The sequence below is a fragment of the Haliotis rufescens genome, unplaced genomic scaffold (genome assembly GCF_023055435.1).
Source record: "Haliotis rufescens isolate VD_foot unplaced genomic scaffold, xgHalRufe1.0.p SCAF_88, whole genome shotgun sequence".
Classification (NCBI taxonomy): Eukaryota; Metazoa; Mollusca; class Gastropoda; order Lepetellida; family Haliotidae; genus Haliotis; species Haliotis rufescens.
In genome coordinates this window covers 381,912-454,000 of record NW_025964381.1, presented here as the reverse complement: position 1 = coordinate 454,000, position 72,089 = coordinate 381,912, and the positions used below count along the sequence as shown (strand labels likewise).

Here is a 72,089-nt window from a genome sequence, read left to right as displayed (position 1 = left end):
TGTCTATGCACAGTAAGGTGTCAGCTTCTTGTTGCTGATTTGCCCTTAGATATACATGTGTGTCAAGGCAACGTCACATAGCCTAAACATATACTATATACTGTGTCTGTAACAAAGGCAACCTCGTTAATCCAGACAACATTGTCCAGATTAACGAGATTCCGTATTAAAGAGTAATGGATAACATGTATCATCCTGTTGATTATAAACATTTTTCCAAACAAAAATCGACCGGAAATGGCGATTTCCGGGCTGACGGGGTATATCTTTGTTTTTGTTATTTTTATTTTATTTTTATTTTTTTGGACGGGGTATTTTACAATTAACAGATTCAGGTGTCCATCTGTGCGTGTATGTGTTTTTGTCAATAATCGTATGATCGTTCTCAGTCTCGGTTCTGTTCGTAACCATGGTAGCACGGGTTAGTTTGTAACATATGACCTCAGTATATGAAATTTGTCAGGATGCAAGCGGCATCATGGAAGTTAAACGGGGGGGGGTGGGGGGATGGGGGGTGGGGGGGTGTTTAGAGGACATTTGAATCTGGGGGACACAGGTGTTGTGCGTCAACACTTGCATCAATAGGACAAGGGTTGTGTAGGGTCGGTATGTGTATATCACCTATGAGATATGGGGCCACGAATTTACTTGATGCTGAGTTGGACAAAGTCTGAAATAGAATTAAATGAGGCGAACTGTGTCAGAGAGAGGCGGAAGCGCGTGTGTGTAGCCGCGCGGGGGAGTAGGGGTGGGGTAACATCATCTCCCTACAGGCCTAATGGCCTCCTGCACTCCACTGGCTGGAAATGTTAAATAATGGCACTCTTTGTCTCTCAAGGTATCGCAGCATAGAGAATAGATGGCGTACAATTCCTTGGTATGTTGTGAACGGGCGACAGGGTGACCGACTCCTAATGAACGCACTGTCAGAACAAAATGAGTACTCAAAACATTTTGTTGATATTCCAATTATTCTTTCTGACATTTTTTCACCTTGTTTTATACAGTTGACGTATTTTAGATTGACTGTAATATATCTAAGTTTCTATTTACATCTTTATTTTACTGTTTTTTCATTCAGTGTTATTGTTGATTTAAATGTGGTGTTATGGTTGAAACATCTACGGCATGAAACCCTGTCATTTAGAAGGTATACATTTTGCAAGTCTTGAAACCGGTTGAATATTACATTTGTATATTTATTGTCTTTGTGTTTGTATATGTATGTTGTACGTATACAGCTGGTCTGATTATTGAGGTGACCGGGCTTAAGCAAATGCTGGAATTATATAAGTGAGTGAATGGGATTTTACGCCGTATAGTGATCAATGGCTCCGCTGTTTCACACGAACAAGTAGTGGGTTCGGCCCTGGAGCAAGGCAACCGAGGGCAGTGTGTACGTTAACCCACGCTGTTGAACCACGTTTAGCAATGTGTTAATTGAATTAGGTCATTTAAATATACCCATGAAATGTGTGAATGGTAAGTCAAACGATGACCTTGTAAAATTTGGAAAGTGTTAATCAGGGCATTAAGGCTCCAAGGTAAAACAGTCTGGATTTACAAATGTCCGGATTAAAAATGTCAAGATTAAGAAATGTCAGGATTACCAAATGTCCGGTTTGACAATTTGACCGGAAATAACAAATGTCCGGGTTGACGAATGTCCGAAATTAACAAATATCCGGATTAACAAATGTCCGGGTTGACGAATGTCCAGAATTAACAAACGTCCGGATAAAAAAAAGTGTCCGGATCTATGGGTATGTGGGTATGGAGTTGTATGGTGTGAAAGGCAAGGTCCGGAGAAATGTGGTTTACCTGTATACAAATAGCATGCAGGTTGTCATACTAATATGATACAGTGTCAGTTTGAACACGTACTGTACCACATTAGCAGGGCAACCTGCATGCTATTTGTATACGGGTAAACCACATGTCTGTGGACACAAGAAACTAAAATGTTAATCCTAAAATGTTCATTTCCCAGTTGATTTTCTTTGTATATGATACCCACTGCTGGTCTTGGTGCTGCAAACCGTGCACGAGTACTGAACCTTTAGTCCTATTTTATACATGCACTTTTAGACTTGTAGTCTGTTGAAGTGCGAGTCAAGGCGTATGTGTCAGGTATTGTGATGTGTTGTGATCTCACGCGGTTTCATTCCATAGATAAACACGAGTCAGCTGTTTCTGTGCCCAACCAACAGACCGACATTGTCGGAAATGGTCTGTTTCAACATGTTCTCATTGAATAAAAAGAATATCACCTTTCGAAAATAATCTTTTTTTGTGATTTGTTTCTGGTTAATGCATCCATATTTATGGGGGTTTTTTCTAAGATGTTTTGTAATTATTATTATTTTATTATTTTTTCTTTGGGGGTGGGGGTGGGGGGGTACAATGTCGGTCAGCGTGAGAAGCAGCTAAGTAACGGTAGTATGGTGATGGACATCGCCAATGTTGGTGTGAAAGGGATTGTGACATTTGCTAGTGACAATATAAATAGAGCGTCATTTCATGTCAAATACATTATATCGACATGAGTCAATAAAAGTTTAAAACTCCGAGGCTTGCATCCTAAAAGAAGAGTCTTCCAACAATGACTGAAAAATAAAAGAAGTTTTTTCTGACAGGTCGTCAAATCGTCTGTTACTATCAGAGGTGTTTATTGTGATTTGATACCCCCGATTGACCAATTAGAATCGATTTTTTTCCCAAACTTATTTGGCGATGTTTACTTGGTCAGAGGGAGGAGAATCGTCTGGGCTTTCTTTAGGACAATACACATGGAGCTGACGACACGAACTGTGGAGCTCTACATCCATCAGATACACGCAATGGACGCCTGCTGTCACTCCTGCTTCACCTGACCCCCGTGGACTAACACGTTATCACGATGAGGGAGCTTCAGCGTGTTCAAACCACCAGGAACTGCATGTTGGCTACAAGCCTGTCAAGTTATATATTCCACACCCTGCAGACCTGCCATTTTGCATGCAGACTAGAAATGATCTATCACCATGAACTGCATGTTGGCTACAAGCCTGTCAAGTTATATATTCCACACCCTGCAGACCTGCCATTTTGCATGCAGACTAGAAATGATCTATCACCATGAATTACATGTTGGCTACAAGCCTGTCAAGTTATATATTCCACACCTTGCAGACCTGCCATTTTGCATGCAGACTAGAAATGATCTATCACCATGAACTACATGTTGGCTACAAGCCTGTCAAGTTATATATTCCACACCCTGCAGACCTGTCATTTTGCATGCAGACTAGAAATGATCTATCACCATGAACTACATGTTGGCTACAAGCCTGTCATGTTATATATTCCACACCCTGCAGACCTGCCATTTTGCATGCAGACTAGAAATGATCTATCACCATGAACTACATGTTGGCTACAAGCCTGTCAAGTTATATATTCCACACCCTGCAGACCTGCCATTTTGCATGCAGACTAGAAATGATCTATCACCATGAACTACATGTTGGCTACAAGCCTGTCATGTTATATATTCCACACCCTGCAGACCTGCCATTTTGCATGCAGACTAGAAATGATCTATCACCATGAACTACATGTTGGCTACAAGCCTGTCAAGTTATATATTCCACACCTTGCAGACCTTGCCATTTTGCATGCAGACTAGAAATGATCTATCACCATGAACTGCATGTTGGCTACAAGCCTGTCAAGTTATATATTCCACACCCTGCAGACCTGCCATTTTGCATGCAGACTAGAAATGATCTATCACCATGAACTACATGTTGGCTACAAGCCTGTCAAGTTATATATTCCACACCCTGCAGACCTGCCATTTTGCATGCAGACTAGAAATGATCTATCACCATGAACTACATGTTGGCTACAAGCCTGTCAAGTTATATATTCCACACCCTGCAGACCTGCCATTTTGCATGCAGACTAGAAATGATCTATCACCATGAACTACATGTTGGCTACAAGCCTGTCAAGTTATATATTCCACACCCTGCAGACCTGCCATTTTGCATGCAGACTCGAAATGATCTATCACCATGAACTACATGTTGGCTACAAGCCTGTCAAGTTATATATTCCACACCCTGCAGACCTGCCATTTTGCATGCAGACTAGAAATGATCTATCACCATGAACTACATGTTGGCTACAAGCCTGTCAAGTTATATATTTCACACCCTGCAGACCTGCCATTTTGCATGCAGACTAGAAATGATCTATCACCATGAACTACATGTTGGCTACAAGCCTGTCAAGTTATATATTCCACACCCTGCAGACCTGCCATTTTGCATGCAGACTAGAATTGATCTATCACCATGAACTACATGTTGGCTACAAGCCTGTCAAGTTATATATTCCACACCCTGCAGACCTGCCATTTTGCATGCAGACTAGAAATGATCTATCACCATGAACTACATGTTGGCTACAAGCCTGTCAAGTTATATATTCCACACCTTGCAGACCTGCCATTTTGCATGCAGACTAGAAATGATCTATCACCATGAACTACATGTTGGCTACAAGCCTGTCAAGTTATATATTCCACACCCTGCAGACCTGTCATTTTGCATGCAGACTAGAAATGATCTATCACCATGAACTACATGTTGGCTACAAGCCTGTCAAGTTATATATTCCACACCCTGCAGACCTGCCATTTTGCATGCAGACTAGAAATGATCTATCACCATGAACTACATGTTGGCTACAAGCCTGTCAAGTTATATATTCCACACCCTGCAGACCTGCCATTTTGCATGCAGACTAGAAATGATCTATCACCATGAACTACATGTTGGCTACAAGCCTGTCAAGTTATATATTCCACACCCTGCAGACCTGCCATTTTGCATGCAGACTCGAAATGATCTATCACCATGAACTACATGTTGGCTACAAGCCTGTCAAGTTATATATTCCACACCCTGCAGACCTGCCATTTTGCATGCAGACTAGAAATGATCTATCACCATGAACTACATGTTGGCTACAAGCCTGTCAAGTTATATATTCCACACCCTGCAGACCTGCCATTTTGCATGCAGACTAGAAATGATCTATCACCATGAACTACATGTTGGCTACAAGCCTGTCAAGTTATATATTCCACACCCTGCAGACCTGCCATTTTGCATGCAGACTAGAATTGATCTATCACCATGAACTACATGTTGGCTACAAGCCTGTCAAGTTATATATTCCACACCTTGCAGACCTGCCATTTTGCATGCAGACTAGAAATGATCTATCACCATGAACTACATGTTGGCTACAAGCCTGTCAAGTTATATATTCCACACCTTGCAGACCTGCCATTTTGCATGCAGACTAGAAATGATCTATCACCATGAACTACATGTTGGCTACAAGCCTGTCAAGTTATATATTCCACACCCTGCAGACCTGTCATTTTGCATGCAGACTAGAAATGATCTATCACCATGAACTACATGTTGGCTACAAGCCTGTCATGTTATATATTCCACACCCTGCAGACCTGCCATTTTGCATGCAGACTAGAAATGATCTATCACCATGAACTACATGTTGGCTACAAGCCTGTCAAGTTATATATTCCACACCCTGCAGACCTGCCATTTTGCATGCAGACTAGAAATGATCTATCACCATGAACTACATGTTGGCTACAAGCCTGTCATGTTATATATTCCACACCCTGCAGACCTGCCATTTTGCATGCAGACTAGAAATGATCTATCACCATGAACTACATGTTGGCTACAAGCCTGTCAAGTTATATATTCCACACCCTGCAGACCTGTCATTTTGCATGCAGACTAGAATTGATCTATCACCATGAACTGCATGTTGGCTACAAGCCTGTCAAGTTATATATTCCACACCCTGCAGACCTGCCATTTTGCATGCAGACTCGAACTGATCTATCAACATGAACTGCATGTTGGCTACAAGCCTGTCAAGTTATATATTTCACACCCTGCAGACCTGCCATTTTGCATGCAGACTAGAATTGATCTATCACCATGAACTACATGTTGGCTACAAGCCTGTCAAGTTATATATTCCACACCCTGCAGACCTGCCATTTTGCATGCAGACTAGAAATGATCTATCACCATGAACTACATGTTGGCTACAAGCCTGTCAAGTTATATATTCCACACCCTGCAGACCTGCCATTTTGCATGCAGACTAGAAATGATCTATCACCATGAACTACATGTTGGCTACAAGCCTGTCAAGTTATATATTCCACACCCTGCAGACCTGTCATTTTGCATGCAGACTAGAATTGATCTATCACCATGAACTGCATGTTGGCTACAAGCCTGTCAAGTTATATATTCCACACCCTGCAGACCTGCCATTTTGCATGCAGACTCGAACTGATCTATCACCATGAACTGCATGTTGGCTACAAGCCTGTCAAGTTATATATTTCACACCCTGCAGTCCTGCCCTTTTGCATGCAGACTCGAAAAGATCTATCACCATGAACTACATGTTGGCTACAAGCCTGTCAAGTTATATATTCCACACCCTGCAGACCTGCCATTTAGCATGCAGACTAGAAATGATTTATCACTTCTAGATTTCTACTCATATACTGTCAGCACTCAGAAGCCAGTTCTGGGTATGTTAATTGCAGTACACTGTGCGATATGTTGTCACTAGGAGCCAGTTCTCACTGTATGTTATGGGATAGGTTGATATATTCACGTTTATTGACACACTGATCTTTATGACCTGTGCTGAAAGGACGAGTCTATTACAGGAAAGTGAAGACAGGTATTTGTAAGCATTCAGTCATGTGTAACTAATCCCCTAATAGAACGTATCGTGTGTGTTTTAAACTGTAAGCAAAATGAGAGGTTACCTTTGTGTAAATAGAGATAGGTGGAAGATGTATAATGTTCTCTGGTCAGCGGAAGGGGAGATAACTGCGACGGAGACGCCATGTTTTTCTTCTACTCGCGCAAACCAAACCATTAAGCAGTCCGTGGCTGTGGTTTGATCGTTTGGAGAAAATCTGTTTCACTTTACAAAAAATAACAACAAGAAACAACAACTGTTTTTAAACTGGTTTTGATTTGGGTACCGTTTAACATCTTCGGCGAAAGCCACCAGCACGGATAGGCTGGTGACATTCCCAGAAACAACCAGGCCCCGATTTCTCGAAACAAACTTAAGTTCAAAAACTGACTTAAGTCTGAGTTTTTACTCAAATTTGAGAAAACTCAGCAGAATGCTTTTCTCGAACCAAACTGAGATCGATTTTGAGTTACAATTTGAGTTAGGTAAGAAGGTAAATTAAGGTTTTTTTGTCGGTCATAAAATGGTGGTGTTGAATAGACGTAGACGTCGTAGGCAGAAACAAAAATCAACATTGTCAAGGAGATTAGTCGATAGACAAAATCCTTTGGAGTTCATGGAACCCGAGGAGTTATTCATGAGGTTCCGTTTCCGTGCAGAGAGCATTTTATTTATTGTTTCCCTTGTTTGTGAGAACGGTGCTCCAACCGAAGCAGCCCATTACCTGTTATAACGCAGTTCTCAATATATACGTGAGCGCGGCTACTTTAAGCATGGAGTGTATCTTTCAGATGTTGTGTGTCACATATAATCTCCCCAAATTAGAAACGCATAAGTGGTAGCGTAAGAGGCAATTTCAGTTATTTTGGATAAGAATGTTAGATTTATCATTTCTACCAACAAAATGCTCCTTTATGTTCATGGAAGTATTCAGCGTATCAAAATGCATCATTTTAACTGTAATGCATGTCTGCGTGAGGTAGTGTAAATGTACATGAAAATGTAATGGAGAAAGAACTGTTTCAAATATCCACGTGCAATTTGGGGGAATGGTGAGCAGTGATACTGCCCATTGAAATCTGCATCGCATTCAAACATTTATTGACCACGGTTCGCTCTAAGTTGCTTTGGAGTTTCAGTCAGCAGCGGCACATCACCTCAAAGTTCACCGAGCACCAGTCCTGGGCTCAGCGATATATATCAGCAATACGGTTCCCGGATCACCACTGGCGCCTAGGTTTGTTTGTTTGTGTGTTTGTTGTTTAACGCCGCATTCAGTAATATTCCAGCTCTATGACGGCGGTCTGTAAATTAACAAGTCTGGACCAGACAATCCAGTCATTGACATCATGAGCTTCGACCCACGCAATTGGGATCGATGGCATGTATCAACCAAGTCAGCGAGCCTGACCACCCAATATCGTTAGTCGCCTCTTACGACAAGCATAGTCGCCTTTTACGGCAAGTATGGCTTGCTGAAGACCTATTCTACCCCGGATTTTCCCGGGTAGGTGCCTAGGTACATCGGGATATTAAATTCGCGTAGCCGGACTGTCGCAGCAACTGAAACTGCAGGTTGAGTACTTGGTTAGAGAAGAGCATCTGCACAAAAAGTCCGTAATCGTTCGCGAGGGGGTTTAACTCCGAGCCATCAGAACAAGTCTGTGAACGCTGCTGTCAGCAATATTCCAGGTGCATCATTGAGGCCCGTCAGAGGGAAATATTCCAGCTAGATAATGCCAGGGCGCATACTGCACGACCAACTGATGACTATGTACAGAATTGTTACAGTTTTTCCGTGGCCTTTCGAATCGCCAGATCTTAACCCCATAGAACTTTGTGTGGGATGAACTCGATATGCAGACACGTCAACGTCAACCACCACCCAGGTACTTCAGCAATTGTTCCACAATTGAACTAATAATAATAATAATAATAATAATAATAATGATAGGAATATTTCAGGGCGATTCTTTCAGTCCTTTGCTTTTCTGTTTGTCCATAAATCCTTTCAGCTTTTTGCTCAGCAAAGAGGAAGGTAATCATCCTGGACAGCAGCACAGATCCCCAACACCCCTCACTCACCTCCTTTACATGGATGACCTTGAACTTATTGCCAATGGAGGATCTACACTAAAAGAACAGATTCTCCTTGTCGAGTCCTTTCCTAATGATATCGGGATGTCACTTGGATTCGACAAATGCAACATTCTTCATCTGAAACGTGGCAAGGTAGAAGAGGGAGGATCAGTCAGTTTACTTGGGGGGGGGGGGAGGAGTTATTGACCATCTCGTGGAAGGTCAGGCCTATATGTACTTAGGGATGCAGGTTAGGGACAAACTCCGGAATGCCCATATCAAGGGAAAACTTCGGGCAGAGTACAAATGTAGACTTAGGGAAATCTGGAGTTCAGAGCTGAACGCTCACTGAAAGTTAAAGCCACAAATACGTATGCTGTGCCCGTCCTTTCATGTTCTTTTTGCTGTTGATTGGACGAAACAAGAAATTCAGGGTATTGACACCCTCACACGAAGAATCATGTCAGACAATATATCCCACCACTCTCGCTCTTCCCTCAATCGCTTATATTTACCAATCATTATGGGAGGGCGTGGTTTGATTAACGTTGGGACTCTTCGTGATAGCATTGTTTTGTGCACTATTGCACACATTTATTTGTCTGATGATCCTCTTGTGAAGCATGTCAAGAATCATGATGAAAACAAGGCATCCCACAGTTTTCGTGAACGAGCCAAGGATGTGGGACATAATCCTCATGTCAGTGTTGATTTTGTTGATGGTTCTGTACTGCTGGGCGGTAGAGAAATGAGTGTCAACTAAGAGAAGTGCCAAGGAAAGGCACGACCACGACCACTGCATCGTGTGTTTGTACAGTGTGTTGATAAGGCCGGCAACCCTGCAGAGTCCTAGGTTGCATGAGGTCGGCTGGCTGAAAAGTGAAACAGAAGGCTTTGGGTTTGCTGCTCAGGACCAGTCACTTCCAACTGAAAACAGTCAATGGGTGATTTTGCATCAAAATGTAAATATGAAATGTAGATTATGTAATGAATTTAATGAGTGGATCCCCAGCTTTGTCACAAACACAGTATCTGGCGACATGATGGAGTGGCTCTATCATTTTATTACCGTCTTCGCCATGCTTGTGGTTTTGACAGAGTTCCATCCATGGTACGACCCGGAATATGTAGATGGCGTCATGGGGGGCACATGGTGATGTTTGCTTACATATTAGAGTCTGTGAAGGCTGCTCAGCAATATTCCAGCTATATCATTGTGGCCTGTAGATGACCGAATCTGAACTAGACAATCCAGTGACTGAAATCATGACAGCGCCCGACGCCATGGGGTCCCGATGACACCCAACTAACCAAGTTACAGAGCCTGACCACCTGATCCTCCTGGTCGGGTCCTAGAACTGTTCTAACCTAGAGTCCCCATCCCCATATAACCAACTGATCTCAGTGTTTTAGGCAAATTAATAATTGTGCATGTGAAAAACGTTCAGCTCAGCATTGACCCGCACATCACATGGCCGCTCCCTGGTCTGATGCAGAGTATAGCCCAGCATCACCTCGTACAGCAAAAACCGAACATCTGGCGTATCTGTCACCTACGAGAGATACACGTGGGCCCTACTATGCTGTCTGTCATACACCTTTCATTTATGTAATATATGATGATGACCCTGGTGATGCAGCACATGGGGGTCAGGTCATTATTTCAAGTATTATACCGACATAATTAGTCTGTCATACAGACCCTGAAACAAATATATCCATTACAGTCGTGCCTCGTTTATACGGACGCTTGCGTCATTTCACAATTCGTCCGTATAAAAAAATTTCCGTATAACTCAAACCAGCTTCTTACTGGAAGAGTTACTTCCCTTCAATTATGCAACTCGGGACAGATGACAGAGCAAACAGATACATCCACTCAATCTTTAGTCAAGACATACACGTTTCAAAAAATCTGTCATGGAAGTTTGAACTTTACCACATTTTGAGATTTGAATTTCCTTAAACAGACAAATTTCCCTTTTTTCGCGTGCTGAAATTGCGTGTCGCTTACGTTTCGCTGGTTAACAGGCCATACTTAGTTTGAAGTCACAACTTTGACCTCTGACCTCCACAGACGCCATGTTTATCGAAGGGGATTACACGTATGTTTACGTATAAGCGGGGCATGACTGTACAGCCCATGCAAGTCTGTAATATGTGGCAAGTCTAGATTACTGCAGTATCTGAAAATGAATAAAGTCTTTTGGCTCCTTTTTATTATTTTATAACTATAATTTATAGAGTTATAAAATATAATAAAAAGGAGCCCATTATTATAGAATTGCATAGGCTATATTGGATGTATTTGTTTCAGGGTGACATAATATTCAAACGGTGTTAAATCAAACTTCAAAAGTGGATAATAGCCACCGTTTATGTAGCAGAGCCGTGGGTTTGTAGTGTCAGCTTTTTTTAAAAAAAATTTACACGAATGAAATGAAAGGAAATATTGATTCAAAATGACACGTCAAAAGGTTATCTCCATGAATATTGACCTCTTTTTTATAACGGGATTCTGATATTACTGTGGCGAGTCAACATTTACGTATATACTTCTCAGTGTATGTACAGTGTATGTACACAGGGTGGCTATATGGATGGCTGTTTCTAGGTCAGGAGTGGTGGGGTGAAATGGGGTTTAACGTCGCGTCCAAGATTATTGCTCTTATACAGAGACGTGCATGCACGTGTGTGTGTGTGGCTGCTTGTACTAGTCCGGTGGCTGCTTGTACTAGTCCGGACTAATAACACATGCAAAGCACATAAACGTAGCGTTTGGGGGATCAATTTTACAACTTCATCCATACGCAACCGCCTGTAAAAAACGTGCAGCACAGGATCCTGCATTTAGGCATGCAGGCCGCCCCCTGGGTATAAAAATCCACATCAACGGCTGTTCATTCAGTCCTTATAACGGCAGTAGAGGCGGTGACAGAATGCCAAGACTGAATGCAGCTCAACGGAACAACGCCATTGGGAGATTACAAGCTGGAGCAACTCAGCAAGAAGTGGCCAGGCACTTTGGCGTATCCAGACAGAGAATCTCCGCACTGTGGACCCGATACAACAACACCAACAGAGTTGACGACAGACCAAGGTCAGGAAGACCAAGGGTGACAACCCAAGCACAAGATCGATACATCCGGCTGCGACACCTCCGAGACTGCACTACCACAGCCACGTCTACAACCACACAGATCCCTGAGGTACTCAGAATATCCGATCAAACGGTACGCAACAGACTGAGGGAGGCTGGACTTTTTGCACGAAGACCTGTTCGACGCCATGTATTGACCCCACGTCATCTGGCGGACCGTCTGCTTTGGTGCCAACAGAGGGTTAGATGGGCACGTGCAAGGTGGAGAAATGTTCTGTTTACTGACGAGTCCCGTTTCCTACTCACACGTGCTGATGGGCGCGCACTTGTCTACAGACGTCGGGGTGAACGTTACACCCCCAACTGTGTGCAGCAGGTTGTCCTATTTGGCGGCGGGAGTGTCATGGTATGGGCCGGAATTCATCACGGTGGTAGGACGCCTCTCGTGCATCTGGCAGGTCCATTGGCAGGTGTGCGTTACAGAGACTTGATTCTACAGCCTTACGTTCTTCCTCACGTCAACGTTCATGGCGGACAGTTCCAGCAGGACAACGCTCGACCGCATATTGCACGTGTTTGCCAGGACTTCTTACACCACAACAACATCCAGACATTACCTTGGCCAGCCCGGTCACCAGATTTGTCCCCGATTGAGCATCTGAGGGACGAGTTGGATCGACGCGTTCGTAGAAGGAATGCACCGCCCCAAACACTTCCAGCACTTCTTGATGCACTTCGGCATGAATGGCAGCACATCCAACAGCGTTTTATTGACAACTTGATTGCATCTATGGCTCGTCGGTGTCAAGCGGTGATTGATGCACGTGGTGGGCACAACCGATACTGACATTTTCTGTACCCCTGTGACATTACATTAACTGTATCGTGTACGTGTGTCTGTCTAGGTAAACACGATTAATGTTTTGAACATTGTGTACATTGATCTTCAAACAGTGTTTCAATTATGGTTTCTGTGTCCTATTTTGAAACAATCGCATTATATTACATTTTGAAAGTCAGTGTCAAGTTTCCTTTTTTGAAGAGTATATGTTCCATCTCACCACATATTAACTTGAAGACCGGAAACATGGTACTCATATATTATGAACTGGTTGCTCGGTAAAGTAAACTGTGTAAGTTGGATACGTGACGTGAATACTCTGTCTTACGAAGGACCAGACAATACAGCGATTGACATATGAACATCGATCCACACAATTGGGATCGATGACATGCATTAACCAAGTCAGCGAGCCTGACCACCCGATCCCGTTAGTCGCCTCTTACGACAAGCAAAGTCGCCTTTTACGGCAAGTATAGGTTGATTAAGACCTATTCTACCCAGGATCTTCACGGGTCCAAATCTGCAGGAAACCATACTGGATGCTGAAAACACGTTACATGTTTGCCTGCATCGCGATCATGACAGAATCAAACGGGAAGGCCATGACGTCAGCGAAGAAGGGGCCAGGGGGTCAATGTTTGGAGTAAGTTGTCTGTATTACTTCAAGAAATACCGGAAATGGCCTTTATTATAAAGTACAACATGTATATACCCAAGCAGTGTTTTAACATCAAAAGATTTTATGCGGAATAAGAAAGGTATTGAAAGTTTGTGATACAGCAGCTTCGGTAGGGAGCATCCCTTTTGATTTGATGGGGGTTCTTTGGAGACCGGTCTATTTTCCCCCGGCTGTATCCAACAATTGATTTATTTGCTGAGCACCATCACATACTATATTCCTTTTCATTATTAACACAAAAGGTTTGACGTTTGGGATTTTTCCACAAAAGAAACTACTTAATGATTTTTTCAACAAGCTATTTATCATGGGCATACTTGTATTTGTGAACAAACTTTCATTTAAAAATCACACCTCCACCCCTCCCCTATAGAAAATCCAATGATTATTGCAATTCCTGCGTTCTCATTGGCTGAATTGGTCGCGTGTTATTGCATTCATTTCTCAATGAAACTATATCTTCCAGTTCTCAGATAACTAATGTTAGAATTCGACGATTTCTGACCATGTAATTTGAACCAGCCGCCTTCTCCCTAAACTGACCTGTCGGAACAGTTCGTCTTCTCGCATCTTGTCTTGATTGACAGGTCCTATGAACTATATTTGACGTTACTCTCCGTTCATAAACAGTCGCGATCCATGTCACGCCAAAATGTGTAAATCATGTGACCACGCGGTCATTCCGACATGAAAACGCACAAAGTTGGTGACAACCCAATGATATGGCGTCGAGAACACTTGAACTTTCCAATGAAGAATCTGGCTTAAAATACAAGATCTTGGTAAGACAGGCCGCTGAAAAGTGGACAATTTTGAAATATTATTGCACAGCAACTGCATCGAAATACTCGATTAATGTCTACATTCGCATTCCAAACACTACTGTGGGTCAAGTCTCAAGGGTCAAAACTAACGCCGTGTTCGCGCCACAGTAAAGGCCCCAGCTCCCTAGACTTGCCCAAGCCCTTGACCGGCAATCTTTCCTCAAGTCGCGAAAACGTAGCCCGGATAGAGACAAATTTCAAGCTTTCTGTTGTCCCTACAACATGCAATACATTGCATTTTATAAACTACGGTTGTAACTGGGTTTTTTTCCACGATGGTGACACCCATAAACTAAGGACCAATACTGGGGCAAGCCGCAGTACCATGTGACCACTCTTGGCCACGCCCCCTGGGTCTCGACGTGAAACTGGGGCAAGTCGCAGTACCATGTGACCACTCTTGGCCACGCCCCATGGGTCTCGACGTGAAACTGGGGCAAGCCGCAGTACCATGTGACCACTTTTGGCCACGCCCCATGGGTCTCGACGTGAAACTGGGGCAAGTCGCAGTACCATGTGACCACTCTTGGCCACGCCCCCTGGGTCTCGACGTGAAACTGGCACAAGTCGCAGTACCATGTGACCACTCTTGGCCACGCCCCATGCGTCTCGACCTGAAACTGGGCCCCATGGACTTGATCACGGCTGTGTTGGGGCAAATCTGGAATCTGGAATCCAAACCAGTATTCCGCCAATTCATCTAAGAGAGATAACTCTGCACCTGTTAATATTCCGTAATGTTTCAGTGTGTTTTCGACCTATGGTCCTCAGATCGAATCCCGGTTCTCCCTGATTATATTTCTTTCTTTTACCTCTATTAAGAATCTTGCAATTCCATTGGTTAATCCGTTCCACGTGACAAAACAATACATTTCTTTGTAGACCCCCAAATCACGTGACAGACACTGACCTTGAATATCATTCGTGACCAACTCGTGTTATTCCGGGACAAGCCGCTGTTTTACCATCTCTTACAGCTTATAAATATTTCATTAATAAATGTCGATAGGTTCTTAAGATCTCTAGCGTTTGGGTGGACAATAACCGCTTAAAAGCATAAAGATTAGTCCATCTATTCTGTTAAGTGATATACAAGTCTATGTTTTGACAGAGCCTGTGATCTAAATAAATAATGAAATTCATCATCAACTGAAGGAGAGCTGCACAGTTCACGTACACGATCTTCCTTCTTTACATTGTTCTAACGTCTGGTAAGTTATGGATACATATTCTGAATTTTAAGATTGGGACATAAATATTTGGGTCTTAAAAGTATCTTTTTAATTTTGGCGTCTCTGTCAGATATTAATAAAAATAACTCTTAGAACTCAGTGCCTTAGTACTTATCCATTCTTGTACCACCTGATCCACTGACACCCCGCCTATACCTCAGCCACCAGCCAAGCTGTATTTCATATATATAATGCGGTTGTTGAAAATACTCGTTGGTCCACAATAATGTAACATATTTTCAATACATATTAGCCAAGTATAGCTTACTTCACAATTCTGTTTATACAGTGATAAATCATTTGGGAAAGTTTCTTATCACACGTAGGTGTTGCGATATTAGGACAGAACGTAATTCCACATTTTGAGGTAGTAATGTTTACAGGTTCCTAATAACATAGCCTTTGTTTTGGCAATGTTAACATCTATTTCCATTTAGTGCAGTATTTGTCTAAACGAGTAAAGGGTTTTCTGTAAATCGTCGGGGCATCTACAAATTAGCATACAGTGATATTATAATTTGTAATAATAGCATTAAATCATCACCAAGATTATTATCAAGATTTTACTCACAAGAGAAAGATAATCTCGTTTCACCACAGGACACCTAAACATGACAATTATTTGTATGTACCTTGTCTAAGGACAGACGGTAAAACGGTCGGGTCGTTTGTGTCGAGCCCCGGACGAATCGAACTATTGATCTGGTTTGTTTGTGTGTTGTTGTTTTTTATGTTTAACGAAGCAATATTCCAGATATATGACGGTGGTCTGTAAATAACGAGTCTGGACCAGACAATCCAGTGATTGACAGCATGAGCATCGATCCACGCAATTGGGATTAGATGACATGCATGAACCAAGTCAGCGAGCCTGACCACCCGATCCCGTTCGTCGCCTCTGGTTCCCAGAAGTTAAAGACAAGTAGGTTCAAGTTTGTAACTACATCCTGATCTTCTCAAAGCACGGTAAGATAAACACAAACCCTGAGATCCAGGATTTCGGGGTGCTCTGATCGTTTCCTTATTCCAAACACATTCAGTTTAAGTGAGTGAGTGAAATTAAACGTCGCATCGGCATAATGTCAGCTTTATATACACCTTTTCATAAATATCGCACCACACATTTTAAAGTAAAAGTAGAAAATATAATTTTCGTTTTTTTTAAACTACAAGTACATATTTCATATACTACTATACACCATCTGTGAACATAATATCACAAACACACCCTTTTCCGAGCTGCACGTGCATGCTTACGTTGAGCATGCTTGTACCAGGGGTCGGTTTGCTAAAAATGCAGTATGCACATAGCCTCTTTTGGCGTATGTCATGATGGCAGACACAGCTAGAATTTGGTTTTAGGCATAAATTAAGCTTTATTTTAACCAACCAGTGGAATGCACAAGCGTCCAGTGCCTCTGAACCAAAGATGGCAAATTATTGGTATGCACCAGACTGGCATGTCATGTGCTATTGGAGCACAACTGAACATTAATCACACTGTCATCAGCAGGCTAATACGTAAGCATACTGCTTCCGGTGAAGTGAAGGATGCACCGAAGTATCGACGTCCCAGATGACCAATGACAGGGAAGATCGTGCTCTCGTACGCCAAGCCAGACGAAGCCCAACGTCTACTTGTACACAGCTGCGACATGGATGGCATCCATACAACAGAGTGTCCATCAGCACCATCAGACAACGCCTAAATTCTGCAGGATTGAGAGCGAGACGACCAATCAGACGTCCACTCCTCACAAATCAGCACCGCCATGTCCGTTTAGCCTGGTGCCAAGCACGTGCTCGCTGGAACCTCGAGGACATGGAGATGGATCCACTGGTTCCGATGAAAGCAGATTTTTGCTGCATCATACAGACGGGAGGGCACGTGTTTGGAGGCAGAGAGGCACAGCATATGATCAGAGGAACATTCAAGCTGATGTTCCATTTTGGGGTGGATCCGTCATGGTGTGGGGGTGTTGTTCCTACGATTGTAAAATTGACCTCATCACAGTTCCCGGAACACTGAATGGACAGAGGTACCAGAACTTGATCCTGGACGGTGCTGTTGTGCCTCATTCAGATAACCATGCTCTCGCCACACGTCCAGACTTCATGGACGATAATGTCGGACCACATCGTGCTCGAGCTGTTGTTCAGCATCTCCAACACAACACCATTGAGACACTACCCTGGCCTGCCAGAAGTTCAGACATTAACCCTATTGAGCATTTCTGGGACATTTTGGGACGTAGGGTGAGAGCAAGGGATCCTCCAGTTCAGAACCTTCAGGAATTGACCCATGCAATGCATGATGAGTGGCAGCAGATCCCCCAACAGAGATTCAGACGTCTGGTGACCAGCATGAGACGGCGTGTAGAACATGTTATCCAAGTGCGAGGCGGTTACACCAGATACTGAGTTAGCCAGTCATTGTGGACCTTACTAGTGTGTTCGACATTAATGAAATGTGGACTGTGCTGTGTGTCTGTTGTAACGACTCCGGCAGCCATACTTATTTCACCTTATTTCACGGTGATTTTAGTGAACTTTAGTTTGCTACAATTAAACCCTCAATTAGTGCTCAAATTCGGTCTTGTGTTGTCAATTTTCTGACTGAACGCTCACATGAGGACATATAAACAGTTTAATGTGCTTTTCTAAGCACCATTTTTATGAGGTTAAAGATCCAGATTTACTTAGTGAAAAAAAGTGGGTGGTGCGATATTTATGACGAGGTGTATAGGAACGCAGTCAGATTAAGAAAGTATAAATTATTTAGTGAGTGAGTGAGTATGGTTTTACGCCGCTTTTAGCAATATTCAAGCAATATCACGGCGGGGGACACCAGAAATGGGCTTCACACATTGTACCCATGCCGGGAATCGAACCCGGGTCTTTGGCGTGACGAGCGAACGCTTTAACCACTAGGCTACCCGACCGCTCCACAAATTATTTAGACAGAGTGGGGTTGTACGAGAGGGTGTACTGTGGGTTTCAGAATCATTGCACTTATATAGCGACGCGCATTCATGTGTGCGTGCGCGTATACTAGTCCGGACGAATTCCGATTTACTTACCCCGCGGCGACGACTCGTTTAATACCCGACCGCCAGGCAGGGAAACAACAACTACATACATCTATTTATTCACACTCTATTCGCTCTCTATTCACACTCTATTCGCTCTCTATTCACACTCTATTCGCTCTCTATTCACACTCTATTCGCTACACCACAGAGTTGAGAAGAGGTGAGATACTTTTGACTGAGGACAGTCAACCCCACATTCAAAGGATGTATGGGAATACATTTTGTGGAGAAAATGTGAAAGAAATGGACAAAGGGTGTATTTCACGTTTTGGGGACAGAGCTTTGAATTTGGCGTTTTTCTATATGCTACCGTGACGTCATATCTTGTGGGTCACAATGTTGTGGTGAAGAACTTCGTTTTCTTCAGGGGTGCCCACTTCATGTTATATCTTATGAAGTTGTGAAGCTACATGCTTTCAATGGTTGCCATGTGTTCGAGTGAAGTATTAGTGTGTAAAAGACTGCATGTGCATATACAGGGTCATATTGTGTTTGATGGCTGTTGTTTATCTCCATTCTACGATGACTAAATAAAACGAGTGCAATATATTGAGTGTCATATCCTAATTGCATGGATTGATGCTTATGATGTCAATCACCGGATTGTCTGGTCCAGACTCAATTATGTACAGACCGCTATCATATAGCTTGAGTGAGTGAGTGAGTTTGGTTTTACGCCGCTTTTAGCAATATTCCAGCAATATCACGGTGGGGACACCAGAAATGGGCTTCACACATTGTACCCATGTCGGGAATCGAACCCGGGTCTTCGGCGTGACGAGCGAACGCTTTAACCACTAGGCTACCCGACAGCCCCTCATATAGCTGGAATATTGCTGAGTGCGGCGTTAAACAACAAACAAGCAAACAAACAAAACACACCCATCAGTGTTGAGTCCAGTGTTTTGAGTAGGTTGTTGATCTGAAAATAAGGAATCACCATCAACAAGTACCATCTTCTAACATGTATTAGTCGGGGATCTAATCATCTAATCACTAACCTTCGCTCTCCAGGCAAATGTTCCGTCCACTAAACCACATTATGACTGGAATACTTCATGAAACACACCTGTGAAGATCCGGGGTAGATTAGGTCTTCAGCTACACATGCTTCGCTGTAAGAGGCGACTGACGGGATCGGGTGGTCAGCCTCGCTGACTTTGTTGATGCATGTCATTGTATCCCAATTGCGTGGATCGATGCTCATGATGTCAATCACTGGATTTTCTGGTCCAGACTCGATTATTTACAGACCGCCGTCATATAGCTGGAATATTGCTGAGTGCGGCGTTAAACAACAAAGGAACAAATAAAGAATGATCAATTTGGTCGCTACCTACAGCCGGCATATTTAACTGGAATACCGTTCAAAGAGGCATTAATCCCAACTCACTCACTCACTTTAAACAAGGAACATGACACTACTTTGAACAATACTTCATGATGTCCCAGTGTGACAGTGGAGGACGGAAGCCCAAATTGATGCAGGTCTTAAACATCTACCACTTGATGAAACACACCAGCCCCAGTACGGGGCACACAAACCATGGATCATAGTCAGGCTTGAATTTGGGATTTAAACCCACTTTGATAGATCCTGACCAAAGGGGCATAACCCTGAACTCGGCCTACACATGTGATAATATGCATCTCATATATCTGTCTTGCTCCATATAACCAGGCATCTTATATCTATAAGTCTAGTCCAAAGCAGAGTCAGTTTGACAAAGGTTGAATATTACTATTCTAAAGACACTAATTCAGATATGAAATCACAAACAGAAACAAGTCACTTCAGAAATATATTATATTTACACATAAGTTACATACTATATGATACGAGTTCATACAGAACAGTTGTGTTCGAGGGTTCTTAGGCAAGTTTGTCCTCAGTCCATCACTAAAACATGCACTGGGTGTACATGCCTGGTGCTTGTTTAAAGGTAGACTACACTTGGGCCAGTTGGTAGGCCTTGCAAATTTCACACAAGCCCTCCCTTCCTTGAAACTGCCATCAAGGATCTGTGTGTGTTCGTTACTTTGTTCACAGATCTGTGAACACAAACTTCACACATTTGTCAATAAACAATTTGAGACTAATCTTACTTTCATTCTGCTGAGTCTTACTTAGGCTGATCCAGGAGTTTGGTGAAGGGGGTGATAATGCCAAGCCATGAGATGACGTAGCCGAGGGTGCAGTCAACATGTATGGTGTCTGAAACAAGGGGGTGGGCACCCCTGCACCCCCGCTCTGACACGCCAGTGTTTTGGGAATGAGTCAACTCGATTCCTCAAGCTCCTTCCCAGCGCGCGACACCTTCCTTACACTCTCGGTAACATCGCTGCCACCAGTGTGGGCGCGGCCATTACAAGAATCTTGAAATTTGCCCCCTAACCCCAAATGTAGTAACGTTTATACTTTTGTTTATGTCTTTGGGAATGCCATCATATTTCATTTTGAAAAGGTTTACTACTGATCATATTTTCCAGATGAATTTACTTTGTTGTTTTAATAATCAGATTGGTTCGAGAGTGCAGACTAACGGAAAATCAACCAACTTCTCCCTTACATTCTTACTATATCAATAACATGATGGTTTTAATATAACAGAAATTTAAACTGACAAACAAACAAAGTAATTTAGCAGGGGTAAGTGTATTTGGCGTCACGACAGTCGTCACTTGTTGGTAATCATAACTCCAAGCATAGTTGTGGCCACCTATCACAGTGGGGAGTTTTGACTGGTGGCAGCGATAGTATAGAGAGCTCTGCGAACGGGCTATCGCTGTGAGGAGCTTGTCGATTCCTATAGCAAGGGAGGTAACTCTTTAAAGCCATTCACTGAAGCAGACAAACAACACATTTCTCTCACTGTTTCTTTCACCCAACTGTTCATACGTTTTGTTGGATGAGTTAAAAAAATATCTTTTCATTCATATTTTCACCCTATGGTTTTGAGAAATACTCTAAACCCATCAGCCTGAGCCAGCATTGACGGAGCCCATGATATTTTGATGGCCAACATCCCTTGATGCTAACCTCTGTTCATATGGAATAAGAGGTACTCATGTTTTTAAGAGCAATATTTCTAACTCTTAGAAACATTTCACCAATAAGGAATCTCGTTAGCAATATATACAAACACTATCATGAATACAACACGGAAAATCACTTAATATTCCGGACAATTCTACGACAGTATGGCGACTTCATTTCTTGTAATGCTTCGTCTAAGACCTTGGTCATATGTAGAAGATTGACAGGATCTGTGATCATCACGTGTCTTTCATCCTTCCCACAATCCTTCAGGTGAAGTTTACACACAATCTGGGGCGTTGTTTGTCTCCGCAATGATCGCGAAGCAAGCTGCAACATAAACAAACGCGTTAGGCTAACAATAATAATAGTCTTGGTTCTCGGGCACCGCCAGCATCATCATGAAGTCAGACGAATGTTTACTTTTTATTTCCGTTTTAAAAAAACATAAAAATCCTAATACTCAACAATGCGATCCAGTATAGCACACAGTTACTTCCCCTTACATGCTCACTGCTTTACTGCGCATCTCGTGTTATGGTCATGGCGGCAATAGGAGTTTGTATGCTTGTTTATGTAGAGAGGCCCTTTCCCAGGTTGATGGTACACAATTGTTTACTTGGTAAATACTAGTTTGAACAAGCACAAACATAAAACAAAAGCCCTGCCCGCCTGCACAATATTTTCAAAAGTCATTGCCTGAGAACCAATTCTTGTATTTTTTTATCCTTAAATAGACAACAACACAACTTCATTCCAAGACTCGAAGATGATTCACACCTGCTCTAAATTTTCTGTTGTTCTGTTTCTTTATTCCATTCATAGATCATAATTCCCTATTTTTATGACAACTACACCATAATAAACTGAAACAAGGGAGACAACTCCGACAAGATAAATGCTACAGTAGAGAATCGATTACAATTTCAAGATTGATCATTTGTATGAAAATAAAATGAAGTTTTAATATCCTCAACATAACTATTGATAATAAACTACCGGCAATATAATTGACAAATAATCAGTAACAGACATCATGACTGATTCCATGATTGGTATTAAAGTGATTTAGGGTTTTAGTCCTTGTCTTTGAGAAAGGGCAGACTTTTTAAACTTAGCTTACAACATCGCAACCCACAGCTTGACTTGCATTCTTTCATCAACCAGCTGGGTGTAGACCCACTGCACCATCATACGCTCAATGATAAGTTTGACAGTAGCCGTTTTGTCCATTACCATGTCCTTTGTCACTTTGTCATATGATCAGCACATGGAGCAGAACATCGGAATCCAGCATTACCATGGTTACACTGAGAAATGTCTCAATTTAACACCTGGCTCTTAAATATGTTGGATCGAGATCGGCAACAAAACATCAGAGCATAGTGCACAGTCTCTGTTTAACTTCCTACCTGGACATCGAACCTCCACTCCAGGTCGTGGTAGTGTGGGAGGTCCATGGCCATCTCCGCCAGCGTGGCTCGGACCTCCCTCCGGTTGTCGAGGTACACCTGCAGGATGGCCTGCTGCATCTCCTCGCTGAATCCCAGACACAGGATGGAGTCTTGGAAGTCGATCTCATTCAGCTGAAGAGCAGAGCAGTAGTGAGTTGGAGTTTTACAAAGCTTTTCGCTATATTCCAGCAAAATCAGGGGACATCCGAAATAGGCTCCACACACTGAACCCATATGGGGAATCAAACCTTGCATGTGACATTCAAACACCTTAATGACTAAGCTACCCCATCACTATGGAGATCCACATGTAAATTATCAATACAATATTGTACAATGGTTGATGGTGAGTCAATGCAAGTACATCACAGATGCAGGAACGCAGTGTATTCAGGGATTCAGCATGGATTCTAAACTAAGGGAAAAAAACTATTTCGTTCTAAATTGGGATTTTTGTAAAGTTCATATTCTATTAAATTCAGAGGTATTTTGACATTGTATTCTGAGATTGCATTCAATGCAATAATGTAAAACTAAGCATTTTAATCTCGTCCAATCCAATGGCTCTGTTATCAGTGCAATACAGGTTATCTCTACAAAGCTATAAAATAAGTTATCAGTTATATATATTGACATGAATTCCAGCCCCCTTAGGCAAAGATGGAAATTCCAACATCAGTGACTCCTCCTCTTTTGTCAACCAGCTGAAAGATGCTAACCTCACAGGCACCATGGACAGCGATGACATTATCGACCTCTTCAACTAACATCCCTCTACAAGAAGCATTTGACATCCTCCGCAACAAGCTACATAATAGAATTGACGACCTAATTTTGTTGTTCTTACATGTACATATATATGCTCTCTGCCTAACAGCATTCATTCACCTGATGAAGGAGTAAGCATATACTCCAAAATGTTGTGTTTCTCATAATAAAGAAGTTGACATCGATAAATTCTCTTCCTTATGAATTTGAAAATTTTTAATTCCAATTTGGGAAATTTTAATGATATTTGCTGTTCGATTGGGAGTGAATATCAGCCCCGACTTACAGGGCAAGTTTTATCTAATTAGACAAAATATAAAACTCAGCCATTTAACACTGGAACTGGCTACCTACCATCAACTTGGAGCCCTCAGTGAGAAGGTACATCAGTCCCTCAACTCCATTTTTGACCACTTCAGGACTAACTTCCAGTTTTTCTGCAAAATTAGAATTCATGAGCAGGATACAGTGTACTAATTTTAATCCCACATAAACAGTTATATCCCTGCATCAGCAAAAATCGTTGACTTCCCTATCTTTGATTTGGAAATTAAGATGTTTGACTGCATCATTGTGATCAAACTGCTACCTAAATGTCTCATATTCTTGTGAATATTTCCAGCTGATATAATTTCATTCATAACAAAGCTTGAATATCTTACGTGATGCACTTTGATAAACTTTGGGGTTAGCTCCTTTTCTGATGAAATTCAAACTGATTTTGCAGAATTCTTGTACCACTAAAACAAAAACATAACTTGTTTATTATAATGTAATTCATATTAAATTTATGATATGAAGCTAAGAATATTGGACTTGTAATGAAAGGAAACATTTTTCGAACTTTGATACTGGACAGAATGAATGATCATTACTAATACAAAATCTTCATTATTGATTATTTTAGAACAATATCTGTCTATATTTCCTACATTTCTGCCACGCCCCCTTTCCACAAAACCACTAAGAAGTACAGTACCGTCGGTGCCGACATCGTTCAGAAAGGACAGATGTTCCTTGTGCTTATCTTCAAGTACAAGCAACATAGTTGTTTAATTTGTAAGCTTCACAACCACAAATAACGTAATTTTCACTTTAACATCACTCTTGCATGTGATTGAACGTACTACGCATGTGCAACTTATACCGGATATCCGTTTATGAAAGAAGCATTCTTATCAACAGTGTTAATACAGCAGTAATAATAATATTAAAATATTATAAACTATGCTAATACACTGCTTTTCGAATACTTTGTATATATTTTGTCGTAAAAAAAAATATTAGGCAAATATTTGTTTACTATGTGAAAAATTATCTTTCAATACATAAAGGAATGGTGGAATTATGGAATAGGTTTTTGTTTAGTAGTACAAAACGTTATATCCGGCGGAAATCGGCCAGTTTGTGGCTGTATTTACAAACTGAGCCCGGGAGATTTGGAAGTTTTGAATGTCAATCCAACTCAGTTTTTATTTTAGTGATAAAACCAAAGACCAGCAACATTGGTGATAAAAATCGAAGATGTTCTTCTCTACGGTATCTTTAGATATCACTTAATCATGCAAATAAACCTTCGCTGTGTCCTGTACTTTTTCTGAAACCAACCAGAACAAGCAGTAACATGTTTGTAAGTTGATGTCGTAAATGGAATAATCAATCACTTTCAATGTCAGACGATTTATCCTTGTTGTAAATTACTGTTGAGTGGATATTTATGGTCACGAATTGGATTAGAAACTTGCTCAAAATCATGTTTGAACTCAAAGGTTTGACATTCTTCTCAGAATATGGGACTACCATTTTGGTTTAGCTGTTTTGGGGCCCACGTTTATTTTTGAACTCAAACAGAATGTAATTGTCAAAACAGAATATAATAGTCAGACAGGACTATTTCCCAATATAAGGTAGTGGTTAAAGTAAGCTTATTCTGACTTATTCTTTTACATGTCCTTTTTCTGTCTTTCAAAGGTTCAACATGTTCAATGAATAACTACAATGAAGGATGCATCATGTTTACACAATCAAGATTCATCACTGATACATTGTAGAAAGTCTGATGTCTGAAACTATTTATCTGTGAACCTGTTTTTACTTCAGTACCACAAGAGTACAGACAATAAATATTTCAAATCTGAACAAAATGCAGTGAATTAATTTGTTTTGACTGTCTTGAGCACGTTGAGTAAGCAGATTATTTAGCATGTTTAGTTGTCAGATTAGGTGCTTACTTAATTTATCATCAGATTAACACATACTCCCTGTTTAGTGTAGTACCTGAACAGGTTTCAACAAATGTTCATTGAGGTATTACCATATTTTAATTTTTAATCTCTGATCACAGGGAAGGGTTATACAAATGAAAAATAAATCCCACATGTCTGTGAGAGTATATGAAATATGCTAATCAAATGTCATTATGCTGCTATTTGATTACAATTCTTATTACTTTCGAGGACCATATTTTAAACCACACTAACTTCCATTTTCTTAAATATTTACATTTAACATTGGGCTGGTTTCGTCCATCTGTTTCAGCCTTTTGTGCAATCTGTGGTGGTCGTAAGAGACCCGTGAAGATCCGGGGTAGAATAGGTCTTCAGCAACCCATGCTTGTCATAGGAGGCGACTAACAGGATCGGGTGGTCAGGCTCGCTGACTTGGTTGATGCATGTCATCATATGCCAAATGCGTGGATCGATGCTCATGATGTCAATCACTGGATTGTCTGGTCCAGACTCGATTATTAACAGACCGCAGTCATATAGCTAGAATATTGCTGAGTGCTGCGTTAAACAACAAACAATACATAGTCGTAAGAGGTGACGCAATGGATCATGAGGTCTTGGTTAATTATGTATAATCATACCTTTACAACATATCATTGCTCATGATATAAATCACTGGATTGTCTGGTTCAGACTTTATGATTTACAGGTCACATATAGCTGGAATATTACTGTGGCATCAAAAGACAAAATAACTTAATTATTTTCTGTTTCAGATGATGGTCTTTGGTGTATATTCGAGCTGAGAAAACAGAATGGAAAAACTCTCTGGTCTTTGGCTTGAGTTGCAAAAAAACAATAAGTAAGTTACCAAGCATCAGCATGCCATTGTAGGTGTCTCACTCTCCAAATTTAAGATGACATTTTGCAATATGTTTTGGGGCTGAACCTTGATAGGCCTGCTATGGTAGGAGATTGTTTGAAAGTGTACTTGTTTTGTTTTATGTCTGTCAGTAATGGTGGGGGGCACAGGTGGCCCAGTCGTCTAAGGCGCCGCAATTCGCTGTGCAGTGTTGCGTCCCTTGGGCACGCCAGAAACCTATGATTGTGGGTTCGAATCCCGGTTCGCCCCGATTATGTTTCTAGGTTTGTCAGCACCATACCCGTGCTCGTGGGTTTTACCGAAGTGATAAACGTCTGAGACCTGCATCACTTCAGGCTTTCCTCCCACATTAAGCTGACACGCCGTGATATAACTGGAAAACTGTTAAAAGCGGCGTTAAACCAAACTCACTCACTCACTCACTCAGTAATGGTGAGTCCCTCCAAGTCGTCCAGCAGTGTTAAACACATAATTTCAGTGTTGTGTAATGTGTGTAGAGGTGTGCAGTGTTAAGTACAATGTTTACCACAAAGTGGATTGCCAACATTTTGTATAAATTTGCCATATATTTCTTTCACATTGATCTTATATTGTGCATTGTATTTTCATTGATTCTTTTTCACTTTTTGTGACACTGTTGTTCCAAAAAAGTTCATTGAAAAACAGAATCCTAACAACTGTCGCCAAAGTACCAGATAAGCATAAAATACACAAAACGAAAACCACATAACCACATTATTACAATACAATCATGTACTTTGTTGCCTAGATTACTTGGAAGTAGTACAAGCTTGCCATAAAAGGTTACATTGCTTGTTGTAAGAGGCAACTCACAGGATCGGTAGTCAGGCTCGCTGACTTGGATGATGCATGTCATCGTATCCCAATTGCGTGGGTCGATGCTCATGATATCAATCACAGGGTTGTCTGGTCCAGATTCTATTATTTACAAGCTGCTGTCATTCAGCTGGAATATGGCTGAGTGCGGCGTTAAACAACAAACAAACAATCAAACAAACTGGGGGTAACATCATTTCAGGAGCTGATGGTCACATTAACAATGTTGCATAGTATGTTGCCTAGGTTACCAGGGGAGGGGTTGACGTAATGAAAACAGGAGATGTTTGACAAATTATATCAATATTGTGTAACATAATTACACTACTACCTGCTGTGTTGCCTAGGTTACCAGGAGGGGGGTTGACGTCGAGTCAGGAGGTGATGGCCACATTATTACACTACTACGTGCTGTGTTGCCTAGGTTACCAGGAGGGGGGTTGATGTCGTCGAGTCAGGAGGTGATGGCCACATTATTACACAACTAAGTGCTGTGTTGCCTAGGTTACCAGGAGGGGGGTTGATGTCGTCGAATCAGGAGGTGATGGCCACATTATTACACTACTACGTGCTGTGTTGCCTAGGTTACCGGGAGGGGGGTTGACGTCGTCGTGTCAGGAGGAGCTGCTGGAGCTGATGAGGCAGCTGGACATCATGTTGACTGCGAAACGAAGAGACTGGGAACACGAGACCGCGGCCATCAGGAGTCAGCTGGAGATGAAGGACAAGGAGCTGAACATCCAGACCACGACACTCGAACACAAGAACAGACAGGTGAATCTTACAAGAGTTGTATATGTTGATGACTTGTTTCAGCATTAGGCAACAATCACGTACTCACTTTGAGATTTCCTCCATTTCTTGGAACTATAATATGACTGAAATTCTGTTGAAACTCCCTCTCTCCTTCACTAGGACAATGCCCTGTGAGAGTGCCAGTGTGAATGTCGATGTTGTTTACTCACATGTTAGCGTGCCAGTGTGAATGTCGATATTGTTTACTCACACGTGAGAGTGCCAGTGTGAATGTCGATGTTGTTTACTCACATGTGAGCGTGCCAGTGTGAATGTCGATGTTGTTTACTCACATGTGAGCGTGCCAGTGTGAATGTCGATATTGTTTACTCACACGTGAGCATGCCAGTGTGAATGTCCATATTGTTTACTCACATGTGAGCGTGCCAGTGTGAATGTCAATGTTGTTTACTCACATGTGAGCGTGCCAGTGTGAATGCCGATGTTGTTTACTCACATGTGAGCGTGCCAGTGTTAATGTCAATGTTGTTTACTCACACGTGAGCATGCCAGTGTGAATGCCGATGTTGTTTACTCACATGTGAGCGTGCCAGTGTTAATGTCGATATTGTTTACTCACATGTGAGCATGCCAGTGTGAATGCCGATGTTGTTTACTCACATGTGAGCGTGCCAGTGTGAATGCCGATGTTGTTTACTCACATGTGAGCGTGCCAGTGTGAATGCCGATGTTGTTTACTCACATGTGAGCGTGCCCGTCTGAATGCCGATGTTGTTTACTCACATGTGAGCATGCCAGTGTGAATGCCGATGTTGTTTACTCACATGTGAGCGTGCCAGTGTGAATGCTGATGTTGTTTACTCACATGTGAGCGTGCCAGTGTGAATGTCGATGTTGTTTACTCACATGTGAGTGTGCCAGTGTGAATGTCCATGTTGTTTACTCACATGTGAGCGTGCCAGTGTGAATGTCGATGTTGTTTACTCACATGTGAGCGTGCCAGTTTGAATGTTGATATTGTTTACTCACATGTGAGCGTGCCAGTGTGAATGCCGATGTTGTTTACTCACATGTGAGCGTGCCAGTGTGAATGCCGATGTTGTTTACTCACATGTGAGCGTGCCAGTGTGAATGTCGATGTTGTTTACTCACATGTGAGCGTGCCAGTGTGAATGCTGATGTTGTTTACTCACATGTGAGCGTGCCAGTGTGAATGCCGATGTTGTTTACTCACATGTGAGCGTGCCAGTGTGAATGTCGATGTTGTTTACTCACATGTTAGCGTGCCAGTGTGAATGTCCATGTTGTTTACTCACATGTGAGCGTGCCAGTGTGAATGTCGATATTGTTTACTCACATGTGAGCATGCCAGTGTGAATGTCCATGTTGTTTACTCACATGTGAGCGTGCCAGTGTGAATGTTGATATTGTTTACTCACATGTGAGCATGCCAGTGTGAATGTCCATGTTGTTTACTCACATGTGAGAGTGCCAGTGTGAATGTCGATATTGTTTACTCACATGTGAGCATGCCAGTGTGAATGTCCATGTTGTTTACTCACATGTGAGAGTGCCAGTGTGAATGCCGATGTTGTTTACTCACATGTGAGCGTGCCAGTGTGAATGTCGATGTTGTTTACTCACATGTTAGCGTGCCAGTGTGAATGTCCATGTTGTTTACTCACATGTGAGCGTGCCAGTGTGAATGTCGATATTGTTTACTCACATGTGAGCATGCCAGTGTGAATGTCCATGTTGTTTACTCACATGTGAGCGTGCCAGTGTGAATGTCGATATTGTTTACTCACATGTGAGCATGCCAGTGTGAATGTCCATGTTGTTTACTCACATGTGAGAGTGCCAGTGTGAATGTCGATATTGTTTACTCACATGTGAGCGTGCCAGTGTGAATGTCGATGTTGTTTACTCACATGTGAGCGTGCCAGTGTGAATGTCCATGTTGTTTACTCACATGTGAGCGTGCCAGTGTGAATGTCGATGTTGTTTACTCACATGTGAGCGTGCCAGTGTGAATGTCGATGTTGTTTACTCACATGTGAGCGTGCCAGTGTGAATGTCGATGTTGTTTACTCACATGTGAGCGTGCCAGTGTGAATGCCGATATTGTTTACTCACATGTGAGAGTGCCAGTGTGAATGTCCATGTTGTTTACTCACATGTGAGCATGCCAGTGTGAATGTTGATGTTGTTTACTCCAGGGGTCCGGAAACCGTCATATGCGCCAGACATGTCCGATTGGGAATCTCAAATGTCCGGTTTAAAATATTGCTTACCGGACGTTTTAAAAAGTATTGTTCGGACATTCTTAAATTTTGACCGGATATGATCAACAGTTAGGACTGAGCAGTTTCTGTCTGCAGTTGCAACACAATTAAGATTATCTACACTGACAAGCTTTGTTTGTTTTGATTGCTGTAAATACATCGTACCTACATGATAGTCCAATCGGTCAGTCACTGTAATAGGCAATAAACTGAGTTGACACTGATTAATCAAGGATTAATTACTGAGAACATCTTGTTAATTTGCGTGAAAGGTGTTTATAACTGTACATAAATACCTTGCATCATCGATGTACCCCAATCCATTATTAATAACAGACTTAAGCATCACATCTCTACCAACAGACTTATAAGCCCAGACCAGAGCGGCTTCACAAATAACAGACAAACACTAGACCACATCCTTCACCTAGAACAAGACATTAGAACAGCCCAATCAATGAAACAATACACACTGGCCATTTTTATAGATTTTAGCAAAGCTTTCGACATGGTCTGGCATACCGGCCTTCTAAAAAAACTTGAAAACAATCAGATCAATGGGAGAATATTAAACTTCATTCACTCGTTCCTATCAGACAGACACATTACCGTTAAATCCCATCAAACCCTCTCCGACACTCACCCCATTGAAAACGGCACCCCACAAGGAAGCATCTTATCGCCAATGCTATTTAATTTTATGATTAATGATATCTTTTCAGACACCAAAAACACTGAAAAAATCACTACTGCAAAATTTGCAGATGACGTTTCCTTTTGGACCTCCTCGGCCTCCATCAATTTATTAAAAACTAGAATGCAATCTGCGTTAAACAACATTCAAAATTGGGCTTCCAAATGGGGATTCCAAATTAACACCAATAAAACCACCGGCATGCTATTTAAAAAACAGTATATGCAAAATTACACACCCAAACTTCACCTTAATGACAAAATAATTTACATATCAAAAAGAAGCCAAGTTCTTAGGGTTACATTTGACCAACACCTTACATGGGGCCCCCAAATACTGAAAATGGTCAACTCTTGTGAAAAAGATTTAAATTTAATGAGAGCTATTAAAGGTAATAATTGGGGGTCCGACAAGCAAACCCTCCTCAACATCTACAAAACACTCATTCAATCCAAAATCGACTATGCCGCTCCGGTCCTAAGCGGCATCTCAACTACTAACTATAACAAAATAAAATCAATCCAATACAAGGCCCTCAAAATAGCCACCGGCACTAGGACTGGGACCTCACATCACGCCTTCCTACTAATCACAAATACACTCTCCATCAAACACCGAATACAACAAACCATTCTCAACTACTGGGCTGGGGCACAACACAATCCAATTTTTAAATTAATAAAACAAAAATACAACAACATCAACAAACAGACGGCACACAAATTCCAAAATTCCCCTGACCAAGCTCCATATATGACCCACCTGCACAAGCTAATACTCACCCACAATCTAAGCAACATAATACATACACCCCCCTCCCTACAATACATAGCCGACCTCCCCTCCCCCCCCAGTAGATACAACCCTCCACAAACTGTTCACACCAAGCAACGGCATCCCAGCTGAAAATAAGGCAAAACTAACACTTACACACATCCATAATAACTGGCCTACACACACTCACATCTACACAGACGCATCCCAATCAAATGACAAGACAGGATTAGGAATACACATAGACCAAACACCCCAGGTCACTACTAACTTTCACTATAAAAATTTCACAATCAATAACACAGGGGAACTACTAGCAATCCTTACAGCAATACACGCTACCAAAACAATTAACCAACAAAAATTCCTAATAATATCCGACTCACTAACGTCACTCAAACAAATATAAAACAAACACTCCAGAACACGTCCAGACGTCGACCTTATCAACAATATTATTACTCTCACAAACCAACTCAATAACAACAACAAACAAATCAGTCTACTCTGGGCCCCGGGACACACCAATATACCAGGAAATAACACAGCTCACATTGCAGCCAAAATAGCCACCCAACAGCCATCTCTTGAAATTTACTTCCATACCTCGAAAGTAGAAATCAAGAATAAAATAAAAAGGTCTATCAAACTCCAAAACTACAATAACATAATCGAAAACACCAATTCGCAATGGCTCAGATCAATTTTTACGCAACCCAATCTAAAATGTCGCAACTTCAACAACTCCAACCACCTTGATAATCTCATATCAAGAATTATTAGCGGCAACACAAACCTCAACCACAATCTCCACAAACAAGGAAGACACCCGGACGGAAATTGTATATACTGTAAAAAACCTGAAGACTTGTACCATATTTTTAACAGCTGTCCTTTCTATAACACCCTTCACTCTGAACTCTACCTAGCTGTCCCCCCTAACTATAAACTAAACCTCACACTACTCCTCAACCCTTCCAACCCTATCCACATCCTCAATGCAATAACACAATTTATCATGAAAGCAGACCTCCTAGACAGAAGTTAGAATCTCCCAAACAAAACTAAATAAAATTACTTTGCTCTAGTCAACAATCTCCATTAACTTTCGGATCGGGATCCAAATTTCCAACGCGAGCCGTCCTCTCCGACATCCGCGCCCAAAACCCAGTTATCCACACACTAAACAAAGACACCTGTTTAGCCAGCCAGCGCCTACCACAAGCCCACACCGCTCGCCACCTAACCAAGCCATACCCACCCACCCCCCCCCCACCCCCCGGATTACCGGCTTATACAGTCCCTTCATTAAACCCCTGTTTCTTTCTTTAATCAACCACTCCCTATATTTATTAATGCAGCCTAACTGCATACTTACAATCACCCAATATGCTGTACCAACCCAACCTTCACCCGGTAAGATAAAGTTACGGCCCCACGTCTCTTAATGAAAATAACACCCCCAGTAATAATACTCTCTAGTACCTTCTCTAGGATAGCATAGGTTACCCCCCGGTTAGTTTCAGTTTTTGGGGTATGGTGATTCTTTTATTTAACCTATTTATCATTACTTCCCCACCTACCCCGTCCGCGAAATGCAATAAATGCGAAGCGGACGTAAAATCATTAAATCAGTCAGATGTACCTCATTATCCTCACAATGTTACGATACGTAACCTCAGACAAGAAGCGAAAGCATGACGACAGCCAGTCGACCGATGCAGATCAGTCGAGCAGATCTGCCAAACCCTCAAAGTCTAGACGATCATTTTGTAAGTCGTGGCTAACGAATTTCACTTGGTTGACATACAATGAAGATTTGCAGATTTTATTGTTTTCAGTAGCTAGTCGTATATTGAATCTTGATTGACCGCCATTTTGCTTTCTCGGACGATCGATATCAATTTTTTTTATGGTCAATAAGTACAGATGAAAAAAGTATTCAAATAACTATTGCTCTCAACGATATTTTAGTATTTGTGATTAAATTATCTGTCTTGTTTTAAAAAAATCTTTAGTTTAAAAAAAACTTTTCCCGTGTGGTCACGTGATAACCAAATATGGGATAATAGTCTCGATCCAAATGTTACAACGCGTACACTTGAGCAGACTCATGAATATAACTCCTGAATATTAATTAGACCGTTTACTACGTTAACAGATCATTATTATAAGTTATAACAGAAACAAACGTATGTTTTCCATGTATATCTAAAATGGTATTATTTGTTATTAATTGTCCGGTGAATTAAACAAGTTAAATTGAAACAATTCATAATTCATCATATTATGAATACGTAAACTTGTAATGTGTGTGAAAAGTCGTACTAAAATACGCTATTTGAAGGGGGGCGTGGCCTAAATGCAAATGTCCGATTGGGATTTTAAATTTTCCGGACCCCTGGTTTACTCACATGTGAGAGTGCCAGTGTGAATGTCGATGCTGTTTACTCACATGTGAGAGTGCCAGTGTGAATGTCCATGCTGTTTACTCACATGTGATCGTGCCAGTGTGAATGTCGATGTTGTTTACTCACATGTGAGCGACCAAGTGTGAATGTCGATATTGAATCTGTTGCAGTTTGAGGACATGAGGACACAGTTGACTCAGGCGAGCCGGACCCGGGACGAGGTCGTTCAGCAGTACGAGGCGCAGGTCGTTCAACTCAGCACTGAGGTACAAAGTTAAAAAATAACCCAACTCTGTCCACGATTATCGTGTGTGTCGTGTGTTTTGTCTCCATTCTGCTATGATGAACATCCTCGTCCGTCTAGTGTGGGAATCTAAGGGGGGCCCTGGGGGTGGGGGGGGGTGGGGCAACAAGGTTGGGTTCAGGCAGTGTTCAAAATAAGTGCCTGCCCCTAGGTCTGTGGCAAGTAGATTCTGTGTCGGGCACGTAGTTTCAAAATCAAACAGGTCCTCATGGCCTGCAGTAAATGTTCATGTTTTTTATTTGACACAATGATCTGCAGTTTGTTAAATGAGGGCCTAAAGAGTTAAGTCAGGGCCTGCAGCTTCTGAAGTCTGTGGGTCCTGATGGCAGCCTGGCATTTTGTTTTTTATCAAACACTGTTCTCAGGCTCCATGGCTTGGCTGGTTGCTGGAATATCGCTGAGTGTGGAGTCAAACAAGGAACAAACAAACAGACTACACAATTTGATCCACACAGAAATATCAAATTCCAACCAAGTCTCTACCTTTTAAATTTTGGTCCACAAAATCCAGTTAAACAATTATGCCCTGTTCAATAACATACTTTCATTTTTAGACAAAGGAGAAATGTTTCTGCAGATGTTTGATCTAAAGACAAACGGATGTTGTTATAAAGTTTGTTCCTTGTGTAACCAGTTATTGGCTTCAGTGTGTTAGGACAGGGACCAGCATCTTTCTCAAGCAACTGACACCTCCAAACATCCCATTTAAATCTTTTTTTAGAAAAACTGAATACCTACGGGGGCACGGGTTGCTGGTCACTTTGTAGAGTTGCCTCCCTTAGATCATGATTGTGATGGGTTCAAATCCCCGATTCTCCCTGATCATGTTTCTAGGTTTGTCAGCACGTTACCTGTGCTGCTGGGTTTCACTAGAGTGGTAAACATCGGAGATGTCATTACTCCGGATTTCCTCCCACTTCAAGCTTACATGATGTGAAATCAAAGCATCATTTACCAAAACTCACCCCCTTTGTATTCATTTAGTCAGTCCAGGGTAGACACCATTGGTCATATCCAGGTAGTCCGCAGCTCATTCCGGACTAGTGGCTTATGCAAAATAACTGTATTTGGGGAGAAAACAAACTAGTCCCTCTACATTTTCACTAGTCTCAGAATAACGGACAAGTGACTGTGTCTATCACTGCAGTCCAGTCCAGGCTGCGCACAGGTTTTGGAAATGCCTTGATTTTTACAGTTTGTCTTCAAAAGGCCTTAAATCGGCATTCGCCTTGAAGGGGGCAGTCGTCTAAGGCGCTGCAATTCTCTGTGAGGAGTTGTGTCCCTTGGGCACGCCAGAAACTTATGTTTGTAGTTTCGAATCCCGGTTCGCCCCGATTATGTTTCTAGGTTTGTCAGCACCATACCCATGCTCGTGGGTTTCACCGAAGTGGTAAATGTCCGAGACCTTCATCACTTTGGGCTTTCCTCCCATATTAAGCTGACACGCCACGATATGACTGGAATACTGTTAAAAGTGGCATTAAACACATCTCACTCACTCATTCGCTTTGAAAAGATCCCGAAAATAAACAACCTGACTTGGAAAACCTTGAATTACTCCCTAACTACACATGAGTTTTTTTACTATTTATGTGGGAAACACAAAAAGTGCTTGTGAATGTCCACAAAGCTGTAATGTTGCAGCATAACAAGTAATTTAAACCTTGCAGCTGATATTGCATACCTCCTTTGCATGACGATTTCTTGAACTACGAGTGTTCTACCAAATCTATACAGGGATCATATTTGCCTTGAATTGACTGCAAGTCCCTTGAAAAGGCCTTGAATTTGTTGAGGACAAATCTACACCGACTCTGATTCAACAAAGTATCCTAGGGGACTTTGGGTTAGTCTAGTGGTTAAAGCCTTCACTCGTCACACCAACGACCCGGGTTCGATTCCCCTCATGGGTACAATGTGTGAATCCCATTTCTGGTGTCCCCCGCTGTGATATTGCTGGAATATTGCTTCATGCGGCGTAAAACCATACTCACTCACTCACTCACTCAAGTATCCTGGGATTACTGCTGCAGCCATGATGGTCACATGACACGTTGTTTACGATGGCGTGTCTGTCCCAGGTGCAGAGGATGAAGCGGGAGTATGAGAAGCTCCAGAAGAAACACTCCCGCCACACGAAGGAGGCGCACCGCCTCAAGGCGGAAACCACCACCGAGATCGAGGGCGGCAGGACCGAGATGAAACGACTGCGAGAAAAGATGGAGGTGAGAGGAAGCTGTTGGACCATATATTGGTCCTGCTGTGCACGGGGTAAAATATCTCAATTTTCTTTCATGCATGCGCACTGGAGTTATTCATGCAACGAAGAACAAAAAACAAAGAAAAATCACATTTTTGATTGACATTTTCAACCCTGTATACACGGATTGTGAAAGTTTCTACAGGTAATAGATATGAATTGAGTATTGCTGACAATTTCAAAGTCGGTGATTTTCCTCCTTGTGGCTACTCAAACCAAAGGGAGGTAACTCTAATCTGAAGTTGTCGTGCTTGCTAATCACGGCAGGTTTGAAATACGATTTTCGAGGCATACTTTATGTTTTATTGATAACTAACCGCAACAATTGAGACAATCAATTATTTTTCATAGTGTATACAGATTGTTGCTGTTTTTATATTACTATCGATATTGTACAATCGTAGGGCAGACAAGTGCAGTACGCCGATAGTTCAATATATAGTTAGACTCCAGGGATGTAACTCTGATTTAGTACGTTATTATGGCCTAATGTCCCTGTGGTCTGTTAGCTGTAGTCCTTGCTGTACCACTGTTCAAATAGTAGTGTGATCACGTTTGGCACCACGGCATCACACTTCTTTATAACAATTCTTATCTCAAAATGTAGATGTAAGAAAAGTCATGATACTAAACATACAAATATCATCGAAGGCCCAACCAAAACATATTGAGTAAATGACTGAGGCTTTTGAACTCCAATAAATACAAAAGTATTTTACCATCTATGTCCTGATACATGAGTCAGTTTGTTGTGATGTTCATGATCTTAGGCCAGATTTTTTTTAAAACTTGGTTTACAAATTTTCCGATTCACATTTAAATGTGATTTTTAAATCAGTTTTTTATTCCGCTGACCAGAAATAAGTAAAATGTTATAAAAAAAACACATTCATTGTTGCTGTCAACTTAATATTGTAAAAAATATCCAAAAAGTCTGGCCTAACCCGTGTGTTTGTGTATTGGATGGCCCAACCCGTGTGTTTGTGTATTGGATGGCCCAACCCATGTGTATGTGTGTTTGTGTATTGGATGGCACAACCCATGTGTATGTATGTTTGTGTATTGGATGGCCAAACCCATGTGTATGTGTGTTTGTGTATTGGATGGCCCAACCCGTGTGTTTGTGTATTGGATGGCCCAACCTGTGTGTATGTGTGTTTGTGTATTGGATGGCCCAACATGTTCGTTTGTGTATTGGATGGCCTAACCCGTTTGTTTGTGTATTGGATGGCCTAACCCGTGTTGTTGTGTATTGGATGGCCTAACCCGTGTTGTTGTGTATTGGATGGCCTAACCCGTGTTGTTGTGTATTGGTTGGCCGCAGGACTACCATGCGAGGCTGCAGGACAGCGAGCAGCAGCGCAAGATGCTGAAGAAACAGCTGGACACGGTGGAAGCCCAGAAGAGGGCGCTGGCAGAGAAGTGTGAATTTGTACAGGTAGGACTGATGTTGTTTTGTTTTTGTTCTTATATAAACATATTTTATTCACAAGGAAACTGTCCCCGTGGTCTAGTGGTAGAGTGTCCGGCCGGAGAACGGATGGTCCGGGGTTCGATCCCTGGCTGTGTCATATCAAAAGATGTTAAAAGATGGTACTTGTTGTTACCCTGTCTGGCGCTCAACATTAAAGGGTGGCCGGCTCGGAGTCAGTATACTGTGTCTGAGTGGGGTATTCATGCGGCATGGTATCTCAGTGAGCTAGCACTACAAATCGGCGTCAGTCCGGACTAGTACAAGCAGCCACACACACACGTGGATGCACGTCGCTATATAAGTGCAATAATCTTGATTGCGACATTAAACCCCATTTCACCTCACCACCTCTCTCACAAGGAAGAGTGGGCATAAGATTTCACAACTTAAGTAGAACTCTTCCAAAATATTTATATGATTCGCATTATCACATAATGTGACTTCAACAAAACTGTCTTCTAAACAACCACACAAGCACCCTGAAATTCTATGCAATGTAATAAGTGAGTTCTTATCTTTTCTTTTTCTAAATTTTAAAACTTGTCCTGTCTCAAGTGAAGTTTTATTTACAAAACGATTGTTGAGTATTTATTGAGTGAAAGGTTCTGGACTTTTGTAGAAAGAAGTTTGTCCTGTGTTTCAGCAACAGTCTCAGACCTACCAATCCCAGATCGACCGGCGCAGACAGCTCCAAGACAACACCGAACTCAACCTGAAGACAACTATCACCCAGCTGGAGGGTCAGGCAGAGAGACAGGCAGACACCGTCACCACACAGGTAGGCAGAGAGACAGGCAGACACCGTCACCACACAGGTAGGGAGACAGGCAGACATCGTCACCACACAGGTAGGGAGACAGGCAGACACCATCACCACACAGGTAGGGAGACAGGCAGACACCGTCACCACACAGGTAGGGAGACAGACAGACACCGTCACCACACAGGTAGGGAGACAGGCAGACATCGTCACCACACAGGTAGGGAGACAGGCAGACATCGTCACCACACAGGTAGGGAGACAGGCAGACACCATCACCACACAGGTAGGGAGACAGGCAGACATCGTCACCACACAGGTAGGGAGACAGGCAGACACCATCACCACACAGGTAGGGAGACAGGCAGACATCGTCACCACACAGGTAGGGAGACAGGCAGACACCGTCACCACACAGGTAGGGAGACAGGCAGACATCGTCACCACACAGGTAGGGAGACAGGCAGACACCGTCACCACACAGGTAGGGAGACAGACAGACACCGTCACCACACAGGTAGGGAGACAGGCAGACATCGTCACCACACAGGTAGGGAGACAGGCAGACATCGTCACCACACAGGTAGGGAGACAGGCAGACACCGTCACCACACAGGTAGGGAGACAGGCAGACACCGTCACCACACAGGTAGGGAGACAGGCAGACACCGTCACTACACAGGTAGGGGGACAGGCAGACACCGTCACCACACAGGTAGGGGGACAGGCAGACACCGTCACCACACAGGTAGGCAGAGAGACAGGCAGACACCGTCACCACACAGGTAGGGAGACAGGCAGACACCGTCACCACACAGGTAGGGAGACAGGCAGACACCGTCACCACACAGGTAGGGAGACAGGCAGACACCGTCACTACACAGGTAGGGGGACAGGCAGACACCGTCACTACACAGGTAGGGAGACAGGCAGACACCGTCACTACACAGGTAGGGGGACAGGCAGACACCGTCACTACACAGGTAGGGGGACAGGCAGACACCGTCACCACACAGGTAGGCAGACAGGCAGACACCGTCACCACACAGGTAGGGAGACAGGCAGACACCGTCACCACACAGGTAGGGAGACAGGCAGACACCGTCACCACACAGGTAGGGAGACAGGCAGACACCGTCACCACACAGGTAGGGAGACAGGCAGACACCGTCACCACACAGGTAGGGAGACAGGCAGACACCGTCACCACACAGGTAGGGAGACAGGCAGACACCGTCACCACACAGGTAGGGAGACAGGCAGACACCGTCACCACACAGGTAGGGAGACAGGCAGACACCGTCACCACACAGGTAGGGAGACAGGCAGACACCGTCACCACACAGGTAGGGAGACAGGCAGACACCGTCACCACACAGGTAGGGAGACAGGCAGACACCGTCACCACACAGGTAGGGAGACAGGCAGACACCGTCACTACACAGGTAGGGGGACAGGCAGACACCGTCACTACACAGGTAGGGAGACAGGCAGACACCGTCACTACACAGGTAGGGGGACAGGCAGACACCGTCACTACACAGGTAGGGGGACAGGCAGACACCGTCACCACACAGGTAGGCAGAGAGACAGGCAGACACCGTCACCACACAGGTAGGGAGACAGGCAGACACCGTCACCACACAGGTAGGGAGACAGGCAGACACCGTCACCACACAGGTAGGGAGACAGGCAGACACCGTCACCACACAGGTAGGGAGACAGGCAGACACCGTCACCACACAGGTAGGGAGACAGGCAGACACCGTCACTACACAGGTAGGGGGACAGGCAGACACCGTCACTACACAGGTAGGGAGACAGGCAGACACCGTCACTACACAGGTAGGGGGACAGGCAGACACCGTCACCACACAGGTAGGGAGACAGGCAGACACCGTCACTACACAGGTAGGGAGACAGGCAGACACCGTCACCACACAGGTAGGGAGACAGGCAGACACCGTCACCACACAGGTAGGGAGACAGGCAGACACCGTCACTACACAGGTAGGGGGACAGGCAGACACCGTCACCACACAGGCAGAGAGACGAGCAGACACCGTCACCACACAGGTAGGCAGAGAGACAGGCAGACACCGTCACTACACAGGTAGGGGGACAGGCAGACACCGTCACCACACAGGTAGGCAGAGAGACGAGCAGACACCGTCACCACACAGGTAGGGAGACAGGCAGACACCGTCACTACACAGGTAGGGAGACAGGCAGACACCGTCACCACACAGGTAGGCAGAGAGACGAGCAGACACCGTCACCACACAGGTAGGCAGAGAGACGAGCAGACACCGTCACCACACAGGTAGGCAGAGAGACGAGCAGACACCGTCACCACACAGGTAGGGAGACAGGCAGACACCGTCACCACACAGGTAGGGGGACAGGCAGACACCGTCACCACACAGGTAGGGAGACAGGCAGACATCGTCACCACACAGGTAGGGGGACAGGCAGACACCGTCACCACACAGGTAGGGAGACAGGCAGACACCGTCACTACACAGGTAGGGAGACAGGCAGACACCGTCACCACACAGGTAGGGGGACAGGCAGACACCGTCACCACACAGGTAGGGAGACAGGCAGACACCGTCACCACACAGGTAGGGAGACAGGCAGACACCGTCACTACACAGGTAGGGAGACAGGCAGACACCGTCACCACACAGGTAGGGAGACAGGCAGACACCGTCACTACACAGGTAGGGAGACAGGCAGACACCGTCACTACACAGGTAGGGAGACAGGCAGACACCGTCACCACACAGGTAGGGAGACAGGCAGACACCGTCACTACACAGGTAGGGAGACAGGCAGACACCGTCACTACACAGGTAGGGAGACAGGCAGACACCGTCACCACACAGGTAGGCAGAGAGACAGGCAGACACCGTCACCACACAGGTAGGGAGACAGGCAGACACCGTCACCACACAGGTAGGGAGACAGGCAGACACCGTCACCACACAGGTAGGGGGACAGGCAGACACCGTCACCACACAGGTAGGGAGACAGGCAGACACCGTCACCACACAGGTAGGGAGACAGGCAGACACCGTCACCACACAGGTAGGGAGACAGGCAGACACCGTCACCACACAGGTAGGGAGACAGGCAGACACCGTCACTACACAGGTAGGGGGACAGGCAGACACCGTCACCACACAGGTAGGGAGACAGGCAGACACCGTCACCACACAGGTAGGGAGACAGGCAGACACCGTCACCACACAGGTAGGGGGACAGGCAGACACCGTCACTACACAGGTAGGGGGACAGGCAGACACCGTCACCACACAGGTAGGGGGACAGGCAGACACCGTCACCACACAGGTAGGGAGACAGGCAGACACCGTCACCACACAGGTAGGGGGACAGGCAGACACCGTCACTACACAGGTAGGGGGACAGGCAGACACCGTCACTACACAGGTAGGGGGACAGGCAGACACCGTCACCACACAGGCAGAGAGACGAGCAGACACCGTCACCACACAGGTAGGCAGAGAGACAGGCAGACACCGTCACTACACAGGTAGGGGGACAGGCAGACACCGTCACCACACAGGTAGGGAGACAGGCAGACACCGTCACCACACAGGTAGGGGGACAGGCAGACACCGTCACCACACAGGTACGTCGATGCCAGCACTGCAAGGGCAATGGGGTTACCTGGTGCTTAAGAATCAAGGCCTAAGGTCAGATCCCTCTGTGGTTACACCATGTCTGGAGCCCCTGTTGTAATTGTGCTAAATACAGGGAAAAACCCAGCTCACTCACTCACTCACTCACTTTGTTTTGAAACAGGAGGAGAAGATTCGGAAGCTGAAGGCGTCGCTGAGTGAGGCCATGAACGCTCACAAACGTGCAATGAATGACAATGAGAGACTGCTGGATGACCTGAAGAAAGCAAACACCAGTATCAGAGTAAGGGCTTCTTACTTCAAATTTAGTGTTTCATTTGACCTGTATGTACAGCAAACATGACCAAGAGAGCGTACATATCTAGATCTAGGGAGCCATAGAACAGGAATAACCATTCAACGTGTTTAGAATTCTATGCAGGGGAACCCCACTTATCCAGACACTTCGTGTTTCAAGAATTGCCCAGATAAATGAATTTGCAGATATGTGAATCACTCGGTAAACTGACCAGAGTTAGCTCCCCAACCCACCATTACAAAGAATTTTCAGCAGTTTGTGTAATGCCGCTTCATAGGCTGGAGGGGCGGTCGGGTGGCCTAGTGGTTAAAGCGTTCGCTCGTTTTTCCGAAGACCCGGGTTCGATTCCCGACATGGGTACGATGTGTGAAGCCAATTTCTGGTGTCCCCCGCCGTGATATTGCTGGAATATTGCTAAAAGCGGCGTAAAACCAAACTCACTCACTCCATACGCTGGATGTGTGCATTGGTTTTGGGGGTAGACTCTGCAGCTTTACATTTGTCACATTTTTCATATTTTTGTACTTTATGAACGTCCTTTGGAAGACACAATTTCCAGATAAGTGGGGTTTAGATTCCAATCTAAATGAGATTAATTATTTACCAAACAAATTTCTTTTAACTTAAACAATATCACTTTTGAATCAGGTTGGCATGAGTGAATATATATTTGAATGGTATAAGTAAATAGCAGCGTTCAACCATAGCCATACATGTGAAGCCAGAGTCTCATAGAATGTTGTCTGGTTAAACTCAGCCAGTCACAGTCAAATATAACATCCCAATAATCCTCTTGTCCTATCTGAGGGCGGGCAGATCAGTAATCCAATATACTTGTACAGGTACGTGTGATGAAGATGTGTTTAAAGTGTGACTGGTTACAGCAATATACTTGTACAGATACGTGTGATGAAGATGTGTTTAAAGTGTGACTGGTTACAGCAATATACTTGTACAGATACGTGTGATGAAGATGTGTTTAAAGTGTGACTGGTTACAGCAATATACTTGTACAGATACGTGTGATGAAGATGTGTTTAAAGTGTGACTGGTTACAGCAATATACTTGTACAGATACGTGTGATGAAGCTGTGTTTAAAGTGTGACTGGTTACAGCAATATACTTGTACAGATACGTGTGATGAAGATGTGTTTAAAGTGTGACTGGTTACAGCAATATACTTGTACAGATACGTGTGATGAAGATGTGTTTAAAGTGTGACTGGTTACAGCAATATACTTGTACAGATACGTGTGATGAAGATGTGTTTAAAGTGTGACTGGTTACAGCAATATACTTGTACAGATACGTGTGATGAAGATGTGTTTAAAGTGTGACTGGTTACAGCAATATACTTGTACAGATACGTGTGATGAAGCTGTGTTTAAAGTGTGACTGGTTACAGCAATATACTTGTACAGATACGTGTGATGAAGCTGTGTTTAAAGTGTGACTGGTTACAGCAATATACTTGTACAGATACGTGTGATGAAGCTGTGTTTAAAGTGTGACTGGTTACAGCAATATACTTGTACAGATACGTGTGATGAAGCTGTGTTTAAAGTGTGACTGGTTACAGCAATATACTTGTACAGATACGTGTGATGAAGCTGTGTTTAAAGTGTGACTGGTTACAGCAATATACTTGTACAGATACGTGTGATGAAGCTGTGTTTAAAGTGTGACTGGTTACAGCAATATACTTGTACAGATACGTGGTATGAAGATGTGTTTAAAGTGTGACTGGTTACAGCAATATACTTGTACAGATACGTGTGATGAAGATGTGTTTAAAGTGTGACTGGTTACAGCAATATACTTGTACAGATACACGTTATGAAGCTGTGTTTAAAGAGTGACTGGTTACAGCAATATACTTGTACAGATACGTGTGATGAAGATGTGTTTCAAGTGTGGCTGGTTACAGCAATATACTTGTACAGATACGTGTGATGAAGATGTGTTTAAAGTGTGACTGGTTACAGCAATATACTTGTACAGATACACGTTATGAAGATGTGTTTAAAGAGTGACTGGTTACAGCAATATACTTGTACAGATACGTGTGATGAAGATGTGTTTAAAGTGTGACTGGTTACAGCAATATACTTGTACAGATACACGTTATGAAGATGTGTTTAAAGAGTGACTGGTTACAGCAATATACTTGTACAGATACGTGTGATGAAGATGTGTTTAAAGTGTGACTGGTTACAGCAATATACTTGTACAGATACGTGGTATGAAGATGTGTTTAAAGTGTGACTGGTTACAGCAATATACTTGTACAGATACGTGTGATGAAGCTGTGTTTAAAGTGTGGCTGGTTACAACAATATACTTGTACAGATACGTGGTATGAAGATGTGTTTAAAGTGTGACTGGTTACAGCAATATACTTGTACAGATACGTGTGATGAAGCTGTGTTTAAAGTGTGACTGGTTACAGCAATATACTTGTACAGATACGTGTGATGAAGATGTGTTTAAAGTGTGACTGGTTACAGCAATATACTTGTACAGATACGTGTGATGAAGCTGTGTTTAAAGTGTGACTGGTTACAGCAATATACTTGTACAGATACGTGGTATGAAGATGTGTTTAAAGTGTGACTGGTTACAGCAATATACTTGTACAGATACGTGTTATGAAGCTGTGTTTAAAGTGTGACTGGTTACAGCAATATACTTGTACAGATACGTGGTATGAAGATGTGTTTAAAGTGTGACTGGTTACAGCAATATACTTGTACAGATACGTGTGATGAAGATGTGTTTAATGTGTGACTGGTTACAGCAATATACTTGTACAGATACGTGTTATGAAGATGTGTTTAATGTGTGACTGGTTACAGCAATATACTTGTACAGATACGTGTGATGAAGATGTGTTTAAAGTGTGACTGGTTACAGCAATATACTTGTACAGATACATGTGATGAAGATGTGTTTAAAGTGTGACTGGTTACAGCAATATACTTGTACAGATACGTGGTATGAAGCTGTGTTTAAAGTGTGACTGGTTACAGCAATATACTTGTACAGATACGTGGTATGAAGCTGTGTTTAAAGTGTGACTGGTTACAGCAATATACTTGTACAGATACGTGGTATGAAGCTGTGTTTAAAGTGTGACTGGTTACAGCAATATACTTGTACAGATACGTGTGATGAAGCTGTGTTTAAAGTGTGACTGGTTACAGCAATATACTTGTACAGATACGTGTGATGAAGATGTGTTTAAAGTGTGACTGGTTACAGCGAGTGGAGGGGGAGAAGCAGCAGATGGAGCTGGAGGTTCAGTCCCGGGACGACCTGCTCCGCGCGGCCAATGAGGACGCCCACCAGTACAGCCACGATGTCTCAATCCTGGAGCAGTCTCTGTCAGCCAAAGATGACATCATCAAGTAGGTCACCACATCAGGCATGTGTGCACATGTCAACTTCTCTGATTTACGTGTCGGCCATGTACGTATACTTCTCTGATTTACGTGTTGGCCATGTACATATACTTCTCTGAGTTACGTGTCGGCCATGTACGTATACTTCTCTGATTTACGTGTTGGCCATGTTCGTGTACTTCTCTGATTTACATGTTGGCCATGTACGTGTACTTCTCTGAGTTACGTGTCGGCCATGTTCGTGTACTTCTCTGATTTATGTGTTGGCCATGTTCGTGTACTTCTCTGAGTTACGTGTCGGCCATGTACGTGTACTTCTCTGATTTACGTGTTGGCCATGTACATATACTTCTCTGATTTATGTGTTGGCCATGTTCGTGTACTTCTCTGAGTTTCGTGTCGGCCATGTTCGTGTACTTCTCTGATTTATGTGTTGGCCATGTTCGTGTACTTCTCTGAGTTACGTGTCGGCCATGTTCGTGTACCTCTCTGATTAACGTGTTGGCCATGGTCATGTACTTCTCTGAGTTACGTGTCGGCCATGTACATATACCTCTCTGATTAACGTGTTGGCCATGGTCATGTATTTCTCTGAGTTACGTGTCGGCCATGTTCGTGTACTTCTCTGAGTTACGTGTTGGCCATGGTCATGTACTTCTCTGAGTTACGTGTCGTCTGTGTTTGTGTACTTCTCTGATTAACGTGTTGGCCATGTTAGTGTACTTCTCTGAGTTATGTGTCAGCCATGTTAGTGTACTTCTCTGAGTTACGTGTCGGCCATGTTCGTGTACTTCTCTGAGTTTCGTGTCGGCCATGTTTGTGTCCTTCTCTGAGTTACTTGTCGGCCATGTTCGTGTACTTCTCTGTGTTATGTGTCGGCCATGTTCGTGTACTTCTCTGAGTTACGTGTCAGCCATGTTCGTGTACTTCTCTGAGTTACGTGTTGGCCATGTTCGTGTACTTCTCTGAGTTACGTGTCAGCCATGTTCGTGTACTTCTCTGAGTTACGTGTTGGCCATGTTCGTGTACTTCTCTGAGTTACGTGTCGGCCATGTTCATGTACTTCTCAGAGTTAAGTGTCAGCCATGTACGTGTACTTCTCTGAGTTACGTGTCAGCCATGTTCGTGTACTTCTCTGAGTTACGTGTCAGCCATGTTAGTGTCCTTCTGAGTTACGTGTTGGCCATGTTCGTGTACTTCTCTGAGTTTCGTGTTGGCCATGTTTATGTTCTTCTCTGAGTTTCGTGTTGGCCATGTTTGTGTATTTCTTATTTATGCATACTGAGGATATACTTCCAGGAACCTTGGTGACAGTGCCAGACAGGAGGAGGCGGAGCAAGTGGTTCTCCTGCGTCACTCTCTCAACGAGGCGAAGGAGGAATCTAGGTAGGTGACATGTCACTGGCTGTTCTACTGTGACTTCGGAAAATACTTTGTTGATTGGACAGTCAGAGGTTTTCAGGTCACAATATCAACCTCAGAGTCAATAATTTGTTGGCCTCATCACTTTTGAAGTTCAATTTTTAAACTTATCCTTTCTCACACGATGCATTTCGCCTTCTTTCTATCCTGGTGTTGAAACACCCTAGAACATCGTTTCCAGCTTGAAAAAAAGCGAAGACATCCCAGCATCACCATGGTCACTAAACAAATGAGTCACACACTGTAATCCTGTGCATAGCGAGTCCCAGAACAGTTTAAGTCTACTGGAGCCAAGCCGGGCGACTCTTCCTCCAATTGACTCACCACAACTGTGGGACAGCTGTGGGACAACTGTGGGACAGCTGTGGGACAGCTGTGGGACAACTGTGGGACAACTGTGAGACAACTGTGGGACAGCTGTGGGACAGCTGTGGGACAGCTGTGGGACAACTGTGGGACAACTGTGAGACAACTGTGGGACAACTGTGGGACAGCTGTGGGACAACTGTTGGACAGCTGTGGGACAACTGTGGGACAACTGTGGGACAACTGTGGGACAACTGAGGGACAACTGTGGGACAGCTGTGACCTTCCGCCCCTAGCCTTACCCGTAGTCAAGACGCAAGTAGGCAGAACACATGGAATTTTTGCAGCAAACTGGACAATACCTGGCCGACCCCTTTGTCACTCAACCCCTGTGAGAAGCTAACAGGCTCCTGTTGTTCGGGACCTCTCCGACCATGTCCACGCCTCAACAAAGGGAATATTTGGTCAGTCAACTTCCAGCTCTGCACAAACAATATGTATGTTGATCACCAAACCAGCTCTAGATTGTCTAGGTCACAGTCCAACTACCCCAGGGTTTTACGTGCCGATTTTCCTGGTCCCGTAGAAAGACAGCGACAAACTTAGATTGACGTTCAACATGAAGATTATCAGTGTGCAGTACCTTGACATCTTCCCGAGGCAAGAGAGTTAACTGACTATAAAAGTCCAGTTTCCACCCTTGCCGAACTAGGCTGGTATTATGGCGTTAGATTTTGCCTGGACTAACAAGGCTATGCATAGTCCAAAATGAAATCGAAATCCGGTTTGTAAACTGAAATGCAGATTTCGGTCGATTGCAGAGCATGTGCACCGCCAACTCGTTGTCAACAGATATTTTCCAAATCTTTTCGTGTTTTTAATCAAGGTGCTCACGTGATTTGATGAACTTCACGATGTAAGACCCGTTTTATCACAATATAGACCTTGATTATCGATCAGATCGTCTTGACTGTAAGCTGCCATTTTGTTTGAAGTGAAAGCAAGTGATACGAGAGGTGGAATCTGATTGGTCCATAGGAGAGGCTTAGAAGGAACATAACCTGTAATAGCCACAGGAATTCCAGCCTAGTTCGACAAGGGTGGAAACTGGACTTTTAAAGTCAGTTATCTCCCTTGCCCTGGGAAGATGTACCTTGAAGAACCGCCACATTTTCGTATTATTTCCTCCGTGCTGCTGTGTATGGTTATCTGTCCAAGAGACGACGTGGTCAGCCTCGACCTACAAGATGCGTGTCCTCACATACCCAACCATCGGGAGCACCGCCATTACCTCCGCTTCATTTTCCAAGGTCTGCATTATAAGTGGAAGGTGCTACCGTTTGGAATTCTTTCGGCCCAGTGCCTTTTCACCCATATTACAAAGCCGATCCTAGGGGTATTCTAAGAATGTTGCCAGGACCATCCCTGAAGCTCATGGCTCATCCACTCAGGCCTTGTATGACCATAAGTGGGAAGTAAAGGATACTGTCGTACACGCGACTTCACAACTCCAACCACTGCTACACCCCAACAAGTTGCCGAGTATTTACAGCACAAAGGCCTACACAGAAGCTCAAAGGTTAATTCTGGCTACTTGTCTTGTGGGAATTAATTCTGTGATTGCAACTACTGAGGCTCGAAGGTCTGTACAGTTGTTGAGCTGCAGACTTTATTCGTTCTCACAAACCTGCAAACCAATCATCCTATTTTTGTGCCACCTACTTGGGACCTGAATGCTATTTTTCGTCATCCAACTTTGGCGATCTGTGAACCCTTTGGAGAGGATTTTGAGCATGTCACTGTGAAGATGGTTTCCTCCTGGCCCTAGTAACAGCGGCCCGAGTTAGCGAAATCCATGCTCTTCACATCACCAGAGTCGAAAGAAGGAGAAATGCGTGGTGTGAGATGGGATAAGTATATGAATATACAATTTATTGTAAAATTTTCAATGCTTTATGAGAACTACTTCTTTCACAATCATTGTTGATAGTCATTTTGAAGTAAACATTCGTACAATTTTGGTTACAAAATGTTATGTTGTGTTTACAACGATCCTTATGCGTTCGGTTCCAAATTCAGCTTAGAGTTGGTTAAATATACAGGCAACATCGCTCTGAATTGAAAGCATGGTGTGTTTATCTCCCAACTCACTGACTGTTTCACCTAGATCTCACAAGCGAGCTCAGAAGAAGCTCCGAGATGAGGTGACTGTCCTGGAGAGCAAGCTGGAGAACTCTGTCAAACTCCGAGACAGCATTGCCCACAAGCTGGACGAGAAGGTCGGTGACAGGAGAAGAAAATAAGACAGTATTCCTAGGGTTAGATGTACTGACAGTATTCCTTGGGTCCAGGATATAGATGTACTTACAGTATTCCTAAGGTTAGATGTACTGACAGTATTCCTAGGGTTAGATGTACTGACAGTATTCCTTGGGTCCAGGATTTAGATGTACAGACAGTATTCCTTGGGTTCAGGATTTAGATTTACAGACAGTATTCCTTGGGTTCAGGATTTAGATTTACAGACAGTATTCCTTGGGTTCAGGATTTGGTGTACTGACAGTATTCCTAGGGTTCAGGATTTGGTGTACTGGCAGTATTCCTTGGGTTCAGGATTTGGTGTCCTGACAGTATTCCTTGGGTTCAGGATTTGGTGTACTGACAGTATTCCTTGGGTTCAGGATTTGGTGTCCTGACATTATTCCTTGGGTTCAGGATTTGGTGTACTGACAGTATTCCTAGTGTTCAGGATTTGGTGTACTGACAGTATTCCTGGTGTTCAGGATTTGGTGTACTGACATTATTCCTTGGGTTCAGGATTTGATGAACTGACAGTATTCCTTGGGTTCAGGATTTGGTGTACTGACAGTATTCCTAGGGTTCAGGATTTGGTGTACTGACAGTATTCCTAGGGTTCAGGATTTGGTGTACTGACAGTATTCCTTGGGTCCAGGATTTGGTGTACTGACATTATTCCTTGGGTTCAGGATTTGGTGAACTGACAATATTCCTTGGGTTCAGGATTTGGTGTACTGACAGTGTTCCTAGGGTTCAGGATTTGGTGTACTGACAGTATTCCTTGGGTTCAGGATTTGGTGTCCTGACAGTATTCCTAGTGTTCAGGATTTGGTGTCCTGACATTATTCCTTGGGTTCAGGATTTGGTGTACTGACAGTATTCCTAGTGTTCAGGATTTGGTGTACTGACAGTATTCCTAGGGTTCAGGATTTGGTGTACTGACATTATTCCTAGGGTTCAGGATTTGGTGTCCTGACATTATTCCTTGGGTTCAGAATTTGGTGTACTGACATTATTCCTCGTGTTTAGGTTACAGTGTACTGGCACTATTCTTTGTGTTTAGGTTACAGTGTACTGGCACTATGCCTCGTGTTTAGATTACAGTGTACTGGCACTATGCCTCGTGTTTAGGTTACAGTGTACTGGCACTGTGCCTCGTGTTTAGGTTACAGTGTACTGGCACTATGCCTCGTGTTTAGGTTACAGTGTACTGGCACTATGCCTCGTGTTTAGGTTATGGTGTACTGGCACTATGCCTCGTGTTTAGGTTACAGTGTACTGGCACTATGCCTCGTGTTTAGGTTACAGTGTACTGGCACTATGCCTCGTGTTTAGGTTACAGTGTACTGGCACTATGCCTCGTGTTTAAGTTACAGTGTACTGGCACTATGCCTCATGTTTAGGTTACAGTGTCCTGGCACTATGCCTCGTGTTTAGGTTATGGTGTACTGGCACTATGCCTCGTGTTTAGGTTACAGTGTACTGGCACTATGCCTCGTGTTTAGGTTATGGTGTACTGACACTATGCCTCGTGTTAAGGTTATGGTGTACTGACACTATGCCTCGTGTTTAGGTTACAGTGTACTGGCACTATGCCTCGTGTTTAGGTTATGGTGTACTGGCACTATGCCTCGTGTTTAGGTTACAGTGTACTGGCACTATGCCTCGTGTTTAGGTTACAGTGTACTGGCACTATGCCTCGTGTTTAGGTTATGGTGTACTGACACTATGCCTCGTGTTTAGGTTACAGTGTACTGGCACTATGCCTCGTGTTTAGGTTACAGTGTACTGGCACTATGCCTCGTGTTTAGGTTACAGTGTACTGGCACTATGCCTCGTGTTTAGGTTACAGTGTACTGGCACTATGCCTCGTGTTTAGGTTACAGTGTACTGGCACTATGCCTCGCGTTTAGGTCATGGTGTACTGACACTATTCCTCGTGTTTAGGTCATGGTGTACTGACACTATGCCTCGTGTTTAGGTTACAGTGTACTGGCACTATGCCTCGTTTTTAGGTTATGGTGTACTGACACTATGCCTCGTGTTTAGGTTACAGTGTACTGGCACTATGCCTCGTGTTTAGGTTACAGTGTACTGGCACTATGCCTCGTGTTTAGGTTACAGTGTACTGGCACTATGCCTCGTGTTTAGGTTACGGTGTACTGGCACTATGCCTCGCGTTTAGGTCATGGTGTACTGACACTATTCCTCGTGTTTAGGTCATGGTGTACTGACACTATGCCTCGTGTTTAGGTTACAGTGTACTGGCACTATGCCTCGTGTTTAGGTTACAGTGTACTGGCACTATGCCTCGTGTTTAGGTTACAGTGTACTGGCACTATGCCTCTCGTTTAGGTTATGGTGTACCAATGGCATTTCCATCTAATTATGAGGGACCACCGATGTGATGTTCTGGGGTTTCAGTAAATCCCAGGCCCATCTCCTCGAATAGTGAAGGATTGGTCCATGAGGACCCCAGGGTCTGGAATCATATATCTCTCTCAGGTTTAGTGTTGGTTGTAGGTAATTTGAAAGACTTTGCAAGGACTTTTTGCCCTGGAGTTCTTATCTTTCATTTGAACCGTGTGTCTTATGGACAGTTGATTGTCATTGAAGATTTCATGTCAAACCTCTTCTAACCTGAATCCCATATCAATATTATATCCACAATTTATGAATGTCCCTGCTTCAACAGAGAAAACTTTTAAAATGGCAACGGCAGCAGCACTTGTTTTATTATATTTTCAATTTATCCCCATTACAAAACGTTTTGTTGGCTGTTATGTAAACTAGGGATATAAGAAACTTTGTGTTTGTGTAACAATGAGTACTCTGTCCCCAGGACTCGGAGCTGATACATCTGAAGTCGACCGAGCTCCACACACTGCAGGCACAAGTCCAGCAGGTAGGTGACAGCCGAGCTCCACACACTGCAGACTCAGGTCCAGCAGGTAGGTGACAGCCGAGCTCCACACACTGCAGACACAGGTCCAGCAGGTAGGTCACAGCCAAGCTCCACACACTGCAGACACACGTCCAGCAGGTAGGTGACAGCAGAGCTCCACACACTGCAGGCACAGGTCCAGCAGGTAGGTGACAGCCGAGCTCCACACACTGCAGGCACAGGTCCAGCAGGTAGGTGACAGCAGAGCTCCACACACTGCAGGCACAGGTCCAGCAGGTAGGTGACAGCAGAGCTCCACACACTGCAGACACACGTCCAGCAGGTAGGTGACAGCAGAGCTCCACACACTGCAGACACAAGTCCAGCTCCACATGGCTGGAATATTTCTGAGTGCGGTGTTAAACAACAGACAGACAAACAAACAAACTTGGTCTATCAGCACCACCACACACTAGCTTTTTGCCTCTGGTTAATTTTCAATCATCCAATTCAGTTGACACTCACCATTCATTGAACTATATGTCCCTCACTTACATACCTCCCTCACTCACTACGATGAGTAGGTTTCTCAGGAAATGAAGGAATGGGTTTCACAGTAACTGAATGCGTGGGTTTCACTGTTACTGCCTCCGGGTTTCAGCTGCAGGACAAGTTCAGCGTGGTGGAGGCCAGTCACGGGGCGGAGCTGGACGGGATGAGGACAAAGCTAGCCCAACTCACCACCGACCTCCATCAGCGGAACGCTTCCATCGCCAACTTCACTGACAAGATGTCGCGGTTGGAGCAGCAGGTCGTCATGGAGAGGGACATGTTGGAAGGCCGAGAGGCGGAGCTCAAGGTAGAGTGTATTTGTAAACCAAAGTTAAAAGGTTTCACATTCCGTGAGGGGATTATATCACTCTGTCATTCCCACTGTGTCATCACTTCTTCTTTTTTCGATTAAGTAGAAAAAAATCTGAATAATAGTAGTACATACAATTTTGTTAACCCTGCCATTTTGTGGCCTTTTATTACATGGTCAAGTAAAATATTATCTTTGATTCGGAATTGATGGTAATTGACATAACTCAGGTTTTGTTATTTTCTTACTCACGTGAGGAAATTTTACACTTATGCCATCTCATACTATGCAATTTTTATTCCTGTCCACATCGAGGCTCTGATAATACAGACTGTGACAGTAATGTTGTAGGTGGCCCAGGCCCACATCGAGGCTCTGATAATACAGGCTGTGACAGTGACAGTGATGTTGTAGGTGGCCCAGGCCCACATCAAGGCTCTGATAATACAGGTCGTGACAGTGATGTTGTAGGTGGCCCAGGCCCACATCGAGGCTCTGATAATACAGACAGTGACAGTAATGTTGTAGGTGGCCCAGGCCCACATCAAGGCTCTGATAATACAGGCTGTGCCACTGACAGTGATGTTGTAGGTGGCCCAGGCCCACATCAAGGCTCTGATAATACAGGCTGTGACACTGATGTTGTAGGTGGCCCAGGCCCACATCGAGGCTCTGATAATACAGGCTGTGACAGTGACAGTGATGTTGTAGGTGGCCCAGGCCCACATCAAGGCTCTGATAATACAGGTCGTGACAGTGATGTTGTAGGTGGCCCAGGCCCACATCGAGGCTCTGATAATACAGACTGTGACAGTGACAGTGATGTTGTAGGTGGCCCAGGCCCACATCAAGGCTCTGATAATACAGGCTGTGACAGTGATGTTGTAGGTGGCCCAGGCCCACATCGAGGCTCTGATAATACAGACTGTGACAGTGACAGTGATGTTGTAGGTGGCCCAGGCCCACATCAAGGCTCTGATAATACAGGCTGTGACAGTAATGTTGTAGGTGGCCCAGGCCCAGGCCCACATCAAGGCTCTGATAATACAGACTGTGACAGTGACAGTGATGTTGTAGGTGGCCCAGGCCCACATCAAGGCTCTGATAATACAGACTGTGACAGTGACAGTGATGTTGTAGGTGGCCCAGGCCCACATCAAGGCTCTGATAATACAGGCTGTGACAGTGATGTTGTAGGTGGCCCAGGCCCACATCGAGGCTCTGATAATACAGACTGTGACAGTGACAGTGATGTTGTAGGTGGCCCAGGCCCACATCAAGGCTCTGATAATACAGGCTGTGACAGTAATGTTGTAGGTGGCCCAGGCCCAGGCCCACATCAAGGCTCTGATAATACAGACTGTGACAGTGACAGTGATGTTGTAGGTGGCCCAGGCCCACATCAAGGCTCTGATAATACAGGCTGTGACAGTGACAGTGATGTTGTAGGTGGCCCAGGCCCACATCGAGGCTCTGATAATACAGACTGTGACAGTGATGTTGTAGGTGGCCCAGGCCCACATCAAGGCTCTGATAATACAGGCTGTGACACTGATGTTGTAGGTGGCCCAGGCCCACATCAAGGCTCTGATAATACAGACTGTGACAGTGATGTTGTAGGTGGCCCAGGCCCACATCAAGGCTCTGATAATACAGGCTGTGACAGTGATGTTGTAGGTGGCCCAGGCCCACATCGAGGCTCTGATAATACAGTGACAGTGATGTTGTAGGTGGCCCAGGCCCAGGCCCACATCGAGGCTCTGATAATACAGGCTGTGACAGTGACAGTGATGTTGTAGGTGGCCCAGGCCCACATCGAGGCTCTGATAATACAGACAGTGACAGTGATGTTGTAGGTGGCCCAGGCCCACATCGAGGCTCTGATAATACAGACAGTGACAGTGATGTTGTAGGTGGCCCAGGCCCACATCGAGGCTCTGATAATACAGGCTGTGACACTGATGTTGTAGGTGGCCCAGGCCCACATCGAGGCTCTGATAATACAGGCTGTGACAGTGATGTTGTAGGTGGCCCAGGCCCACATCAAGGCTCTGATAATACAGACTGTGACACTGATGTTGTAGGTGGCCCAGGCCCACATCAAGGCTCTGATAATACAGACTGTGACACTGATGTTGTAGGTGGCCCAGGCCCACATCGAGGCTCTGATAATACAGACTGTGACACTGATGTTGTAGGTGGCCCAGGCCCACATCGAGGCTCTGATAATACAGACTGTGACACTGATGTTGTAGGTGGCCCAGGCCCACATCAAGGCTCTGATAATACAGACTGTGACACTGATGTTGTAGGTGGCCCAGGCCCACATCAAGGCTCTGATAATACAGACTGTGACACTGATGTTGTAGGTGGCCCAGGCCCACATCGATGCTCTGATAATACAGACTGTGACACTGATGTTGTAGGTGGCCCAGGCCCACATCGAGGCTCTGATAATACAGACTGTGACACTGATGTTGTAGGTGGCCCAGGCCCACATCGAGGCTCTGATAATACAGACTGTGACAGTGACACTGATGTTGTAGGTGGCCCAGGCCCACATCGAGGCTCTGATAATACAGACTGTGACTGTGACACTGATGTTGTAGGTGGCCCAGGCCCACATCGAGGCTCTGATAATACAGACTGTGACAGTGACACTGATGTTGTAGGTGGCCCAGGCCCACATCAAGGCTCTGATAATACAGGTCGTGACACTGATGTTGTAGGTGGCCCAGGCCCACATCAAGGCTCTGATAATACAGGCTGTGACAGTAATGTTGTAGGTGGCCCAGGCCCAGGCCCACATCAAGGCTCTGATAATACAGACTGTGACAGTGACAGTGATGTTGTAGGTGGCCCAGGCCCACATCAAGGCTCTGATAATACAGGCTGTGACAGTGACAGTGATGTTGTAGGTGGCCCAGGCCCACATCAAGGCTCTGATAATACAGGTCGTGACAGTGATGTTGTAGGTGGCCCAGGCCCACATCGAGGCTCTGATAATACAGACAGTGACAGTAATGTTGTAGGTGGCCCAGGCCCACATCAAGGCTCTGATAATACAGGCTGTGCCACTGACAGTGATGTTGTAGGTGGCCCAGGCCCACATCGAGGCTCTGATAATACAGACTGTGACACTGATGTTGTAGGTGGCCCAGGCCCACATCGAGGGCTCTGATAATACAGACTCTGACAGTGACAGTGATGTTGTAGGTGGCCCAGGCCCACATCGAGGCTCTGATAACACAGGCTCTGACAGTGACAGTGATGTTGTAGGTGGCCCAGGCCCACATCGAGGCTCTGAGAGTGGAGAACCTTCACCTTCGCCAGGACTTCATGGAGAAGCTGGGGACTGTGTGCGGCAGCCTGGACGCTGAGCAACAGCTGCAGTCAGTCAGCAGCGAGTACACGGCCGTGGTGGCCAGACTGGAGGTGAGGGGCGGGGCATACGGGGGTGGGGTTGACCTGCTCCATGAGGTGATCATAGGTCTTGTGTGAATGAGTGCGTTGATCTTTTAAGTCATGCCGGCAATTTTTCAGCCACATTGTGACAAGACAAAGTAATGCGTTTATATTTTCTTAAACTCTGTGTCATCAAAGGACAGTAAAAAATCTAGTAACATCACAGATTTGTATTTAAAACTAGTTTAAAAAGAATTTAAAGAATTGATTATTAAACAACAACACAATATGAATCTCTGGCTGTTGTCTCCAGCAACCACATCTACCCAGATATGCTTGCAGTGAAGGTTCTATGTCAGCACCATACCCGTGCTCACCGGTGTCATCGACCCGTAAAGATTCCGGGGTAGAATAGATCTTCAGCAACCCATGCTTGCCGTAAAAGGTGACTATGCTTGTAAAAGGCGACTAACGGGATCGGGTGGTCAGGCTCGCTGACTTGGTTGATGCATGTCATCGGTCCCAATTGCGTGGATCGATGCTCATGATATTAATCACTGGATTGTCTGGTCCAGACTTGATTATTTACAGACCGCCGTCATATATCTGGAATATTGCTGAGTGCGGCGTTAAACAACCAATCAATCACTGATGTCACCACAGTGGTCAACATCTAAGACCTGGAACACTTCGGGGTTTTCTCCAGCTGTGATATAACAGGAGTACTGTCTCAGGGATAGATTTAGGATTCCGAACTAAGTGCCTTTGGAGGCAGATTGGGAAAACAATTGTTGTTTTGTTCAGAATTGGGAATTTTTTAACTTATCCTGCATTACTCCGTATTGCATTTACTGCTATGTTTGACAGAGAGACGAACTGTGTGAGATCCAGCTGCTGAAGAAAGTTGTCCCAACCAGCCCAGGAGGCAGCGCCCTCTCACAGTCGGCACGTGACCCGGAAGTCATGACGTCACACAAAAAGACATAACTGCTTTGTCACCTCCACGGACGGACGTACTTTGTATCCCTTGTGGAAATTAAAGCTTATTATTTGTTTTTTATATTTTGCGTGTTTCTACATTCATTATATGCTGCTACATTGTTACCTGATATGGGCCGTGACCTTAGGGTCTTCCCATTCGTAAATTGTAACGTTTATCGCTCGTCTGTGGCTCACGTCACAGTAATTTACGGGCGCAATGTTGTTCCCGCCATTTTGTTTTCTTTCCTGCCATTTTGGCCATTCACCACGTGGCCACGTAATGTCGTGTTCTGCGTTTTGAATTCTCTCTTTGGCTTGGGTAATACATTACATTTATGTATGTTGTTTTGGTGTGCTTAAAGCCTTGCCTTTTCGCTACCTCTCAGCGTAATTGTTTCTTCTCATAAACTTCAATATAATACGAAGTTTATGAGTTACATTATGTCTCCCGTACTCTGTGGTTTTGCCACATGGTTACGTGTTTGCTTAAGGCTTTGCCTTTTCGCTCCCTTTTAGCGTACTTGTTTATCTCATAAACTTTAATAAAATATACTGTTTTTGAGTTACTTTATGCTTCCCATACTTTGTGATTGGCCACACATTATGCTTCCCGCACTTTGTGGCTTTGCCACATAGTTATGTTTTGCTTAAATTCCAGATTTTCTGCCTCGCTGCACTTGTTTCCGCGGGAACAAATCTGGTCGGGGCCGCCCCTTTCTGCCGTGATTGTACGACGCCCTGTACTTTCACAAGGCAGTGCCGATGTTGCAGTCATTCGTAGCTGTGATCCTTCAGCTCATGCGAGTATCCAGGACACACCTCGCTCAACGTGCTCGTCGACCCCCACCTACGTTGACGGCAGCAGCGCTCAGCGGAGCTTCACGGCGGCTCCCAACGTAGAGTCTGCCTCCCATGGCACGACATACGACCGTTCACGGTCTCCTACTCCACTGGCGGCTCCAGCGCTCCCAACGTAGAGTCTGCCTCCCATGGCACGACATACGACCGTTCACGGTCTCCTACTCCACTGGCGGCTCCAGCGCTCCCAACGTAGAGTCTGCCTCCCCTGGCACGACATACGACCGTTCACGGTCTCCTACTCCACCGGCGGCTCCAGCGCTCCCAACGTAGAGTCTGCCTCCCCTGGCAGGACATACGACCGTTCACGGTCTCCAACACCGTCAACGCTGATGTCTCCGGCGCCCCTGGCGCCCCCGGCGCCTCCGATGACTCGGCGCCTCTGATGACACGGCGCTCCCGGCGCTCACGGCGCTCCCGGCGCTCACGGCGCTCCCGGCGCCTCTGATGACGCGGCGCCTCTGATGACGCGGCGCCTCTGATGACACGGCGCTCACAGCGCCCACGGCGCCTCTGATGACACGGCGCCCACGGCGCTCCCGGCGCTCCCGGCGCCTCTGGCGCCTCTGATGACGCGGCGCCTCTGATGACACGGCGCTCCCGGCGCCTCTGATGACGCGGCGCCTCCGATGTCTCGGCGCTCCCGGCGCCTCTGATGACACGGCGCCTCTGATGACTCGGCGCTACCGGCGCCGCTGATGTCTCGGCGCTCAACAAGCTTCATGACTTGTTCATGACAAGCTGATGACTCGGCGCCTCCGATGACTCGGCGCCACCGGCGCCGCTGATGTCTCCGCGCTCCGGCCCCTCCGCATCCTCTGATGTCTTCGGCGCTCAACAAGCTTCAGATCAACAAGCTTTATCAAGCTCAGATCAACGAGCCGACCATCCGATCTTCTACTGCGGCTTAAGGGGCATCATCGGCAATCGCCTCCCCGGCGCCACTGCCCTCTTCTCTTGCTGCCGTCTCATAACTCGTCACACGGAGAAGCATGGTGAAACAACTGTCGCCGCTCCTTTCGCTACTCTCCCGTCGGTCTTCGGGATCGTAAATATCGTTCTACTTCCTGGGTGGAATCATTTCAACCAATAGACAGTTGGTCTGATTCAACTTGCCCACTGAGACGTTATCCATAATCCCGTCGTTTAAAGGGCTATGATTCCGGAGAGATGACCTGCGGGTTTCCATCGAAACAGAGCGTCATGTGAACAGCGTCTGTATCAGATTCGACGACGACATCCACTTACAAAGAGTTTACTTCGTCGACATCGCAGACATCAACGCTGTTCTACCCTACCCTAGCGCCAGCGTTCCTGAGAGAGACTCTTCCTCGGCGCTCCCCGGGTTTTGCACGACGCCCATGGGGTTCCGTGTTTTATCGCAAAACTCGGGTACACCACTTGATCGTCTCTCACACAGTTCATTGAGGATTGTCTGTGTGTGGAGTTTGCACCTCAGTTCCGACTCCAAGGCGGTTTTCTCGGCTACTGCGCAGAGTGATTTACATGTCACGTGTCAAGTACTCGGACTGTCAACAACTCCAACCGGATTTAGGTCAACTTACCATGGCAAGGGGTGCCATGTATTTCTACAGATTGGTTTCCATGTCTACCTGTACGCTTGGTGATACCACTCAACCAGGCGCCTGTCGCAGTCCATCCATGCACGGATGTTGGAAACAATAGACCTCCTCTACCAACACGGCTGTCACGAGGAACCTTGTTTCATCAACCCTTCGCTATAAGAACGATAGCGCCTATAGGCGTTCAAGGGATGGAAGAGATCGCCTTCCTTCGTCCGGTTTGATCTTTTCGACTACGACACCTTCCTATCTTCCGCCTTGACTACCGGACACAGTGTCGATTTGATACTTAAAGTCCCTCGGCCGTCCCACTGACCCCTGTTGCATACCTGCCTCGTATCGTGTTGTCGTCCTCCATCGTCACCTCGATATAAGAACAGGAGTACTTATACGCCGCTTCAGGGATGAAAACGATCTCATTACTTCGTGCAATGGCCATATTGCCTCGACTTCCTACTACCCGGTTACGTCGATGCCCCGGCGGTCGATTGTGAAGCTGGTTTACTTCGTCTACTTGAGGTTGGCTCGCAGGCGATCACACCTTTTTCCGAATCGTACCGACGGTACGCAATCGCAGACCCCTGTTGCTGACTACCTCCCCTGCCACCTTGTCAGTGGCTAGTGGCCCACGCCAGCCCACATTGTGACCACCTGTGATCCAGAGATCAACACCATTGGCACAGCAATAGCCTCGAGATAAATGCTTATCCAGGACGGCACTTGCTGACAGTGCATTCTCGGTCACGCCCTGTTGATCGTGTCCACTGACGACGTCACCGTAGTGTGGTGTTTGCGGACCCAGAGTTCTCGCCCCTCTCCCGGCGCCACAAACTCGACCGGCGCACCCGAGAATCACCATCTTCGGCGTTCCAGGCGCCTCAAGCTCTCCGACGCCTCACGCTCTCCGGCGCCTCGGGCCAGACTATGTGAAACGGTCGACACCCCAACCCTAGATCTGTTTGCCTCATATCTGAATGTGGCCAGCTGTCGTCTTCCATTCCACCTGTGCCGGATACGACCGCTGTGGCAGTCGAAGCCTTCCATCGTTCCTGAGAAGGATTACGCGTGTACGCTTTTCCGACTCCGGTTCTCCCTTCCACGGTTCTTCAGAGATCCAGGCCACTCGACCCCTGCCATTGACTTTGGTCTCGCCTTATTGGTCAGCCAGAAATTGGGTTATCGACCTCCGAAACATAGCCAGAGACAACCCCTGGAACTTCCGGTGTGGTCCAACCTTCTGCTCCATCCACACGGTCTGTTAGAATGAGAAGCCACACCCTCATACCCGCATGTTATCGTCTGCACGCCTGACACACATGCAGAAAGCCAAGGGCTATTCGGCTAGAGCGACCAAGGCTATTGCTTCAGCCCACCGTCCATCTACAGGGGGACTGTATGCTGATAAATGATGCTTGTTCCAGGCATTTTGTTCTGACAAACACCAGGATCCGATGACAGCGTCACCGCAGATCCTGGATCAGTTCCTTCTGTACTTGTGTAGCACCCATCGGTTGAAGGGCTTACCACCCCCACATACCTGGTCGCCATCTACTCCGTTCTGGCCATCCCGGACGATCGGAGAAAGACGAAAATTCCCGACCTACGGGCCTGGCTGCGCTCGTTCAGTCTTGAAGACCTGAAGACCAAGTTTGGACCGCCTGCGTTGGATCTGAATGTGGTCTTCAACGCCCTTCGAACCACTCCCCTCGTCTTCCTTCTACGACCTTAAGTAGAAGACGGGTGTTTCTACTGGTTTTGACTACTGCCGCTCGAGTCCATGTACAGCACGCCCTCGACGTCTCCCATGCCCGGTTCGAATGCGGTACCCAGGGCGCCGTTCATCATGGACCGTACTGGGACGTCAGCGTAAAGACTCAACTCCCAGGACAGCCTGATAGATCATTCCTTGTCCCCTCCCCCCTCGTCCAGTGTGGGTGCCGAGGATGAGGATGAGCGTCATTATGCCCAGTAAGGGCACTGAAGGTTATTCTACGATCTAAAGACTGCCGCAAGTCTAGGAAACACCTTTTTCTGCCGGTCTCCCCTTCGTCGCTGTCGTTGGTCAGCCGGAATACTTTTCCCTGTGGCTCCGGGCGGTCATCCTTAAAGCGTATGAGCCGCCGGATTGGACCCTCCCCCCAAAGGCTATTACCTGAAATAAAATGAGATCAGGGCGATCGTATTTACACTGGTTCTTCACGGTATACTGTTCCATCCCGTCGTTCAGGGAAGCCTGTTCGTGGCGATCGGACACCGCCTTCACCAACCACTACTTCCGTGATGTAGCCTTGAAAGTTGTCGCCGGCGTTCACAGTTTTGGTCCCTGGTTGTAGCCCAACAGGTCATCTATCTCCGACGCCACTGATTCTCCGATACCCTGAGCGGGGCCCGTCGACCTCTCTGGTGTTTATCACCCCAGACGAGACGGCTCTCTTGCGTTCCGCATTCGCTCTTAGGTCAGTTTTAGTTTTGGGTTACCCGACTCATTCTATTGCTGTCACCTATCCGGGTTTTACTTTTTGCATCAACTCTCGTTTCCTGACGACAGGAATGGTAGTAGATGTGGACACCGGCGCCGACGCCAACGCCGCTGCTTCTCTGGTACCTGGGCGGTGCCCGTCGACCTCACCGGTGTTCCTTGCCTCCAGCCTAGAGGGCTCTCCTGCGTTTCGCATTCGCTCTTGGGATTGGTCGTAGATTTTGCCGCCGACGCCGCTGATTCTTCGATTCCCCGAGCGGGGCCCGCCGAACTCTCTGGTGTTTATCACCTCAGATTAGCTCTAGGTTCTACTGCGTTTCGCTTTCGCTCTTCGGTAAGTTATATATTTTGGCTACACGCCTCATTGTATTTCGGTTACCTATTCGGGCGTTTCGTTTTTGCATCGACTCTTGTTTCCTGAAGACAGGAATGGTCGTAGATGTTCCGGTCATCACTTGTATGCGGTGCGGATTCATCGGACCTTGACGAGGGTTTAATATGGTTCACATCTGCAAGTATGCCCACCGGCCAAGCCGTCTGATAAAGATGCAATACGGAGTAATGCAGGATAAGTTAAAAAATTTAGTAAAATCTAAATATTTTTTACATTTGTATACTTATCCTGCATTACGAAGTCTAAGTGCCCTCCCTTTCGCTACGCTACCTCCCCACGAAGTTTCAGATGTTATGTTTAAAGCAGTTATGTCTTTTTGTGTGACGTCATGACTTCCGGGTCACGTGCCGACTGTGAGAGGGCGCTGCCTCCTGGGCTGGTTGGGACAACTTTCTTCAGCAGCTGGATCTCACACAGTTCGTCTCTCTGTCAAACATAGCAGTAAATGCAATACGGAGTAATGCAGGATAAGTATACAAATGTAAAAAATATTTAGATTTTACTAATATTATTAAAGTTATTGTATGTTTTCATTACATCAAAGCCTCTTCCCCCTCACTGGTCTTGGAAATACCAGTTGACCTAACAAAGCCATCACTTCTGATATAGATACATAGAGGTTATCACGCGAGTGTGTTTGGGGATGGTAAATATCCTGCATTAGGAATAAACATTGTATTTAGTGAGCCTTGATACCACAAGCATGATAACCTCTTTATCAAATAATGTCATTCTGTACTTCTGTGCTTTATAATCACTTTCCCTCTCTCACAAACATTACCGAAACATTGCGAGTTTTCCTGGAATGCACGCATTAATACTTATTAAGTCACAGGGTAAGTGATGTGTCAGTCGGACAGTGACAGTAGCCAATATAGTTCCAACTGAAATCTGTTTCTTATACAGTGGCGAAGCAACATATACGCAAAACAACAGTTGTTTTAATTGCCTTTTGCGGCAATCCATCGGTCTGTCCACTAGAGTAACTGCCCTTTGTCAAAGGGAAGCTACTCTAACCCTAGTCTATGAGACGTCACGGCCTAGGTCAGACGTTGTTGACATCCGGTCTGTCCTGTCATAACGTTAAGAAGTGTAGTCAGATGTACACACAGCGACAAAATGAAACAAGGTAACAATTCAAACATATTTCTGCCAAATCCAACTATTTTGATTTGTGGAGAAGGCTTCAAGCCGCAGAGGTCTACAAGCAAAGATATGGGTACTGATCCCGCTTGGCTTGGCCTCGTGCCCTCGGAAAATTGTTTCGAAATTTATATCTCCAAAGTTGCCAAAACTTATAAAATGCCTTAGCTACGTCACAGTTAGACACTGATTTTCAGTATATTAGACTGTTCTTTTGATAATGATAGCAATTATCCCTGTAGATTATCCAGATTCCCGGTGGTTAATTTTTGACTCGATCGCCGAATGACGAGGGCGACGCCATGTTTGTTTATAAACAGTGAAAGTAGTCCTACTTGACCTTTGATATTTGCATCTCTATCCGCATATGACCCCAATGGATATCGTTTTAATCTGTTGGCTTTATCCTGCCGAGAAACCTACCCATTATATGATAAATTAACATACGTAGGGAATGTTTGCTGACATTCGCTGCAGACTTAGGGCTAAATACCAGCCTCTCAGCAGGTCTAGACTCACTCACTCACGCACGCACTCACTCACTCACGCACGCACGCACGCACTCACCCACTCACTCACTCACTCACTCACTCACTCACACACTCACTTTGTGACATGACACGGTATGGGAATGGCGGAGATCGGGGCAGCATAATCACTCTGTGAGGTCCCATTGTCCGAAGAGCTCACTGAGGAGATCAGACGTTTAGGATCCATTAATATCTTTCTGTGTATGTGTGTTTTTCGCTGTCTTTAATTGCCTTAGAAAATAAATATTCCGTCACTTAGCCATAGAGCATAGGAAATACCTTATAAAACAACCTAAAAGATCTGCTAAGTACTTTTTAAAGCACTGCTACCATTCCTCCCACCTACCAGCCAGGATGTTTCATCTCAATTCTGTAAGCCATCTCTGCCTACATTCACTTGGAAGGGTTCAGCTATAACTCCTGCGTTAGTTGTCAAACATAATCCATTATTATTTCGACCCGTGAAGATTCCGGGGTAGAATAGGTCTTCAGCAACCCATGCTTGCCGTAAAAGATGACTCTGCTTGTCGTAAAAGGCGACTAACGGGATCGGGTGGTCAGGCTCGCTGACTTGGTTGATGCATGTCATCGATCCCAATTGCGTGGATCGATGCTCATGATATTAATCACTGGATTGTCTGGTCCAGACTCGATTATTTACAGACCGTCGTCATATAGCTGGAATATTGCTGAGTGCGGCGTTAAACAACAAACCAACCAACCAACCATTATGATTTCAGAGGGAGAATCAGAGTCTTCAAGAGGATGTGTCTCGCTTGAAGCAGGAAATGTCAGTCATGGAGACGTCGTTCCAGGAGACCGCCCACTCCAGGAGCCTGCCCTCCGGTCGCGATAACAGTAAACAGTCAGTATCAGTAGAACTGTGGGTGCTCCAGAGTAGACTAGGTCTCCAGCACCCATGCTTGTCTCCCAGTGGGGTGCTCCAGGGTAGAATAGGTCTCCAGCACCCATGCTTGTCTCCCAGTGGGTGCTCCAGGGTAGAATAGGTCTCCAGCACCCCTGCTTGTCTCCCAGTGGGTGCTCCAGGGTAGAATAGGTCTCCAGCACCCATGCTTGTCTCCCAGTGGGGTTCCAGGGTAGAATAGGTCTCCAGCACCCATGCTTGTCTCCCAGTGGGTGCTCCAGCACCCATGCTTGTCTCCCAGTGGGGTTCCAGGGTAGAATAGGTATCCAGCACCATGCTTGTCTCCCAGTGGGGTTCCAGGGTAGAATAGGTCTCCAGCACCCATGCTTGTCTCCCAGTGGGTGCTCCAGGGTAGAATAGGTCTCCAGCACCCATGCTTGTCTCCCAGTGGGGTTCCAGGGTAGAATAGGTCTCCAGCACCCATGCTTGTCTCCCAGTGGGGTTCCAGGGTAGAATAGGTCTCCAGCACCCATGCTTGTCTCCCAGTGGGGTTCCAGGGTAGAATAGGTCTCCAGCACCCATGCTTGTCTCCCAGTGGGGTTCCAGGGTAGAATAGGTCCCCAGTACCCCATGCTTGTCCCACCCTTGTCTCATGTTGTGCAGGGAGGAATGTAATGGTTCACCTGGTTGAGCACTGCCCCACGTTTCTCTTGTAAAGATGCAAACAATGTAATACTCACCTGAATAATACAATCCTGTATTCTGGAGAACACTGTATTTCTAGTTGACCTGTTTCATCTCTGTAACGCAGCAAGCCGTCGAAGCACAAGCAGTCAGTGCAGGGATACCTGGACAGCACGGCGCAGGGGTACGAGAGTCAGATCCGACTGCTGCAGGCCCAGAAGCATCGACTGGAGGAGGAGCTGGATCTTGAGAGGAGGGAGAATAGACGTGAGTCTCGCCTTTGCCTCGCCTCGTCTCAACCAGTCATCTGAAGCCGCCGTATATTCTAAACCAGGGACACATTCCACGTGTTCTTAACAGTTAGACTTACATAGTAATCCGCACAGAATTTCCTTTACAGAATTGCATCCCTTAGTCATACCAGGATACACTGGTAGTGGTTTTTTGTCTGGATTGTTATCAGCATCATACCCGTATTTGTAGATTTCACCAAAGTGTTTAATATCAAGCACAAGAAAGCATGACAAATTACACACAACACAGGGATGATAAAGTATGGTAAAGAAAGGTAATAGGTATTGAGCGTTCATAGACATGTGGACAAGGTGAGCTGAAATTGGGTTTAACGTCGCGTCCAAGATTATTGCACTTATATAGCGACGTTCATGCACGTGTGTGTGTTTGTGTGGCTGCTTGTACTAGTCTGGACTGATGCCGATTTATAGTGCTAGCACACTGAGATACCATGCCGCAGTTTAACATGAATATCCCACTCAGACACAGCATACTGACTCCGAGCCGAGCAGTCCTTGTTTTAGCCCCTTAATGCCCAGTGCCAGACAGGGTAACAACAAGTACCATCTTTTAATGTCTTTTGGTATGACGCAGCCGGGGATCAAACCCCTACCCTTCCGCTCTCCGTGAGGACGTTCTACCACTAGACCACAGAGGCGGTCTGTGTGGACAAGTCACACACAAATTTGGAATAATAGCTGAAATGAACCCTGGCAGGTTTCCGCATGCAGGGGTAATGCACATAAATTTTGTATGATATTTTGTTTAATTTGTTTTGATAATATGATATATAATGGAACCAAGGTGAAATCAAAACTGCCGAAATATTGTAGACTCATTTGTAGAGTTCAAGGTTTTGTTTTCGGGTCTGTTTTAGTTGGTGTAAATTATTATAGTATTGCCATATTTGACTAAACTGATCTAATATGCATGTCATGGGTCTTCTTTCATTACTAGATTTACAAAACATTTAAAAGAAACCATAATGTAGGCTCGCTATGAAGGTAAGGGTTAGAATAGATCTTTACAACCCAAGCATGTCGTAACCCTAACACTAACGGGATCAGGTGGTCAGGCTCGGTCACACGGTTGATGCATGTCATCGTATCCCAACCGCATTGATTGGTACTCATGATGTCAATCACTGGATTGTTTGGCCCAGACTTTATTATTTACAAACCGTCCTTGTGTAGCTGGAATATTGCTGAGTGCGGTGTTAAACAACAAACAAACAAACATAGTGTTGGTGATACTTATTCTAAGTTTTAGTGATTCCTAAAATAGGTCTGGTCTGGATAAATGAATACAAGTTTAATGTGAATGACCCTTCCTTACTGGTCAACTTCTAAAATCTTCTCAAACTTTATTTTCTTCCACATTTGTGAAATGTTGTCAGTTATAACATGGGACGAAGGACTTCTGGAGTCAGAGTGACATCAGTGTAACATCCTGAGTTGTCGGACAGAAAGATGCAGCCAGTGTTGTTGTGTTCCAGGGATGTCAAGAAGCCACTTCCAGAGTGAGCTGAACGGCAGCGCCGGCACCATCCTCGACTCGGAGCCCATGTCGCTCATCCACACCCTCAACGACCTGGACTCCCCAGCGGAGTCCCTCGAGTGTGATGTGAGTCATGTGACCTTGACCTGAATCACAGACGTAGGGTGGGGGGGGAGGATAGAAATAGTTGTGACGTACATTTTACTTTATGACTACAACACTGTGTAGAGATGCATGCTCGTGGGTTCAAGTCCCGGTCGCCCTGGTAATGTTGTAGGTTGGTCAGCACCATACCTGTGATCGTGGGTTCAAGTCCCGGTCGCCCTGGTAATGTTATAGGTTGGTCAGCACCATACCTGTGCTCGTGGGTTTCACCAATGTGGGCGACGTCTGACGACTGCAACACTTCAGGCTTTCCTCTCAATTCAAGCTGACAAACTGGGTTTTTTTAAAGATTAATGTTTCCAGGTCAAAAAGTTTTTGGAGGAAAGTATATTCATATCAGAAAATAGTCCAGTGTTAGTAAGATACTGGCTGTTGCTTCCTCCCACTTCAAGTAGCCTAGTGGTTAAAGCGTTCGCGCGTCATGCCGAAGATCTGGGTTCGAATCCCGACATGGGTACAATGTGTGAAGCCCATTTCTGGTGTCCCCCGCCGTGATATTGCTGGAATATTGCTAAAAGCGGCGTAAAACCAAACTCACTCACTCACTCAAGCTGACGTTGTGTGAGATAATTGAAATACTGCTCAAAGCGATATTAAGCCAAACTCACTCACTCACATATTGTTTTCTTAGTTGGAGAGTTCTGCTGACGCAGCAGCTGAATTGTTCCTGAGCCAAGAACAGGAACGAGCCAAAGAACTGGAACGACTGATAGATTCTCACATCTCCGAGCTGCGTGCCGGCACAGAACTGACGCTCAGGAAATACACACACAAATGAACAGAATGAAAAGTCAAACGTCTGTGTCAGCAATGACTGGGAGACTCCTGTGAAGTATTGACTGGGAGACTCCTGTGAATTATTGACTGGGAGACTCCTGTGAATAAATTGACTGGGAGACTCATGTGAAGTATTGACTGGGAGACTCCTGTGAAGTATTGACTGGGAGACTCCTGTGAAGTATTGGCTGGGAGACTCCTGTGAAGTATTGGCTGGGAGACTCCTGTGAAGTATTGACTGGGAGACTCCTACGAAGTATTGGATGGGAGACTCCTGTGAATTATTGACTGGGAGACTCCTGTGAATAAATTGACTGGGAGACTCATGTGAAGTATTGACTGGGAGACTCCTGTGAAGTATTGACTGGGAGACTCCTGTGAAGTATTGGCTGGGAGACTCCTGTGAAGTATTGGCTGGGAGACTCCTGTGAAGTATTGACTGGGAGACTCCTACGAAGTATTGGCTGGGAGACTCCTGTGAAGTATTGACTAGGAGACTCCTGTGAAGTATTGACTAGGAGACTCCTGTGAAGTATTGACTGGGAGACTCCTGTGAAGTATTGACTGGGAGACTCCTGTGAAGTATTGACTTGGAGACTCCTGTGAAGTATTGGCTGGGAGACTCATGTGAAGTATTGACTAGGAGACTCCTGTGAAGTATTGCCTGGGAGACTCCTGTGAAGTATTGGCTGGGAGACTCCTGTGAAGTATTGACTAGGAGACTCCTGTGAAGTATTGACTGGGAGACTCCTGTGAAGTATTGACTAGGAGACTCCTGTGAAGTATTGGCTGGGAGACTCCTGTGAAGTATTGACTGGGAGACTCCTGTGAAGTATTGACTGGGAGACTCCTGTGAAGTAATGGCTGGGGGACTCCTGTGAAGTATTGGCTGGGAGACTCCTGTGAAGTATTGACTAGGAGACTCCTACGAAGTATTGACTGGGAGACTCCTACGAAGTATTGGATGGGAGACTCCTGTGATGTATTGGCTGGGAGACTCCTGTGAAGTAATGGCTGGGGGACTCCTGTGAAGTATTGGCTGGGAGACTCCTGTAAAGTATTGGCTGGGAGACTCCTGTAAAGTATTGGCTGGGAGACTCCTGTGAAGTATTGGCTGGGAGACTCCTGTGAAGTATTGGCTGGGAGACTCCTGTGAAGTATTGGCTGGGGGACTCCTGTGAAGTATTGACTAGGAGACTCCTGTGAAGTATTGACTGGGAGACTCCGGTGAAGTATTGACTGGGAGACTCCTGTGAAGTATTGACTTGGAGACTCCTGTGAAGTATTGGCTGGGAGACTCCTACGAAGTATTGACTGGGAGACTCTATGAAGTATTGGATGGGAGACTCCTGTGAAGTAATGGCTGGGGGACTCCTGTGAAGTATTGGCTGGGAGACTCCTGTGAAGTATTGACTAGGAGACTCCTACGAAGAATTGACTGGGAGACTCCTACGAAGTATTGGCTGGGAGACTCATGTGAAGTATTGACTAGGAGACTCCTGTGAAGTATTGGCTGGGAGACTCCTGTGAAGTATTGGCTGGGAGACTCCTGTGAAGTATTGGCTGGAAGACTCCTGTGAAGTATTGACTAGGAGACTCCTGTGAAGTATTGACTAGGAGACTCCTGTGAAGTATTGCCTGGGAGACTCCTGTGAAGTATTGGCTGGGAGACTCCTGTGAAGATTTGGCTGGGAGTCTCC

At 45.0% G+C, this 72,089-nt stretch overlaps 2 protein-coding genes across 5 annotated transcripts; one reads left to right on the top strand and one right to left on the bottom strand.

The window, feature by feature from the left end:
* Window positions 1-20,465: 20,465 nt before the first annotated feature.
* On the bottom strand, window positions 20,466-25,075 carry LOC124114575 (COMM domain-containing protein 2-like). The gene is made up of 5 exons (XM_046475198.2): window positions 24,911-25,075; window positions 24,594-24,671; window positions 24,286-24,368; window positions 23,122-23,295; window positions 20,466-22,039 (listed from the first exon to the last, which is right to left on the bottom strand). The coding sequence occupies exons 1-5, from the start codon at window positions 24,975-24,977 to the stop codon at window positions 21,842-21,844; spliced, it is 600 nt and encodes a 199-aa protein (XP_046331154.1). The 5' UTR covers window positions 24,978-25,075; the 3' UTR covers window positions 20,466-21,841.
* A 255-nt stretch (window positions 25,076-25,330) lies between these two features.
* On the top strand, window positions 25,331-71,309 carry LOC124114576 (centrosomal protein of 63 kDa-like). 4 transcript variants are annotated; one of them, XM_048390231.1, is made up of 18 exons: window positions 25,331-25,561; window positions 26,936-27,021; window positions 28,464-28,653; window positions 34,970-35,065; window positions 37,185-37,328; window positions 38,688-38,801; window positions 39,481-39,615; window positions 43,426-43,545; window positions 46,823-46,968; window positions 48,262-48,348; window positions 50,858-50,969; window positions 53,831-53,893; window positions 54,534-54,731; window positions 58,014-58,169; window positions 66,848-66,972; window positions 67,784-67,923; window positions 69,446-69,573; window positions 70,244-71,309. In XM_048390231.1, the coding sequence occupies exons 2-18, from the start codon at window positions 26,975-26,977 to the stop codon at window positions 70,388-70,390; spliced, it is 2,148 nt and encodes a 715-aa protein (XP_048246188.1). In that variant the 5' UTR covers window positions 25,331-25,561; window positions 26,936-26,974; the 3' UTR covers window positions 70,391-71,309. The 4 variants fall into 4 exon arrangements, with proteins under 4 accessions (XP_048246188.1, XP_048246189.1, XP_048246191.1 ...); XM_048390232.1 differs by lacking the exon at window positions 25,331-25,561 and adding an exon at window positions 25,580-25,700; XM_048390234.1 differs by lacking the exon at window positions 25,331-25,561 and adding an exon at window positions 25,720-25,838.
* Window positions 71,310-72,089: the final 780 nt, after the last annotated feature.

Bases quoted from the DNA above. Each gene is read 5' to 3' on its own strand.
- LOC124114575 (XM_046475198.2), bottom strand. From the start codon at position 24,977: ATGTTGCTTGTACTTGAAGATAAGCACAAGGAACATCTGTCCTTTCTG. The intron at 24,672-24,910 runs GTACTGTACTTC...TTTTTGTTTTAG, and splicing joins GAACGATGTCGGCACCGACG to TGGTACAAGAATTCTGCAAA. The intron at 24,369-24,593 runs GTAAGATATTCA...CTAATTTTGCAG, and splicing joins AGTTTATCAAAGTGCATCAC to AAAAACTGGAAGTTAGTCCT.
- LOC124114576 (XM_048390231.1), top strand. From the start codon at position 26,975: ATGGAAAAACTCTCTGGTCTTTGGCTTGAGTTGCAAAAAAACAATAA. The intron at 35,066-37,184 runs GTACAAAGTTAA...TGTCTGTCCCAG, and splicing joins TCGTTCAACTCAGCACTGAG to GTGCAGAGGATGAAGCGGGA. The intron at 66,973-67,783 runs GTCAGTATCAGT...TCTGTAACGCAG, and splicing joins GGTCGCGATAACAGTAAACA to CAAGCCGTCGAAGCACAAGC.